The sequence below is a fragment of the Cyanistes caeruleus genome, chromosome 6, assembly GCF_971803275.1.
Source record: "Cyanistes caeruleus chromosome 6, bCyaCae1.hap1.1, whole genome shotgun sequence".
NCBI lineage: Eukaryota > Metazoa > Chordata > Aves > Passeriformes > Paridae > Cyanistes > Cyanistes caeruleus.
In genome coordinates, this window is record NC_141706.1 from 38,338,066 (window position 1) to 38,410,154 (window position 72,089).

Consider the following 72,089-nt stretch of genomic DNA (forward strand, 5'->3'; position numbering starts at 1 on the left):
AGGTAAAATTATAATAAAAGCCTGAGTTCTGCACTCATATATCCAGTATTTGATCAGTTGATTTTGGCAGCTTCTTAAAATTACTTGTGTTGAGAGACAGGTATACTCTGTAAAGTAAAATTGACCTCTGCCTGAGAAACTGTACATTATACAGAAAGTTTGCATAAACACAATAATGTAGGTTTGCTTACTAAAACCATAAACTGATGACAGATATTTTCATTGTGAGAATTTCTGTATATCAGAGTGTTGTGAAAAAACATAGTATCCTATGCTACTAATTCACTTTATTTACCTTTTTAAGTGAAGTCTCAGATGCACTTAGCAAAAGCAGCGTGTACCTGTCTGTCAGCAGAGCAGCCTTTAGTGTTTGTTCACCTCCTATTCTGCAGAACACATGCCTGGAGCAGCTGGCAGATGCATTCAGGGAAACAACTGGTCCCTGTCAACACCACCCAACCTTCTGAGGCCAAGCAGGCACTTAGAAAGTCACAAATAAAGACCAATGTTTTGTTTTGCCAATAGCCTGGTGTGTTTTCCCCTCCTCTTTTGTTCAGAATGTGCAACACCATCCAAGGGACCTGATTAGAACAAAGGAACAGAGATCACTGTAACAATTATGATAAAAATGAAAATGCATAATAAAAACCAAACCCCAAAATCAGGAAAATAATGCCAGGTGAAGATGAATACACATCCACTGGGAACAATTACATAGCAGATGCATCCAAAAATTCATTATCAACGTATAATTTGACATGTTCCTAGTAATGTTATTCATTGCATTTACAAATAATTCATCACAGGTGTTGTGAACTAAAATGGTGTACAAGATCCTTATGTTATTCACTAGGACAAGAGGAAATGTCCACTTTGTAATTGCACATTGCATTCAATTTTATTAAAAGCTTTTGTCTTTTGTTGTGTGAATTCTTCTGCCGTGGTGGATAAATCAGATATAGAGAAACTGTTTGCTTTCCAAAACATATTTATTCTCACCAAAAGAGTGGTAAATATTCTATTATTTCTCTTTTTTCTATTTTTCTCCTTTTTCTCAAAACCAAAGCACCTGATTTTGCGAGCTCTGTTTTATATTGTTAGTTTTTCAGCTACTTGTGGTATACTTCTAATGTTGCAGATCTTATTCCTTTGAGCTCCTTTTTAATAATCAAATCTTCTAGCAGAGGAAAGTCCTGTTTGTTCAAGTGTAGCCCTATTATTTTAAAAAGAAAGGTATATGCATGAATAATTGGAGCAGGGATTGATGCAGGATATTTTTCCGTTAACTTGACTCAAGGCAAAACTCTTATTTAAACTTTTTACTTATTGTTTTAGGATTAATTCTGCAATGAAGCTCTGCCTAATTTTAATTATGTTACTACAAAATCCAGTCATAAGTAAAAGTAAAAGGCAGCATTTCATTCCAGGTCAAATTCCATAAATAATGGCAAAACAAATACACCTGCAATTGTCTTTTAGTCTGAAATTCATGAAAATGGTTCACTGCCTTTATTACAAAGCTTTATTGCAATAGTATAACAATAATTGATTAACACTTGATACTAGAAAGTGACCCAGCAGCACTGTGGTTTTAATCCTAGTATGCAGTGTCAAATAGAACCTTCATGCACATATAAATAGATAAACACACTTTTGAAAAAGTAATTAATTAATGATTAGCCCCAGCCTGGGCAATATATGATGTGTTCTGATCATATTGTTCTGTCAGGAATTTCAGCTCACTGATGTAAATGCAGCTGAAGGTTTTTTAAGGTAATTTTTGAGCTAGCGACCGGTTGCTTCATATTTAGTCCTTCATTATGATTTCTCCTTTCTGTTGGACCACTACACCAGATGCAGGGTTTTGCTGTACAGTGATGCAAAATGATTTTACAGTTTGGCATCTGACCTGCTCACAGCTCACCTGGCTCCAGCATGACACACACAACATATGCCACTCAGGCAGCTGAAGATGACAACTCTTATTTAGCATGGCGGTTTCCAGTTGATAAAAACTATAGGCCAAAGAGAGACACTATGAAACCAGACAAGACAAATTCACTGGATGGAAGACTCCAATGAAGAAACCATTCAAACAAATTAGCAAAGGAATTGAGTTCTAGTCTCCCCACTGCCAGGTGAGTGTTGTAATCACACAGCTAAAGAGCGACATTCAGTTTCTGTGTGACGAGTACTGCATGAAAAGGGGAGAAGACTCAGCTGGACTGAAATCCTCACCTCATATCAGAATATATAAGGTTTGAGGTATAAAGCACCTGTTGAAGTGATGGGGCACTGAAAACTTGCCACCCCTGGACGATTGCTCAAACTACCTAACTTGGTAGAATTGAAATGTTGCCATTGACATTTCTTCAGAGGGGCACATTTTGATTATGGGGGATGATTTCCCTTTACCTCCCACACATATTCTTTCAAAGAAGAGGATTAAAAACCTACTCTGAGTTACACCTTTCTTCAATGGAAAAAATATATACTTCCCTGTAAGGCATATTGATAGAAAAAGGGCAAATATTCAGACAAATTATGCAGTGATGAGGGGCATGAAGAAGCCCAAGTGTCTTCTTCAGGTTTAGACTCTGCTAATTAGTAGCTGCACATTGTTGTTGTATCATGGCGTTAGATTCTTCAGGTAAGGACTTGAAAAAAAAGATGAAAGAACAGCTGACATTTGAAAATGGTCATCAGAATTTCTCCTCTGTTCCCTGGAGCTGCTGCTCACCAGTTTACATTCCTCAAAGAAATCACATTTATCTGCTGAAATTATTAACCCTTCCTCCTGTCATGATTATTCAGGATAAGACACCACCTCCTTGCGACAGTGCCACCAATTTTCTACAGCCGAGGGCAGCAGGCAGTGATTTGAAATCAGCAGTGTTGCCTTTTCAGTAATCTGATGATTCTTATTGATCATGAGGATTTTGAGAGAAGCTTTAAATTTTTTCTACCTTCTTACGGTAGAGAGTGGTACTACTATATGATCCTTGTTTTTTTCAAAGCGTGAATACTTATTATTTCCAAAAATCTCTTCTTACTTTTTAAAAAAAGAAGCATCAGGCAGTGGGATTTATATATAATTTATACATATTGCTGCATTGAATGCTCCAAGTAGAAATAAAATAATATTTTGAAAGGAGATTCAGTGATTAAACAAAAAAACTTTTAGATAATTCAGTGCAATAAAGTAGGGAAATGAAAATTTGGTCATGAAAGCTCTGACAGGTTTCCCTCTTCTGTAGGATATTATTTTAACATAGCAAGCTAATCTCCTGCAACCAGACTCTGCAAGTTGCCTGTATTTTTACCTGCTGAGGTAAGCTAGGATCCAGAAACATACTGCAGGACAGTCTGACTGAGAACAAAGATCCAGTTTTAAGATATTAGATCATAAAGGTCTGTGTAAGTCACCAAGGACATTTAGGTACGTGTCGCTTCCTACTGAAACCTGTCATGACACAGAGCGCCTTATCTCTTGAAGAAACTGTGCAATACCATCCCATCATATTTATTTACAGGGGGCAAAAATAACAGCTTATGCTAGAATACAATGTAAGATCATTACAGACTAATTTAAGGAAGGAAAAATAGGAAAATGGAAGTGTAAAAGCTGGAGAGCACAGGACAGAGAAGTAAAAAAGTGCAAGGTGGACCAGATTTCTCTTTGTGAACTTGCCTTCATAGTCTCTGCATTACTTGCCTGTTTCTTCTTTTTATGAGTGCAATGAATTTTTTTTTATATGAAGATTAGCAGAGAGGCCATGCACCAAATTTTCACAATAGCAATGGTTTTTGATATTGACTATTTACCATCTAATATTGGTAAATTACATTTTTTGTCACAAATGTTTTGGTCTATGAAATATATGACAATGTTTTAATGTGGACAGTCTGTGAAAGGTGACTGGAATTTGTTGTGATTTGCTTGTGAATACCTGAAAATATGGATATTTACACAATAACTTCTTAATTCTGTTTGTTGTGCTCTGTCATAATTTAACTCACCAACTTATGCTCGTTCTGTATACTTGTCTGGAAGCAGGAAGAAAACACTCATTAAAATTCTCATCTTGCTTCAGGTATTTTTCTTTGGTATATTTCAAAAAATAAATTAATGAAGTGGTGGGAGAAATGGGGAATAAACTAATATTACAGTTTCATTATAGGCATTGCAATTATTACAAAACTCTTTTTTCTTCTAACTCATCATGTATAACAAAGCTATCATTACATTTGCATGTTTTATAGTGTATCTACTTGAGAACAATATGTCAGTAAGCATCAGTTTCTAAGTGACTAGAGTTAAAATCATCCTCAATAAATCTTCCTTTGAATCTTTTAACAACAGTGTTAATGTTACATAAAGTGTCACCTATTTTCCTTATTAAAAACTAATCAACTCACAGTTTAAGATTTGGTGAACTTGCACTGCCACTTGGAATAAATAAATAAGTACAACTGAAGGACAGTGCCATTTATGCTTGCATTTCTCTAAATAATGTAAATAAAGAAGATGGTAAAACTAAAATATTTTTTTATAGAAATGGCTGAAGTGTATGAAGACAATTCATTTGTTTTATTTTTTTAACATTCTTGCATGGAAAAGAGTTAATTTTTCAGGTATGAAAGAATTTACAATAAAAAGAGAATTAAGGAAATTAAACAAAATTAAGGGACTTCCTATTTACACACCCTCTTCCTGCTCTCATTTGCCTGAATTATATCTGACTTCAATCCCACATAAACATCCTGTCAGCACTTCCTCCGCAGGTAGAGTGACCTCCTCCTGGATGTGAAGAATGACGTCACCTACGTGTTCTTTACCATTTTGTCTCAGTCATTTCAATTTCACAATTGCAGACAGCAACATAATCTGTCAGTTCTTATGCCAGGAGACTTCTTTTTTTTTTGTCTTTGTATAATAGTACAAAACTTGTCTGTAAACTCTGTGATGTTTATAAGCACTTCCTCAAATTTATTCTCTATGATTTTTGAAAACCTTTGATTTAAATCTGCCAAGACAGGGTAGAATAATCACCCCTGGCAATCATTTTTGGATTACAATGCAGCAAGAATTTTTGGTGGTTTGGATGTCTACAGCAAAACAAATACAGTGTGTTCATAAATAGAAAATAAGTCAAAACTCTATTTTATGCTTCATGATAACAAATAACCATCGATATACTGGAATCTACTTCTACTAGGTTCATTTTAGCAGAGCTGTTTTAGGTGGATATCACACAACACTGCTAATAGGTCTCTTCTGGTGAGCTTCCTGTAGTTTTGCCAGAGGAGTTCTCCTAATTCAGTTTTACATTGTTTCTCCTGAGATAGGTGATTTGAATAAATAAGCCTCTTGGGACTGGTAGTCCCAACTCACCCACAACTGGCCGCTGTGGTCACTGGAATATTTAGTGGCAGTTCAACACAACATGGCCTAAGAAATTCTCTCTGGAGGAGAAGGCATGTCTGGGTGTTCTGAACTTCTTTTTCAAAAGTAGAGAATTTATTGTCATTATAAAACAGACAAAGACTGTCTAAGACAATGAATATATATGAATGCTAAGAATCTGACCAAGATCTGTAATTATGAAAAGCCCTTCTTTTCTTTCCTTTCATCCCTTTCTCCGTTCTCCAGCTGAACTGTTTCAAAAATATAAGTACAAATAATTTTCTATACGAACAGAAGAGCTCAGGCTTCTGAACTCTGACTAAATTTTTAGTCTTTAGTCCCACCTTTATCCATGTGGTGTCATGTCTGGTGCATGTATTCATTTGTACCTTCACGCACCTTTTTCTTCTGTCGGCAAACTTTTTACAATCTAGTATTCCACAGTCTTCAACAAGCTGACAGATAACAGGTAACAGCAGTCTGCCTTGTTTTGTCCAGTGTTGTCTTATAGAAATATACTTAATGTAAAGGTCTTGAGCTAAGAAATCCATAGAGGAATGAGTTTGACTTAGTATGAAAGGTAAAGGTGATAGGGAGCATCTGTAATGGAAAGGAGACAGCATAGAGTGGTGGCTATTAAGGTTAGCTGCAAGGAGAACTGTCATGCAAGGTCTAGCAGAGAACCAGATTGTGGGGGTGACATATCCCAAAGGGATTAAAGCAAATGAAATCCTAAATACCACGTCTTTATCTCAAATAAGATTTAATTTTGAAAGATGATGGTGATGTCTTCTAAATTAACTCATTTTTTGCAGTATAAGTTTATAGTAAGGAATTACTCCAAACAGCATATGGCATTCTGTTACACGAAAAATGCTGTAACCACATAACTGGATGGATTTTACCTTTATCATATATGGAGAATACTGGTCTTGAAATGGTACATAGAAATGGTATATTTGCAGAGTTTGTTCAAAAGATATTGCAAAAAATGTTGTGAAATAAAGTATACAATGCCTCCTTTTTATTTTCTCTTTTTTTCCACCCTTAACATGTTTAAGCAAGAAAGCACAATTTTCATGTCAATAAAAGGGCAAGACATTGTCCCCAGCTAGGATATAACTAGCTCTATAGTCATTAATCTCTCTTTGAAATATTCATAATGTCTATTATCTGGAGAATTATCTAGGACATCAGAAAATTTCTTCTTGAGTTCAGTAAAATTTACAATAAAAGCTGTAGGAATTTATGCATATGCTCAAACCTAACACATCTCTATATGCTGAAAAATTAAAGAATTAGAGTGGTCTTGGGAAGCAGAATGTGATCTACTAGTTTATTTAGAGAACTTTACATCTGCTATACATGTTTTCAGTGGTGCTGAGAGCACCTAGCAGTGGGAGCTAATTTAGCTCTTCCTAAATGCCATTTCTTGCTGTGGCCATACTCTCACTGAAGAGCAGCTCTTGAGTCACCTGTGACCTGACAAAATGGTACTGAAGAAATATGTACATCGCAGACCAGTTCAATACAGAAGTCTCAGGGTGCAGGAAGTTCAGTCACATATTCAATTTGATAAGTATAGCAGCTATATTTTTACTTTTCACAACTATTTTTACAAAATACTCTGTTTCTTGGAATGTTTAAGGGTGAGTGAACACCTGTGTTTGCCATACTTAATGTTTCGAATCCTTCTCCTCCTCCATGCAGACAAGAAAAAAAAATACCATGCTATTCAAGTAACCAGTAAGATCAAGTGAATAAAGATAGGCAGAAATAATCAAAACTATAGTTTTGCTATGTAATTCATGACAAACCGCAAGACTTAAATTGTTTGCATAAAGAAGAGAAATAACTTGGAAAGAAAATCACTTTCAAAACACAAAATCCCTATTTATATAAAATCTGTGAACTGAAAGTATGCTAAATTTATTAAAAAAACAGCTGCTGCAAGTAGTTTACATAGCTGAAGTAGTTCTGATAACCAAGCTCCAATAACAATGCAAACAACTTCCAGTATCTATAGTTTTAACAGTATTCAGAGATCATGTATATTCTCCCTGTTGATATTTGTCTAGTGAAAAAGAAGAGATATTCCTAAAATACACATAAAACTAGAATGAAATCATTTGTAAGCAAAGCAGCTCGAAACCCAGAAAATAGTATCTCAATCTTCCTGTGTTCTTTTGAATTCACTGCACCATAGCATGAGTAATTTTGAAACTGCAACATTCCATTTATTGTACAATTATGTTCTATTATTTTCCTGTTGCCACAAAGCTTCCATGAAAACACTCTCCATATATGCCTAAGCAGTTTACCTTGTATGAGTATTTGCATTAAATAAATGAAAATTCACCTCTTTCTGAAGATATCATGCCGAGACGCAAAAGTATTCCCTGCTATTAGGAATAAGCTTGTACAGATCTAAAAATTGTAAATGAATTTGTAGATGCTTGGTTCCATTTAAGTGAAATAGACTGAGCATAGGTCTTTATGAAAATGTGTTTACTTAACCAGAAAACACAAATATTTTTATTAAATAGGCTTATTTCTTGTGGATGTAAGATCTTAAAGAGCTATACTTAAAAGCAGTATTCCAATGACAGTCTCTAGTCCCTTTCTCTGACAATGCTTTAGGGTGCAGGACACGCTTCAGAAGTCCAGTGGAAGGTTTAGATAAATGCAAGGTATAGCATCTAGTAAAGAGATTTATCCATTTATTTCCCCAATACTGAAATACCTAAATAATTAATTTACTTATAATGGGGATCTCACAGTTTCCATTGTAATTATGTCTACTATTGCAAATCTAAAAAGTCAAGCTGACTGTTTATTACTTCTATTAAATGCAAAGTACATACTTTTGACCCTTATTTTTATTTAAAATTGCTTTACTTTTCTGAATGGTTAATGAAGAAAAAACAAAAGAAAACAAAACAAAATGACCAGCGGTGTGTGTGTGTATGTGTAATACTCAAAGTCTAAGGTTTTGCAAAAGGAATTAAACACCAATAGGGAAAAAAAATCACATGAAGAGAAATGAAGCTTCAGAACAAATGTATTTCTGTGATACTGTCTGTAATTCATACTAGATAATCATGAACCCAGCAGCTAATGACCTCTATCTACTCTGATACATTAAGTCCAACCAAAGATAATGGTGTCCTGCGTAAATTAACAAACCCAGTGGTAAACTTGCTTCTAGTTCAGCGGGAGACAGTGTGCAAATTAGCATTGGTTCTTAATAAGATCAGTGTCCTGCAATCTACAGTTCTGTAGTGTTCATAATGCTGTTTCTTTTCAGGTGAAAATTTTTTCTCTAGAGGACACTTGCACACAATACATTTTTCTGACAGAGAATCATCCTCACCCTAATCAGTTCCCTCCTTGAAAACTTTCCTTATTTCTTGTACTTTCATGCTGTGAGTGCTGCTGTGAGTTGTTGAGAATGATTATTCATTTGTAAGCTTCCTTAATAGCATTTCCTTTAGATGTTGAGGTACCCAACAGAGCAAACCAGGATTTGATTTTATAATTATAACAATTCAGGAAAAGTAATGGTCACTCTATTGGCAATCTTTTTCTAATTTGTTCATCATAGTTTATTATCATTGAAAATTTCAAATAAACTACTATCTGTTACAGAATTCAGAGGAAAACTATTATCAAGGACCTTATTCTGGGAAATAGAGTGCATATTGCCCCTGTATGCTCGGAGTCAAACTCTATCCATCCTGTTCTGAAATCAGATTGCACAACAGCTGCCCTGAGGTGTCCTCCACCATCTGAGAGCCAGTTCCTATACCCAGCTCTCCACACCATAGAGCATAGCATGCACAAAGCTGCACTCAGGAGAAATTTGGCACTTGCTACTAAACAATATATTGGATGTTTGGCAATGTCATCCCCGTGCCTTAAAACAATTTGTTGATGTTTCCCTTTCTTGACTATAAAATCACAACTGTTTGCTTGAAAGCAAGATTTTTTTAAATACCTCTTTACATGTTCTTTTTCAGATTTTTTTTTAAAAATACTTTCTAAAACTGGTAAATTGTATTATAGAGAGAACGTTTGGGTTACTATTGACTGGCTGATTGGATCATGTGTTTCTATCCCTTGTTAAAAAAGATCATTCATGGGCAATCTTTACACTATCCAGCAAACTCTATAGAAGATCAGACCACATGTGCCAAATAAAAAAAAGGTGTCCAACAGTGAATACTTTTCCAATTAACAAAATTTTTACAATATTAAATGAGGTCTAATGAAGGCATTTCAGATATAAATTATGTGCTGAAAAATGACAATGTTCCCTAATTTATGGCAGTATTGTGAGGCATGATTATGGAGCTGGGGGCAGGGGGATGTTCTGGTGCATACCTGATAGAGAGACGAGGCTGTAGTATATTCTTCTAATGGGAGTTTTGTAAGAAAAAGTTTAATACACAGCTCTTGTCTGAACAAACCTCTCACTGTAAAATGTTTACCTTTAATGACATGTACTATTATTTCATGATTATTTTAAAATACACTTAAAGACTTTTACATGTTAACCAGCTACTAAGAATGCCTTAATAGACAACTAATTTTTGTTAGAGGTGTCTCGACAATTTGAATTTTATATGCATGCATTATGTTTTCTTAAAATGGGGAAATTATGCATCTGAAGGAATCTGTCTAGAATAATGGGGTTCTATAGAGGTTACTTTAATCACGTTCACCAGCAGTTATAGCTGTTTTACATCTTATTTGCAACAAAAGGGAACTCTAATTATCTTCCAAAAGAGCATAAAATGGTGTGCTTTGCTGCTGATGTAATGTTGATTCGTGAATGCTGCTGATCGGAACTGACAACAAAATACATGTCACACTTTTAAGAAATCAGTGGTGGTGACAGGATAACCCTCTTTTGTGACCTGGGGACCAGGAGATGAGGTATATATTTGCTTGCTAAGTAGAAACAATTTACAGATTTTCACTTTGAAATAAAAATCAAAATGCTGTTATAGATGGGTTATCGATGATTTTTAACTCTGCACCAGTTCTGTTATGGCTTCGAAGCTACCTTCTGTAAAACAGACCTAGTGCTTGCAAATCCTAATAAAATAGAAAGGGTTTTGCATATTAGTCTCATTTTTTATAAATTACTGATTCTTTATTTTGGATTCCTATATACTGACAGGAATATGAGTCCTTACAATATATATAATAGGTATATATTTGCTGTACATGTCGTAAGGGACAGTAAAGAATTTTGGTATCTTTGCAGCATGGTTTCAAATGCTTGCAATTCAAGCTCACACATAACTGCAAATCAGAAATAGGCAGCCCAAAAAACCCTGAAAAACTCACTAAATATGATTCAACTGTATATCAATACCCATGCCACCCATGCATAGGGAACAGTTCACTTATATTCCATTTCACTATGGAGTTAATCCACGGAGATCTAAATACTTTAGGCATAACTGATATTTGCTATGTGGCACCATTTAAGAGTCACAGTGGAAAGTTAATACTTTACATCCCGTACCTGAATGTTCTGCATTTCACCTAGATACTGAGATACCTGCCCAGTATGAAAGTTTAATTCACAGCCTTGTTTATTTAAACTAAGGACGATAATTAAAATGCTAATATAGGCTGCGTTCAGCCTTCTTTTGTAACTGCTAATTTTCATCAGCATTGCTGGGGTTAAACACTTTAGTAGGTCTAACTCCAACTGTATAAATTCAAAATAGTCTGTATTTATTGCTCTGTACCTCTTCTATGGTACTTACTGAGTAATAAATGTTTGTAGAATATTTCTTTTTCTAAATTTGGCAGCTTTGCACACCAGTATTATCTGTATGTGTGACTCTGTGTTAGTATGTAGTAAATCATTTGTGCATGGTTAAATAAAGCTAAAGGTTTTCCTCAAAGGAAAAAAAAACAAAACAAACTTGGTCCACTTTAATCTACCCACACAGTCTATGGTTTAGAGATGATTAAAGTCGAAAATTAATTTTATCAGAAGTCTTTCTGATAGTAGCCTTTCCTTCTGCTCACTTTCTCTATCTCTTTGTGGAAATCATCTACTCATGTAAATAATGCCAAATCAGCGATATGAGTACCATTTTTTCCAGTGTTTTCATTTATAGGTGTTGTCCAGCAATTTATTTTATACCCATTTTATATCAGTATTGTGCAAATAACAGATTTGATCCAAAAGCTCTTACAACCAGCTTCAGCAAGTAAATTATTATAGAGCAGAAATGGGCGTATGATTGACTAAATACTAGTTTTCAGAGAAGAGGAATGATCCCAAAAGCTTTTCTGTCTGGGTAGGTTCCTAGAGAATTTAAGTAACATTTTCATTAGATGTGATCTGTTCATTCTGATGCCTTTTCTTTGCATCTGAGCAATACTCTTGCAAAGAGTCTTTAAATAGACAAGAATGGTTCTCTCCTGCCAAATACCTGGGGAATGTCCTTTGAATTTTATGATCTACTTTTTTTCTGCTGGGTACCAATGCTTCGTTGCAATTACTAGTACATTAGTCATCATTACACATGTGGAAAGAAAATACAGCTTTAAGAATTACTGAATGGTACCTTTCTGTTTAAAAAGCAAAAAGTCAGATGCAAAAAAATCAAGTACAAAAAATTCATAGTTGGTTAGTTTTCCTTCATTTCTGTGAAAAATTTTCCTTTGCTTTCATCACTGCTAGTTAGAAGCTCTGCAAATATGGGACATAAGCAGTTATTTTTGAATACTTAAAAAGATACAAAAAAATCTTTGTTTGTCTTATGTGTATACCACAAATCCACATCTGTATTTTTCATCTCCACTTTTCCACTAGAAATAAAAAACACATTTGACCTACAGATGAGACTAAGTAGGATGTTTCCAGTTCTATTACCATTTGAAGGTAAGAACACCTTCTTCATCAATATTCTAAATTAAATTTTGTACTTCTTTAATTTGAATTAAAGGCTGTGTACTGCTTTAGTTTGCTGCATAAGCAACAAAAAAATTGCTTGTCTCTAACCAAAAAAGGGGCTTGAGCTGTGGATAGTTTCAGGTGTTGGCTTCTTTTAGTACCATTTTACTCATGATCTAAATAGCACATCTAGATGGGTGGGAGCATCTGGTCAGCCTTGTCTTGCCATTTCTCTGAGGCTCCTTCCTCTTACCACACTCCTCAAAAGGCTCTTTTATAGTCCTGAAGTGAGAGTTCCTGGGCTGCTAATGGCCCACCCAATGCCATTTTTGAGTCAGAGAATTTTTTATATTGAAAACAATAAATATACTGAAATGTAAATATATATTAAAAAACAGTGAGTTTTTTTGTATTTTTCTCAGAAATAAAGATTTGCACTTCTGAAAACTCTGTGGCTTCCTCTAATTCTTAATATTCCCCCTCAGAAAACAGGAAAATGATCCTTTGACATTGTTATACTCTATTTCAAATAATAAAAATAACAGTATTTGGTATTTTGACTTATGTTTCCTTTTCCAAATTCCCTTTGTCTGGGTTGAAGCCTTGTAAGTGAGAAACATGGAAAATCAGCAATGTGATTTTAAGCATTTGGTGCTTCACAGATACATAGAATTGTCTGATGAGCTCCTCAGCAAATAATTTCCTGTTATCAGCTTCCTCAGTGTGCACAAGCATGGTCTCCTCTATCAGGCTGGCTCCACTTGAACCCCCACATGCCCAGCAGTGAGACAGACAGACCCCCAGTTTGCAACTCAAGCTCTGCCCTCACATTTATCTCAATTTTTCTCTCAGTCTCTTCTTTCCAATCTCCTGTAAAATCTTACCAGCACACCAGCCCTAGTTTTCTCTTTCTAGGCTCCTTTTCCCCCCTTTTTTTGCTGCTGAAGGATCCTTTTTTAATTTATTTTTCAGCAAGAAGACATAGCAAGAAGCAAATTCCCTGTCCTTCCTCATGTGGAAGGCGGTGAATGAAGTGGACAGTAGTTCTCCATCAGAGGAGAACTGAGAGGAGAAGAGAGAGCCCTGCACAGAAGGCAGCAACTGGCTCTTTCCCCAGGGAGGGAGTGTGCTCGGGAGCCAGGTAATAGGAGTGGTTTTCCTTGTGACAGAGCCAAAATTTTCCGGAGGCCTGGAGGTTCCCATGTCATCTTGCAGTCTCTGCCAGAAGCCCATTACTCCTCCCTAATTCATGGGAGCTGGCATTATTACTACACGTTAGTCATTAGCGTTGCCACAACTGTGGGTGGGAGCTCCAGGCAGACGCGTTGCTCTCCAGGCCGGTGCTCACAAGCTGGCCCTTTCTGAAAGAAGTATTATTCTTAAATGTCAACCATCTATTAAGTAATGACTCAATTGACTAATGAATCAAAGCTCAAGGCTTTGAGTGAGACACTCATCTGTCTAATAAACATGGAGTTAGATTGTACTGGATCTCTGGTTTTAACAACCAAACACCCTTTAAGCTCAGCTGCTCTGTTCCACTATCTCGTATCTGAAAATTGTATCTAGATATGCTTAAACCCAGACCCTCCACAGGTTGCAGGGCCAAGTGTGAGAAGCAGCAACAAAGCCAAACTTCAGGTGTCAAGAGAGCTCTTGGCACCTGAAGAGTAACACAAAGGAAAAGAATACTGTTCATTGACAACTTGTTTCTTTTCCTACTACTTAAAAATCCAGGCCCAAAATATATGACTATAGAGCCTGATCAAAGCCCGTTAATTTCCATAGTATTCTTGGCATTGACTTTGATAGGCTGTGAATCGAGCCCATCCCCAAGTAGAACATATGGGTCTCTTGCACAGCTTATTTCTATTCATACTTCACATTTTTTTTTATTTATTTCATACATTATTCACAGTTTGTGATGGCAGAAAGACAGTTTATATCAGTGACACAAAGAAGACAAAGAAAGAAATACAGCATATGTGTTGTCATTATTATGAAAACTAAGGCATATTGGGCACAATGCATTTCATTTTCATTATATTACAGGGTTCTAATAAGCATCATTGATAGTGAAGTCACTTGTCCTTAGCACAAGTAAAGAAGAAAGAAATGAAAACTTTTCAGGTTGTTTTTGAAAATCTTGTATACTGTCTAGGCATTTTAGGCACAAATTTAATTTCACTTCAACATCACAAGTTCCTTTGATGACAAAGTCACGTATCTTTAGTCCCACACACAAAAGTAAATAAGACATTTAGATAGTTTTCTTTTACTTTGAAGGCAGTTTTAGATTTGAAAATCTGAGTGCCTATGTCAGACATATTGAATTTTCTGGTTCAGTCCAGCTCTGGGCTTAGTTAGAGGAATTATCTAATACCTGATTAAACACAACTGTGTCTGCCTGAAGGTCTACAGAAATACATGAAATCTTTAAGTAAATACAGATTAACATGGAAAGGCAGGATGAACTGTCTCTCATGACCAGGACCCTGGCCCCTGCCCTATGCAATGTGTGCACTTATAACCAAGCTCACATATTCATGAATCTAAGTTATATCTCGGGGTCTCAGAAGACTGGGGGAATGTTGAGCTTTCACCCTAATTTTATATATTTTATTTTTATCTGAATTTTAATTTCATTTAATGCAATTTTTTACCTAATATCCATCTTTTTTTTTTTTTTTTTTTACCCAAAGCTTCCAAATATTCCTTTCACACACTGCCTACACTTCCTTTCCACTTAGATCTGCTTTTTTGTGCAGATTAAAAATTAATGTCTGGTTGCCAGGAGGAGAGAGTGATTATGAAATCCACTGTAGAAATATTTTAAACAAATAAATAAAAACAGCTGGGAAAAGTCAACAAGATCTCCAAGTCAATAGTATAATGTCTCTTGAAAATATGGACAGAATGTTTTCCCATTGAGATGTGGCAATGGTATTGCTAACAGCATGCAGCAGCTAGGAAAGAGAACACCAAATGGCAATAGCCTTTTGTGGTGATTTTTCTTTTGGAAGGAAGAAAATGAATGAGAATGATTTTTCTTGTGAGTCAGTGATGAATATTTTCCACGTATGCCACTGCTAAGTTTCCTGTAGGTCATAGCAGATACAAGTGGGAGGATAGGAGAGTTGACTGAGAGAAGATCACAGAACTAAAAAATGCGTCCCAAATGTTGTTTCATAATTTTAGTGAACAAAGAGGATTCTATTTAAAACTATTTATTTTAAAACATGCTTTCTCAGATTTTTCACTCTGAACTGAAATTCACTCTCCACAAGAGGTCATATATATATACTTTATTTTGCAGAAAATTTTCATTCATCAGCTCTGTCCCCAAGTTCTAATAATCCACACGTGTGTGCTCTTCAATAGATTTTGAAAAATACTCTTTATGAAAAGGAGACAAAGTGCTCCTATGAACATAGTTTCCATGGAGTAACTCATGGGGAGGTATATGCTACTTCCCTAATCACTTAAGCATTTTGTATTTTTGTCCAGTGTTTATATCATGGATGTGCTATTTAGTGGTTAAAGTGTTTCATCTAGGTCATCACATAACAGTTTAAGTCAGGAAACTCTCAAACCTGAGAAATGTTTTTCAAGATTTTTTTGCTTTCTTTTCTCTAGGACTAGGGCTAATTTTAGTTTTATGCCTTAAAAAAGGTCTCCTGGCCTCTTGGGATAGCCAACCTTTTCTTCTAAGAGGTGCTCTGGTAGCCACTTTTCCAGAGCTCAAGTACTGTGCACCACCAAACAGTTTATACTCACTTTATTTCTCAACAGCTGGACACAGCCTTGAAGAAGACAACATGGGTGGATAAGGGTCTTCCTGAAGGACACATGGTGGTGGAAACATCTTGTAACATTGTGAGACATCAGTTTGCTCCTGCACCTTAAGCTGGTGATGAGCTTATTCAAGGAATTCTCCCTTGCCTGGGTCTCCTGCCTTCTCTTCCTTCTGTGTCACTGTCTCCTCTTGTCTGGGCACACAGGAGTTTGCATGTGAGTGGGCTATTTGAAAGGGAAGGGTGGTAGGCACAGACTGTTGCATGAAGCATGTGATCTTCCCATCTCTCCTATCTGCCCTCCAAAATCTTCCTGACTTTTCAAGACCTATTATCTATTCTCTTCTCACTGCAATTTTCCCCAAAACACCTCTGCTGATTCTTGGTCCTTGCCCCTAAATACCTAGGAGTGTGTCTCTTTTGGTACAGCAATTCTTAATTTTCTGCTTCCAAAGATGAGAATGATGCAGACTATTTTATCCTCATCCTCAGAAAAAAACAAATTTCCACTATCTGTTCTGCTGAGGAAGCATGAGACTGCAAAAATTATGAAAAGGGTGAAGTTTTCAAAGTTCTTCTGAAAGAGAAAAAAATATAAGCAAAGAATGTGAGAATGAGATGAAGTGCAATGGCCAGTGGAATATGGGAAAATGTCACAAGTTTCTAGAGTCAATGTCTTTCCAGTTGTGACCCAAAAATCTATCTAGTATTTTGACACTCTTACAATATGAAGCATTGTGTGAACAGACATTAATGAATGTGGAATGTTTCCAATAAACCTGGAAAGAAATTTCAATATACCTAAAGTGGGGAGCAATTATTGAGACTCTGCCTCGTTTTCAAATAAGAAAAGTGCAACTTTTTTTCATGTTTGTGTTCTTAAAAAGAACAGCCAGCCTATGCTCTATGCTTTTTCAACTATATTTCAAATATGAATTTTTATTAATGTCACTGTGATTACTTGCTTTCCTGACTCCTTGTAAGGAATAAGATTTGTTTAATCTCCTTTCTCTCCAAGTCTGCTTGTCATCCTGAGTTCCAACTTTAAAAAAAAAATCATCTTAATCTGGCTAGTTGTCTCATAGTATTTGGCTTCTTCTATATTAGGGTGGGTTTTGTGTCTTTAATAAAAGGAGGATATTTTAAGAGTAACTCAGTGCTGACTACCAATATGAAAAAAAACTTTTAATATTGCTGACTTAAGGACTATTATTACAGATAAAATGCATTTTGATCTACTCAGCAATGTGAAAATATTATATTTGCAGAACAGAAATATTTAACTCAACCAAAACCAGCAAAGCAAAGAAAATTCAAGAATTCAGACCTGGGAACAAACCATTAAAGAACAGATCTTCAAAGTATATGTCTCATAGTCTGAAACTAATATCTGAGCAAAAATCTTTCATATTGGAAATCTGTACAGGTACATGTGAAAATAATTCTTTGTTCAACAGCTTCCTCTAGCTAATAGCATAAAGGAAGTATTAAATACTGTTGCTTCTAGAAGTGGATTCTGATTTTTATTTTCTTTTAATGACAGGGCCCATGACTGAGACTCCTAAAATTTATAATTTGGGTTTACATGTTAAAACAGGGAAAGGAATGAGCTCTGCAATTTTAATAGCAACCTCAAAAACATAAAAAAGAATTTTTCAAAACTGTACATTATTAGGAGACTGAAGGAAAACATTAATTTAAAAGCCATATAATGAAGTGGCTGAATTTATCAAACAAGACAAAGACTTACATTTTAAAGTAATACCTCTTTAAGACAGTGCCTGTGTGCCTCAGTCATAAACTGGGGCACTGGTATTAACATGAACACTAAGCAAACATACAAGATTTTGATATGCCAAGACAAGACAATTGTTCCAGCAAGAGGGGTTTTCTTTGTTACCACCATCTTCTAAGCGTACAGGCAGACACAGGTTTGCAAAAAGAAGGGTAATAATGCATTATCTCAAAGAGTACGGCCTGAAAATGTAAACTTTTTTGGTCAGGCAAGTCTTTCTTCAGGTCATGTGCTTCAAACTAACATAGATATTTCATGATTATGTCAAAGCCAGTTTTGCAAATATTTAGAATCAAAGTAAATGAGGTCAGAATTTTGTGGAAAAGACCAGTCAATTATCCTATAATTAAAGCCTGCATAATAATGCATTACACCATGGAATATAATTCACATTCAGTGTGCAGCTGTACAACTGGTATTTCCTAACACCAGAATAATAGGCTGCAATCTCAGTAATTGTGGCACTGACTTGAAAATCTTGAAGATACAGGAGATGTAAAAGACATTCTCCCCAGAAATTGAGGGTTTGTTTTTTCTTTGATAAGCACAATGACATTATGTCTCTCCTCCTCATTCAAAACTCTGGTGAGCAAGTCAATTTTGTGCCTTGCATTGTTAAAATTTTGTAATACTTTTGCAAGACTGACATACGTGGCTAAGACTAATAAAACCACACCTTTTAAACACATACACTTCTTGTTTCTCCTGGCCTGCAACTGCTTACCTTATTGCATCTACTGTCATTCTGCCCTCAGGAGGAAATATGTTCACACTCTGCATTAAATACCTTTATAGAGCAGAAATGCACATGCCTGTAAAAGAAGAGTAAACTGGCCCTCTCTGAGCTAGAGGATCAGATTGTGAATGATTGATTTCTTAATCAAAACCAAGTATTTACATGCCTACAGCTGTATCTTGCATAGAGGTGAGACTTCCTGGTTCATTTGCTGCATCTCTTGGCATCAGTAAGATACTGACATAGATGGCAGTCTTATTCATGCTTAAATCTATTTATTTGATGAAAGCAGAAGTTGCTACTTAAACTCACCCGTAAAAGCTTCAGAAATTATTATTAAGAAGGAAATTACTTCAAATATTGGGCAAGAAATCAGGTGATTTACATATGTACATACGTCCATGTATTTTTAGAAAAGCCTCAACAAGAGTAAAATGTCAGAACACAGTTTTAACCAGACCCTGCAACATAGATAGCAAAGTGAAAAAATTCAGGTGTGTCCCAAAAGACACACTGGCTGCTTAGTGAAATATCCACATTAGCAGAAAAGTCAAGTATTCTGGGTGCTTCTTGTAATTTCAGTGACGTTTTCTCTAGATTTTCTCCACTGAAAAATGCATTGTTAAATAATTTAAGATTATCATATGATCCATAAATAGAGGTAATGACCTTTAATCCACTTTGTAAGCTGTACATAAGAGGCACATACTAACTTCAGTTTCTCGGTATATCCTAGCTTTGCCAGCTAGGAGGTGAATAAATCAATTATTGTTCATGACTCTGATTTTATGGGTTGACTCAGTGGGTCTGAGTCAATCAAACTCAGATTTTTATCCAAAGGAATAATTGACTGTTTATGCCATTAGACATGAGTTTCTGCTTCATTAATTGTTAGCTAGCCACTATGTCCAAAAATGGTGACAGAAGAATATTATGTGTACATATCTTCATGCAACTTGCACCAGAGCTGGAGTATTATCATTAAAATAACTCTTGTTGTCAGTCATTAGGGCTTTTTTCCAAGTTCTGTTCATGCTTATATACTCATCATGCCTCTTCTTGTTTTCGTAACTCAGTGATGCACAGTGAGTTCTAGATACCATTTGCTTGTTCAAGGCCTGGATTGTTGGCTCCTTCCCTCACAGTGCTCTGAGCAAAATCAACATTTTTCTCATTCTTTCTACTCCTTTGCTTTTCAGGGGCAGAGCTACCACTGAAGATGATTTGCAGTTTTTTGATAGATCAACACAGCCCTGCGACAAAAAGCTGTCTTGCATGAATTTTAAGCATACAGCTTGAGGAGAGCAACACTTCTCTGTGTGTGTAAAGTCTGTAGGTAATCATCTGCACTGCCTTAGAAACTGAGAAGTGTTTTGCACTGCAGGAACAAGGTCATACATTTGCTAAATTTGTTGTTTTGAGCAAAAGCAGAATGTGCGCATTTCTAATTCTAACAGAGGTGTATAAATAAAGAACTATGTGTAGCCTCATTTAAATCTTCTGTCATTTTAAGACAAAATTTTAACAGAAAAAAACTGGATGTGTAACTTTTCTCTAACATCATAAATAGAATGTTCATTTGAACTGTACTGCTTATCATTCCCCTAAACATATTGGGGCTTTTTAGTGCAGATTTTCTTAGGTTGTGTGGAAACAACAAGCAAACATAATGGAAAACAAGAATGAGACCTGGGATTCTTTCCCTTCTTGTAGCAACTCTACTATGTTATTGGCAGCAATGACACTGTAAACTCCATTGGGTACTATTAAAATATCTTCAGGAAATCATTAGTTATGACATTCCATTTCTATTCTATTTATTCTTTATTACTGGTTCTTGTAAATGTGATTTCACACAACTTTTTAAAGGGACATAAAATCCTTGCATAGCTTTGCCTTTAAGTAGCTCTGAAGGTTTGCTAACCTTTATGCCCTTAGCCTCAAGTAATTCAGTTTCTGGGCAAGGGCCTGTTCACCTCTCTGTGCCAAAAAAATGAGTTCATAAATTCATGAGCAGCCTATTTACCAAACTAACCATAACAGCTTTCAACTTGAATCAATAAGAGACATGATTTACCACATGATTTTGAGACACCCCAAAAGGCAAATCTAGATAGTTATCCAACTACTGTCCCATGTTTTCTAGAAATCTGAGAAATCACAGAAGGATAATTTGAATTTGGTGAGACCTCTGGAGGTCATCTTGTCCAACCCCTTCTTGTTCCAGTATGGTCACCTAGAACAGGTCTCCCAAGACTGTGTCCAGATGTCTTTTGACCGTTTCCAAGCCCCATATTCAAGAGACTACACAACCCACTGTCTGTGAGAGTGCTCAGTCGCACTTAAAGAAAAAATTTTTTATCTCTAAGAAAAATAGTACTGATGAAGTGGCAGTGATGAGGAGAAGCAGAAGCTAGGAGTGATAACTCTTATTTTCCCTGTGCGTGCTTTGCGATTTCCACAGTCAGACACTACTGACTTTTGTTTCCATGTTTATGTCAGTAGGTATGTGTCAAGTCCTAGAACAATACGAAAATCAATAAAAATTAATAATGGAATAACAGAAAACCCGTTGCCTGAGTCACTTGATGAATGACTCAATGATAACACATGCATGAATACTCTTTGTTCCTGTGTTAATTGTGAGGCAACTTCATTGCCAGACCTTAGCCAAAGTAACTCTACTGCTGCTTCCTAATATGAGGGGATTTATCCCAGGCAGGACAAGGGGATTTATCCCAGGCAGAGGACAAAAAAGATAATAGTAGCAATACTTGAAGACACCATCCTCAAAATATTTGACCTCCAGGGTACTTCATCTAAAGTGTAAAAACAAACCTGATGGGGAATAAGGCTGGTTGTAGCTATAATAATAGTGAGTAATAGTAATAATAAGTAAGGCCAGTTATGGTTGTCAGAGAAGTTTCCAGTGTTTTCTTTGTCAAGGCAGAATTTTTTTATTTCCACTCTCAGAAAACATTTCCTATGTTTATCTAACACATCACATCCATCACACACATATTGTCATTCCCACAGAAACCCTCAGTTTGGCTTTCCAATGTAGCTAGAGGAAAAGTAAACAAGCAAACACATTCCTTTCTCCTAGCTGTGTCTGCAGTGGCAGTGGCCAATAATTTTGTGCGTGAAGTTTTGTCTTGTTTTCCAATTTGAGCCAACAATTACTACTGATCATACCAAAAAAGGACAGCAGACTAAACTGTATTTTACCTTTGTCCTTTTGTGGTCTACAGTGATTGACAGCTAAATTTGGGTTTGCCATAAGTGAAAAGAGCAAACTCTTGGCAAGTGTCCTGAGATGACTCCACCATCTCCACTGCTTCATAAATTTATCAGTTTACTTTCAGGGTTTTTTGGTGGAGCTTCAGTGAAGATCAACAGCAGAATGCACGTGTCAGCTTTTTCAGGTGTGGAGTTGTCCTCTCATAGTAAGTAGCTTTCAAGTTTATTACATTTGGGGTAATAATATCATTACTATGGTAATGACATAATATGTGCCACTTTTGGGAATGAGAAATTACACATAATTTCTATTTGCTTCAGTCTTGTTTCTATAGCAACAAGACTAGTAATTCTCATTAATGACTAGGTTGTTAGCATTGTTATTTTTGGTAATTCCAGGTTATTAATGTCCTTAGTTTTTCTGCATCTTATTGATGACTAAATGTGAGTGGCTGTTAAATGAAAAAAAATAGGTCCAGTTGACTAAAAACTATCTTTCACAGAAATCAAAGACAGTTTTTGAATCAAGCTTTAAAATTAGCGCAGAATTAATTTGAGAGAATAGAAGTAATAAATCATTTAGACTAGAGGCAAAATTCAAACTGGCTGGTAAACACAAGTATTAACACAAACCACACAACTGTGATGAAAGTGCTGACATTATCATTTAACATTTCAGTTTGCCAAGTTCATCTTTCCACTAGAAAAGACATTTCTCCCCTAGAGTAATATTGCTATAAGAGCAGCCAGGCAGTTTCAGACACAATGGTTGTCATGAGCTCATTTAGCACTGGGATTCAAGGTTAAAGGTTGTGCCTAAATGCCACAAGGTCATTATTATAGCTAGATATTCTGTTACATTTCATTCTCCTTAAGGGCAAACTGCATGCTAAATGCCTATGTGCTAAAGAATTACAAATAGAGTCTTCTAATTATAGAAGATATCAAGATTACACTTACATTCTTTCTCTTCTAAAAAGTTGTATAGATGCCATGAAATAATTCCCCCAAAATTTAATCCACCTTAATAGAACTATAGAGTAAGCTTGGCTTCTTCTCCCTGTAAATGCTTATGCATGTCCATACTTTTACCTTCTGACTGCTCATTTGAGGAGTCACATGTTGGTGCCTGCAGGACCGGGTGTAGTTTACCCTGCTTGTTTTAATTCACTTAAGAAGGCCTTAAAAACAGAATTCTTTGAAAACACTTTGATAGTAAAGTTTATAATTTCTTTTATGATGTGCTTTTAAAGTATACAGCAACATTTTGCAATCACTTAGTAAACATTAATAAAGCATTTATAACCTCTTTAAGTTTAGAATGGTGCCATTGCCTTCTGAGCCAATATTAACGTGTAGAAGTTAGTGATGGACTTCTGCAGTTGGTGATTAATTTATTATGGTTTTTGGATTTAAAATACGTTGCAGCAGGACTTTGGGAGAAAAACAGAAGGCTTGAGAGAAAATGGAGGAACAAGTAAAATGATCTTATTACTCCAAATCATAAGGTCCATACCTTGACCAGATCTGTGACCAAGATACACAGAATGTTAGACTTTATTTTGTTTCTGGGTGGGTAGGAATTGATTACTTCTCCTGCAATCAGACAGGCAAAGATGACTGTGGGCCATGAATTTTCTTTCGAGGTGTGTAGTACATCCCACTTCTGCTCATACTCTTCAGTAGCACAGCTGCAACTTATACTTTTGTGCAAACTTTTGATAAAATCTGCCAGTTCTGACACATATATTTACATACACAAAGGAAAAAAAAAATCTTCTCTCAGTGAAGAAATCCACTCAATTTTTTCTCTGCATTTCTAATCAATTCAGAGCCAGTTTTTACTGCAGGCTACTGGACTGAATTTATGGAGCTGCAAAGGATAATTTATTTCAATTAATCATTTCCTATACTAAATATTATTCATGTTAAACATATTTTCTTCTTGCATAAAAATATATGGTTTAATATTTAAAATTATTATTTAAAATAGTGCTTTAAACTCATGAGAATGGATTCTTAGGTCTTCTGTCCTTCTTTTGGGCAATGGGGACAAAGTAGTCAACTCACCCTACTAGTCAACTCACCCTAGAAAGATGAATAGTTGGAGACAGGAGATTTTGACAGAATGCACAATGCTGGTTGCCAACTGACACTGTGGGTCAACAGCCATTTAGCATAAATTAAAGCAGTGCGTAGGCTGCTGCAGTCTATGCCAAGACCAATGAATAACTCTTGCTTGGATGAGGATGCCTGGCTCATTCACAGCTCTTTTCAACCTCCTGTGCTTATGGCTTCCTATCACATCTAAGATTGTAGTAAGTGTTCAGGTTCTTTACCGTAAAAAGATGATGGGCTTCAAGGAATCATTTAAGAGATGGATCTGTGACAATGAAATTTACTCAATCACCATCATTTGCTTGATCAGCCATAATTTTTTACATACAAAAATAGTGAAAAAAGGCCAATAAACCCCCCCACTTTTGTGCAGAGATATCTAATATTTTAGCAGAAACTTCCTGCAGATATGTTTTTGCCTATAAAGCATATGATATTTCAAATCACAAACTTGGCAAATTTCAAGCACCTGACACTGAGAAACCTAATGGGAATATTCAACACTAGCAGCTTCTCTTCAATGTAGCCTAAGAAATGAACATTAGTGGTGTTCAGACATTTTCTGACAAGATGGATTCTAATCAGCTTTTGTTAGAACTGAGGTTTTGGTAGGAGTCTTTGTAGAAGGATGAAAATTGTGATCAAAACTAGAGGTAGAATCACATCTTGAGAAAGGCCATTGATAACAGGGAATTATAGGTATTACAAGGAACATTCCCCCTGTTTATTTGCACCTCCAAATGCCCTGTACTTTGATATTTTCAGAAGACAGAAAACTTAGGAGAGAGAGGTAGCTCAAAGTGACTTTTTGATTTTCTTAATGTGTTGTGTTGACCCTGGCTGGATGCCAAACACGCACCAAAGCTTCTCTATCACTCCTCTCCACAACTGGACAGGGGAGAGAAAATATAACAAAAGATTCATAAGTCAAGATAAAGGCTGGAAGAGATCACTCAACAATTAACATCATATGCAAAACAGATTCAGACTGGGCAAGTTAGTTCAGTTCCTGATAATCAAAATCAGACCCTGAACATGAGAAATAAAACAAATCTTAAAAGCACCTTCCCCCTACCCCTCTCTCCTTCCCAGCTCTACCTCCTCCCCAGCAATGCAGGGAGAGAGGGAATGGAGGTTATGGTCTGTTCATATCCCATGGTTTCTGCCACTGCCCAAGGAGAGGAGTCCCTCCCCTGCTCCACTGTGGGGTTCCTCCCAGAGTAGAAAGTTCTCCATGAACTTCTCCAGCATTGCTCCCACAAGAAACAGTTCTTCACAAATTGCTTCAATGCGGATCATTTCTCCACTGGGCACAGCCCTTCAGGCACAGCCTGCTCCAGCCTGGGTCCCTCACACGGTCACAAGTCCCACCAGGGAACCTGCTCCAGTGTGGACCCCTCTCTCCACAGGTCCCTGCCGGGAACCTGCTCCAGCACTGCAGCCTCCTCTCAGGCATCCCCCTGCTCCAACGTGGGGCTCCTCCAGGGGCTGCAGGTGGATCTGGCACGCTCACAAGAAGAGTTCCCATAGCACACAATCCACTTGACTGCCTGTACCCTCAGCTGTACCCTCTCTGCAGTTCAGCTGATTGCTCCAGCCTTAAAACATTTCATGGTGATGCATGAATAGACATTCTTGTTTCTGTCCTGACAGATTTTGAAATTCAGCCCCTTCTGATGGGAACAATATAAGCAACAGACTGTGCTATTCTGTGCCAAAGCTGATTAATCTTAAGCTAGTAGTTCCTCTGCAGGGGAAGACCCTCTTCCTCTAAAAGTAATAGTTTGTCCAAAGATTGAGCCATTTCAGAAATTCTTGAAAGACTTTATTTAATTTAAAAAATTATTTTTCCCACCATCTTTAGCTCTGCTATTTTTAAAATCTTATTTCCATGAGAATATAAAATTGAAAAGCTTCTGAATTCATAAGAGCAATTCAAATATTCAATAGAACAAATATATTTTATTTTTATTTTCTTTCTACAGGCTTTCCTTTTAATTATTCCACTATTATTTCCACTATTATATGTAGTGGAAATACCTCAAAATCTTTGGTAATTGCCCTAACAGCAAAACCAATATGCAAAAATTATATTATTCTAATAAATAATGTATACCATGTACAATTTTCTGGAGATTTCAGTAATGTCCTCTTTTTTTGAGCTTTCAATTAATTTTCCAGTTTAAAATAAAAGGTGACAAACTTTACTGTCAAAATATTTTCCATGGTAATCTGTTCCCCCTTACTTTACCAAACACTGTTTTAACACTTTAACCATCTTTCCAGATTCCCTTCAGATATCTTAGTATTTTAAATATATCCATATATATATATATATATATATATATATATTTTCATTGGCAATTCAGCTAACAGGAATAGACACATGCTACACAAGTTACATTTTGCCCATCCAATTTTTTACCATGGGCTTTCTGTTTAAATGATTTAAGAAACAGCATTTCAGCTTTACAGTGTCTTTAAGCTAACTTTAACCTCTTTGATACTGATTTTAAAACACACTTAATTTTGATTCTAGTCTATTATGCTTGGTTAAATATTGTAGTGAAGACACCCAGGTACATCTTAAGAGTATATGTCAATATTGTTAGTTTGGTTGCTACACCTGATTTCAATGTACCCATGTGTGTGAAGATATATTTAAGACCTTTTTTTGGTTGTTGTTAAAAATGGTGCTAGTGGGGGAGGTATGATGTTCCTTCAAGATGAACACAGCATTTTCTAATTTTTGGCACTCAACATTCATCTCCTAGTATTATGTCTCTTGTCAAGCCCTGAGATCTTCCACAGCCCAAACTGACATTTTATGTTAAGCATTGACAAAACTTGGTTTTCCAAGTGCTCTTAGAATGAATGATCTAGCACCATTCATGTAGTAACACCAGATATCTTGAAATATCCTACCCACACAGGTTTATCAAAATGTAGCAGAGACTGGAAATCTTTCGTGGAACGTATTTTTTTCTTAATGGACTCTCACTAAATTTTCAGATTAGTTTTTAAAGTTTCTGCTGATATTAGTCACATAAAGTGGTAGCACTATTATTGCTAAGAAGTGATGCCATCTTTTTTTCCTCAGTGAAGTAGTTTTTAGATTTCCATTTCTATAAGAAACAAAATGCTTAACATAAGCATTAATGGTTTCGCGTGTTGTCACATTATATTAGGTACTGACATTGCATCCTAATGATCTCCTACCTGTCCTTGTCTGTATTTTTTTAAATGTTATTCAATATTGCACCTGATATGCTTAGCATCTGTCTTTCATACTGCACTGTGAAGTCCTGCCCATGTCTCAGGATAGAAAGAGAAATAGAGAATGAATTTTAAAAATCTATTTCTGAATTTATGATTTTGATATTATGTCATATTATGATATGCTATGATATGATTATGTGGTTTTGTCAGTAAATAGTTCTAAGTATATTTCACCTTGTTTTTTAATCATGGTTGCTCTTTTTAAGTGTTTTAATATGCACAATGTGAATGTGCAGAAATAGTAGACTACACAGAATGAGGCAAGGTACGCTTTTAATCACATTTATTTTTTTCTAGTAGGTGATCAATATTATAGTTGCTTCAAAGGAGAAAATTTAGTTTAAATATCAAAAAAACCCTATGCAATTTCACAGTAAAAGCTCTTCTCAAGAAATGCAGGCTATCACATTAGTTTTTGCAGGAAGTGACCTCAAGTAGCTGAACATTGAATACTTTGGGCTTTTTTTATAACAGTTTCTTCAAAAAATATAAATCTCAAATTAAGGATGTCTCAAATATTTTATTTAATTTCCATGACTAATGTGATTTGTCCTTCACCGCCCAATGGTCTTTGTTACTAAACAGCTGATTTGGTTCATTTATTCTGAAATATCAATTCTGTTCAGTAAATAGATTCTGTTTGTGCATTATTTTTAAATTTTTTTTTTTTTTGTCTACAGATCATCTTTTAAAATTACAGAATGGTAGAGAATTATGGCTGGAAGGGACTTGAAGTTATCTAGTTCACCCACTGTCTAAAACAAGATCAAATATACCTGTATTATTCCTGACATCTGTTTGTTGAATCCATTCTTAAAAACTATCAAAAATAGATATTCATGAAACCTTCTCAGGCACTCCTTTTCCAGACCTTCATTATCCCAACTATTAGAAGGTTTCCCCACAGCCTATTCTGAATATTTTTTAATTAATTTAATCCCCTTAGTTATCATTTCTACAAAGGATATTGTGAACATATGCTTTTTCTTCTCCTGCACCAACCTTCTAGGTGCATGTAGCTGTTTTCCTTCCTGTGTGATGAAAGCCCTTTTGTTCACCCATGGTCATGTTCCCATGACTTACCTGTGTTACTGCTTTTGTTCTCTAGATGTTTCCCAGCAGAGAAGATGTCATTTTAGCATCCTGGGGCCATAGTAACATGCATTTTTTAAACAGGCAAAGAACTCTTATCTGTTTGCCTTAAATGTAGGTGAACTCCTGGAAGAGAGACTGACAAAGTAAAAGAAAAGTCAAAAATGTGGAGATCTAAGGTGGTACTCTGAGATCTCAGCTATGCCATTTAGGACTGGGACTCTGGAAGTGGAGCTGGCATGTCCAGCTCCCTGTAGCTAAATCAATTCACTTGCCACTAGCCTGTGCCACCGTGCAGTGCACTAGGTTGAACAAGTGACCGTAGCACCAGTGTGGTGATGCTGACTTTGTGCTGCCCTGCACAGGCAGAAGGTTTCTTCCAGCTCTATTCCTCATCTAGTGATCTCCTGTGTAGCCTGTACCAGCTGTGTGTCCTCGGGTTTGGTTCCTGAAGAGTACAGTTCCAAGGGTATGAGCCTCTTCAGAAGTTAGTTTTCCCAAATTATGCAAAGAAGTGGACATGGGGCTGTTTGCATGGAAAGTACCAGCGTAATGTGCAGTTTTCAACCTGCTCAGGTGGAAATGCAGAGGTAGTGCTATTTGCCACTTGGTCAAACAGCTATAAAAAATTCCAGATTTTAATATTGAGTGAGTTAAAAATTTATATTTAGCCTTACAAATAGAAGGCATACTGAGAAAAGTCCTGACCCTACTGATGTCCACAGCAAATTTAAGGTACCAGAGTTGCACATGTTTTGTTAGACATTAGGCACTTGAGATGTGCTTGTGTCTACCAACATTAGAACATAAAGCTGATTTCATATTCAGGACTGAATGGATAGCTAATATATACCTTTCACACAGAGAATTCAGTGAATATCTGACTGCATGAGTTAAGTCATTTTTTCAGAGGACTCTGTCTGTGCTCGTAAGTGCATCTATTTATCACATTTTCTTACCATCAATTTCTTACTAGTGGAACATGCCCTGTTCTTAAGTTGCATTACTGTCATTTATCTCTCCTTGGTCCCTCCTCTAAATTCTTGCAGAGTTGAGAGGACAATCAGTGTGTGCTGTTTGCATAACAGAAGCCGAGGCGTTCATTGTGGTGCGCTCTGCATGTTGGGCTTTTTTGGTTACTCAATGTGATAATACACAGTAGAGTGTGTTAAGGAGCCAATTCTTATACAAGACAACCTGTCATACAGAGTGTCCATCTTCTACAACTAATCAATTGTTTAGGTTTTTTCCTAATGCTTTGGTTTTTTGCCCACAGGTGATCTTGTGCAACTAGCAATGGGACCACATTGCATGATAGGAAAACATTATTAATATCTCAGGGACAGACTTCATTACACATCACCATGACTCTTAGAACAAATTATGCATATTTTATGTAGTCCAGGTTACCATGGTAAATATTTTTTTCTTTAACAGAGAATAAAATGAAATAGAGAAACAAATACATGCAAAATTTGTTTTTAAGGAAAGCAACACTACATTAAGCAACATTATTTTAACCTATGAGTGTGGTTGTCTTTTTTTGTAAATAAACCCAAATATTTCATTACATTAAACAAAAACAAAAAAAAGTGAACTTGTAAATTCCTCAAATGCAATACAGTTGAAGTGGCCAAAAGACAGCTGCACAGTAAAAACATATAATATATTGTACAAGTACTAGCTTGGTTCAGCTAACACAGAGGCCAAGGCTTCAGTGCTCACTCTTGAAAATCACAGTTGTCTGGTTCCATACTATGGAACCATGAGGTTCCATACATTCCATATTCACAGTTGCCACTTTTAAAACTGACATTTGCAGTCAGGCTAGAAACTCAATTTAAGATCTGAATGTCCTCCTTTTAAATCCTTGCAGACATATTGTTACTGGCAAGAATTAATCTCTAAATCAGCCTCTGCCTCTCTATGCCATCTGAAGGCGGTGCAACAAACTTAACACAAATACAATCTTAGTGAGATCTGGATATTAATCTCACAGTTCAGCATGAGCAAATTACAGCTCCAGTAAAAAAAAAATCTGAAAGCAACACTAAAACTTTTCTTTAAAAATATGTTGCACTACTTGAGCATACTCTGACAGGGAATTGTTTCTCAACCCAAATTTGAAAACATTGACTGGTATACTGGAGGTGGAATCTAATTTCTCTTCCTCTTCTGTGCACAATAAAAAAAAATATATATACCTACCTCATTTGTCTCTGTTGAAGCAAAGAACTTAGCTACAATGCAAGGAGAAACCATTCCATGTATTATGGAATACAAATTCCTCAGAATTTCACTAAAAACAATGGCTTTGGAGACATTACCTGGGTAGAGGGTAGCCTGCAATCCAAATGCTCTAATTACTGCACAAATTTCTGACAACACAATCTCTCTTTAACAGGAGAGTAACAGGGGGCAACTTCCAAGTAAAAGTATGTTTTCAGGCCATTGCATCTAGATGTTTCAGGAACTAGCACTGGCTGCCAAAGATTTGGCACGAGTATTAGCTGGTGATATCAGTTTCTGGTACAGACAATATAGACAATATGCTTCGGGGATGGCATCAATCGCTTTCACTTTGGTAAAGCCTCACTTGCTTTTGTGTCAGGACTAAAATCTATTTGCTGGCTTTGAGCAAAATGCAGAAGGAAGGTTCCAGCTGTAGTTTCCTACAGTCCATCACTCAAAAATCCCCAGGAATTTTTCATGTTTATTGCATTGCATGAGAATCTAATGTATGTACTTTAATTATGAACCATGTTAAGGCTTCTTGCATAATTTCATATGACAAATAATATTTTTATCTTGTTAAATGTTGTGGAGAGCTGTTTGGTACTGCTGGCAGAAACCATTCTTCACCCATGAACACAATTGCACTTCAGCAGTGGATCTCTCTTTACCTACAGTTTGCAAAAAGAGTGCATAATTTTGTGTTTGTGGCCTCTTGCTTGGAAAATGTAAATTCATTATCCTTACCATTCAAGCCTATGTTAATGAGGTGCTAATGTCTCTATTTGGTAAGACTGTTCCAAAGAGTGCATTTTCATGTATTTGATAGAAACAAGAGAAATCCATTGCTGTATGTATTATTACATTGCATGATCTAAATATCTTCTTTATTTTATCATTCCCAAACAAGACATTTCTGTGCTTAACTGGTTTATATTAAGTGCATTCTCTGAGTTTAAAAAAGGGAAGGGTTATCAGCCTATCCAGAGAATATCATGAATTGTTGCAGTCTCCTAAGTCTTTCACAGTAAACTTAAAGTCTAAACAATAAAAACAGATAAATAGAGGAAATGTCAAACTGAATTCTGGGTAATGATCAGATCAGCATGCTTTTATACAATTTCCATCACTTTGAATTTTAAATCACCTTTTAAAGGGCACTAAAGCATTCTTGCAAATTAGTCTGCACTCCAATTAATGCACCCAACATGACAATAAGACCAGTTTCAGCTTGGCTAAGCAGACCAGTCAACCAGTAGGATGTGACTTGAGGACTTGGAGAGCTTGTGCCTCCACCTTTTTTTCCTCTCTCTTCACAGCAGCTTAGGTCCAATTAGGCCAGTTAATCTGCCTAAAACCATTGGAAAGGAAGGATTTCTCTAATAAAGATGAAGCATAGTCTGAGAGGACATACAAATTAAGTCTACTCTTTTCAAAAGACAGAAAATTCCAAGATTTCCCTTAGCCGTATGTCTTAAAGAAGTATTTCTTTTGGTCAAGACCAAGTGATTTTTCTCCATGTGGATTTTGACTTCAAGAGATCTTTCTGTGATATTTGTTAACATGTAAAGAATTTCTCTTTTGTCTATTTATTTTTCATACTGTTCTCATTTTTGACATACATTAGATTTTATAAGACTAGACTTCAAGTGGTAGTGATGAGAAATGCCAGGTCACATTACAAAAAAATGTTCATAAATATAAATGACTTTGTGTTTTTCAGTCAAGAAGGAAATGATACTTGCATGATTATATAGGTATTTGGGTAGCCTAATCTGAGATTTTGAAAAGGAAAATTGGAGGGGGCTGAAAAACAATTTATAAATACATGCTTATATACAAAACACATTTTAAAAATGAAACAAAATTATTGCAAAATAGAATGCATTTTACATAGTATTTAGGTCACTCCTTTAAAAAATTAGAAAAAAAAAAAGTAAAATTTCTCTGTCCTGTTTATTGTTAGCACTGGAGCATGGGAACTCCATTGTATACTCACAGCACATTTTGAAATTTATCATTTCTTTTGCCTTTCACTTATACAACTTAATTTTCCAACTGTAAAATTCTAAGATGGATTTCAACAAAATTAGAGAGAAACATCCAGTCAGATGCACAATAATTACATATTGCACAATAATAACATGTTGCTTTTGGAATTACTTCCATTTGTCCTCAGAAACCTCATGCTACCCTTGACTGCAGCAACTGCTTTTTTATGTATTGGAGTAGGATTTGGGACAGCAGGGAGAAGTATTAGTGCCTCTAGTTCAACAACAGCATGTAATGTATTAGTGGCACTTTGAACTGCTCAGGTACAAAAAAGAATATAGAAAAGGCATGCATTTTTTTTTTTAATTAAGATGGTGATACAAAAGTGTAATGATACTGAGAGTGCTTTATTGTAATCTACAGAAGTGCTCCCATTTACCTTGGTAACAAAATGTTAAGGTGCTTTGTCACAAATTTTTTTTTGTTGAGAAATTTGTAATCACTTTCCCTTGAATACTTTGCTCTGACATGAATTTTGTTGGGGAACTTGCAAAATATTCTTTTTCAGCATCAGTGCTTTAAGGAAAACATTTTGTTCAGAACAAAACCGATGATTTCCCAATGTCTCTTTTGACCAACACAAAAGCCACTAATGCAGTGAGGTTTAGTAAGGGGCTGTTTATTTAGTCACCATCTGTATCGTGTATATTTTGTTGATATTCCATCCCACCTCCTTGTTCTGATGGCAAGAGGAAGTTGTGAGCATATCAGCATGCTCACAAACGAACTGGCTGGCTGGGCAGTGTGGTCAGCCTCTGACCACCACAGTTATCCTGATCCATACTCCTCAGAGCCGCCTTGAGAGGCCAGTTTCTCTGGCTGAAGCTGGTTTTATATTCATTCAGCTGTGCCAATCCAGATTGTTCTTTCGTTTGGATCTAAGCTTTATCTAAATATTTTAACTGAAAGGAGAAATCAATGGCATTGGAAAGCTATTTTTAAACAACCAGGCTGTACTTCAACAACTTCCTTCTTTCCTTTGTGATAGGCCCAGTACAGCAGATAAGAGGCTAGTATATAATCCTGATGTTTTATAACTGCAGAGCTTAGATTCTAAAAAGAATACCAAGATAGCCCAGCCCCTATAAAATTCCAAATACTTTCATATACCAAAGACATTGGTTTTTAAGACCTGGGATTCCCCATCCTAATGTGCCAGCTAAGCAAGTTCTGCATCTTGATTCATGGATTCAGTTGAGTGTGCTCCCACTTTTTTTCATTCCACTTTTCTTTCACACCTTATTCAACTAAAAGCTTTGTTTGAAATAATGGCTGAGCAGCCACAAAGACGCATGAAGGTTGTAGATGAGGGAACACTGAGAAAGGACTTAGATTTAGAAAGCAAATTTTAGCTGTACTGGTTGAAACAGAGGAGTGAGAAAATATACTGGGAAAAAGAAAAAAAAAAAAAAAGATATCATATCAGAGCTACCAAAAGCATAAATAAAATAAAAAGGAAGTATTGATTGTGACCAATCAGTAGCTTTAATTTGATTTTGCCATTTCCTTTAAATGAGATTTTAATAAATGTCATTTATCTAGGATTTCAAATATATTTCAATTTCATGCACCTGTTGCAATGTGCAGAAGAGAAAGAACTAGCATTTTCCATGAGAGGAGAAAGGATGATAAGTATGGGCAAGAGAGTGATAACACCAAATGAAATCTCAAGTCAACCAAATATATTTCCATGCCTGTTAAAAATTCAGTAGTCTTTTATGCTTTGCAGAAAGTATTTCTAGATTTTTAGTAATAATCAATAGGTTTTAAATCCCTAGACCCAAAATGTTTTTTCAACTCTTTATTTCCTTCTTCCTCAAGCTATTTTATAGGATCCCATGTGAAATGTCATGCTACACAGTAGGAGAGAAATATTACAAAATCAGTCTAAGGGCTAATCTCCAAATTATCCAAATTATTATTATTGTTTGTTTTGCATTCTTTATTAACCAAACTTCATATTTTGGGTATTATTTAAATAAGTAAAAAAAAAAAAAAACATAAAAAGGTGCTACAGCCAGCACTACACTCCTCTCTGATCTTTAATTTCTTATTCAGAGTCAGAGATATAAAAGTATTAAGTAAATCCATGCATTTGTCCATCAAAACCAGTAAGGAAATAATTAAAATAAGCAAAGGCCAAGCTGCCAAAACACTTCAAGAATGACTGGGGAATCAGATATGCATATGAAGTTCTGGAATCTGAGCAAAGCACCTACTGCACAATACGTGACGGTGCAACAGAAAATTTGCTTTAAAAATGAATGGAAGGACATGAAAGAAACACTTAGCAACTGCCACACATACACCTAATTACAAACAGAAACTACTGCATGAAATGCAATTAAACTTTCTGATAGATCAAAGCATTCTTCTGCAATAAAAAGGAAATATTCTACTGTACATTTAAATAGCATAACTGAATTCTACTAGGGAATAGCATGAATTCTAAAAGACAAAATTGAAATAATACAAGAGGTGTTATAAGATTTGCTTTGTGCTTCAAATACTGTAAGAATGGTACACAAATACAATTTTCCAGTTCAACTAATAAAAAAAAAATTAACTGTATGGCAAAAAATTTTGTAATTCTCCTCTAAAACTTCCGTTAATAATTGATATCTGTACTTTGCATATGTGATCACTAATTTCTGTGTACATTTACAACTAAAACCACTGGCATCATATACCAGTTCCCATTCAGGAAGAAGCTGCTGTTTTCCTGAACACTCCTGATGGGAGGAGTTCCTTTTGGGGAGCTTTGGGGTCTGGACACAAGTCCCTGAATTGGGAGATGGCTTCTTGCAGTTCAAGCTGAGCTACTGGTTTGCTAAGCACCACAGACAAATTATCTGCTCTATCTGTTTTCAGTTGGTCATGACAGACCACTGGGAAAAGCAAGAAAAAAGCCAGATCAGAGCTCCAGTTAAAAATCAAAGGTAATGCTTTAGCAGAGTTGCTGAATATATCCTTATTATTTTATCTAGAAGCAAATAATTCAATTACAGAGTACTTTCTTCTAAAACAGCTAGTGGATTTTGATAAAATGGAATTTGACACAGAAATGCATGAAGTACAGGTATGTTGGATACAAAGAAGGTAGGATGACACAAGTTATTTGATTACAGAAGTCCTCTAAGCATTTATTGTACTGAATAAAACTGATAGGAAAAAAAAGTGCTAACTCACTTTAATCTGAAAAAAACCACATCAGAAAGACTGTATTACAGCTTAAGGAAAGGTGTAAAAGAATGAGCTCTTCTAAAATCAAAGTTTCTAGAAGCAAGAGACTGATAACATAATACCCATTTGAGGTGGAGGAGAAGGTTGATATGTTTGCATGTGAATAGAAAAGGTTTTTGCTGTTCTTTCCCTATCATATGTATATTTGTCAAGTTACATGCTTTTATAGATTTATAAAGTGAAAAAATTCTGTATAACTCATCACAAGAGGATTAGTAATGTTTGAGAAAAAAAAATCCTACTCTAAGAAGTGTTTTTCATTTTCAACTCCAACACAATTTCAGGTAGCCACACGTACTGAAACACTATTTTGGTTACAGAATTAGGAAATTAGAGGAAGTGCTATATCAAAACGGACTAAGGTAAAATAATAAATAATTTTGGTTTAAAGGGAAAAATACTTTGCAAGTAATTATTCTCAGCTTGTAAATGGTGTCTCTATAACCAACCAAGCATATAACAAGAAGATGAAGACGAGGCTTATTTTCACTTCATTTCACTTCTTTGTAATTGACAAGCTCTCACTGAGTGTCAACTTTAAAAGATGACAAATCCTAAATCTTATAGGACTCAATTCAATAGTTCACCTCTCTAAACTGTTTGCAAATTAATCTACATTTTCAAATGAATCAGGCATGAAATATAAGGTGACATCTATATTACAAAAATATTAATTTCCTTGTCTTTTTTCAGCATCCAAAGTAACTTTAAAGTATTCTGTTTGCTAATAAAATGCATAGGAATATACAAATGCACAGTGTTCCCTATTTCACAACTTTACCATTCTGTTTTCCTGCTCTATTCCAGTATGCATTAGTTTCCTTATTCAAAAATATACCTATTTTATATTGTATATAGTGTGATAATTATACTTCAACTACTTCAAATGGCATAAACTAAAACACATGAAAGACGTTATGATGAAAAGATTAAAATAACTGAAAAATGAGAAATTAATAAATTTGGGACTATGTTTTCCTGTTGTCCCAAAATGTTAGCCTGTTTACCACTATGACACTTCCCTTATTCAAATTTGGTAATTAATCTGCTCTTAACAGTGGAATTCTCAGAAATTAAAGCACCTTCTATTTTTCAGTTGTGTTCTGTTTTCTTTTTCTGACACATTTGGCCACTGAAGCCATCATCACAGTCCAACCTTCTCAACTAACAGAAGGCTACAAAAGCAGATTTCTTGCTGAATTTAGACTTTTTTAATTCTGCTCAAGGGAATTGAAGGAAATAGGATTTTTCAGTCAAGATGGAGAGCAGTTGCAGAGCCGCTTAGAACTAGAAGTTGCACAAATTATCTATCTCAGTAAGTAGATGAAAATTTAGCTCAGCCCTTTCTTGGAGAGTTGATATACCATCATACTTCATGCTGCTTGTACATTCTTGATCTACTGCATTTCTCTGAAACAGGAACTGTACCTGTTGTACCCATCCTTCAGTTACAAAGGATTTTCCTGTCTCTTGCCTAAGGACCAGTTTCCCTGTCTCTGATTACTACATTAAATTATTACAGATCACCATTTTGAGCTAATGTAAATGTAATTTTGAATGTAAAATCAATACAAATAATGAATTAATTTAAAGAATATGATGCAAAACCCTTTAGTTTTGTTTTTAAAATTTAAAACAGGACATGAAACAAATTTGTCAAAGATTTTTCTCTTTCAAAAAGCCTAGCAAAAAAATCTTCCGAAATAACTGATAAGTTATAACTGATAAGATTTAAGTCTTCACATTAGATATTTTTTTTTGTTTTGCCCATGGCTATTCCACACCAGTAATCTATGCTTCCTCTGTTCACAATGGGATATTTCTGTCTTTGCCTGTTATTTTGCATTAATTATCTAAAAACTAAAAGACATATTGTAACTCCACACAGAATTCTGGGATCTAAGAACATATGGTTGAATGGAAAGTTCTTATATATTGTTTGATTATTACTTCATTTTTTCCATACAGTTATCCACTCAAACAGCAAATTTTCTCTTAAAAATAGGCTCACTAACTTTTTGCACCTGAGACCATATCTATTATAGTTGTTAATTTTATTCATTAAATACTCTATTTCCTTCTCTTAGCGAACGGAAAGTGATGAAAGGCAAATACTACCATGCAAAACAGAATGTGAACATATCTAGAGAAATGATTTACAGAAAGCTGAAGTCAAGGATCCTTTAAACTTCTATTTCTATTCTACATTAAAAAGAAGGTATCAAGCACAGGGCTACTTTCTATATAGGAATAAACCCTCAATTTTGGCCTTTTCAACACAGGGCTCTGAGGAGTCTTGTTGCCAGCAGATACCCAGCATATACTGAAAATCATTGCTTCAGCAACCACTTCCTGTCTACAACAAAGTTAAGGTCAGATATGGACAGATATAGAGGGATATATCAGGTGGTTTTACTCCTGTCTTCTACAGTGATCTTTCACAGGCTAATCTTCAAGGCATTTTCTCTTTCAGAAATAAATTAACAAGTCTGTTCTTTCCCTCTCCCACCGCTCCTCTTTTTCTGCCTCCCTCCTTCACAAACTTTCTAATTAATCCATCCTCTTTTTTATTGTGAAAAATCCCTATCAAATTCATTTATATCCATCACTTTTTTACATCTTCTCTTATGTTTTGCTGTGGTATGTCACCAGTACTGAGTCATAAGAGATTTTAGAGACATTCTATCAGTCACTTTATCATCAGATTCTTACTAACCCTGTATCTGCTCTTCAGTGTGCCTGTATCAAAAGCCATCTTGATGTCCAAGCAGATTATGTTTGTTGCTTCACCCCTGTCAGCTCTCATTGTCACCTCCTCAAACAAGTTAATAGCATTTGACAAGCATGGCTTCCCCTTTATAAATGTCCTGGTTGTCTTTGACCAGTCTGCACCTGTCCAAGTGTTCTCCTATTTTGTCCCTAATCAATGACCCTAGAATTTCTCCCAGTTCCCTTTAATGTTTGTACACTGAAATGTTCATTTCACTCACTCCAGCTTGAGAATGTTGCTCTGAAAAATTGGGAATTGCAAGTAGCTTTGAGTACAGCATTTCTAATGTGTATATGTATTTATTATAATGTGCATATACATAGAAATTTATACCAATCACTGCCATAGCATTCCACAATATAAAAAAAAAATCTTATTTCAAGTGAAAAAGAGAAATATTATCTATCATCTTTCCAGAGAAGGAAGAGAGCACCTCTGTGAAGGAGACAGTGAAACAAACCTTTTATGCCCAAATCACTGAACTTTCCTGTCACTGTAAATCCTTGTTTTTTGGATGGATGCCAAAAGCACAACTTTGAAGATGCTCTCTAATTTCTGATGAAATAGGTAGTGGATAACTTTTAGTAAGAAAATAAGCTATATCTTTTTCAAAATGCAACTACTCTAAAATATTTTTTAATAATGCTGAATTGAATGATGTTTATTAATTTCTCAGGATTTGGTAGGTCTTGCAGGAATGCATCTTATTGTATATTTACAAGGCTCAAATTCCCCATCTTTCCTCAGGGCTATCTCATTAGCAGTGTATGAAATTAAGTTTTTAGGTAAAACAATGCCCTTAATAGTAAGTATCTGAACTTCAATGCATGGATGGAGCATAAACCATAGTAATAAAATTCTGTAAGTCTAAATTTCAGTATTAGCAGTGCCAATGTAATTCCTATAGTGTTAAAACTCATAAGACAAAAAAACTGGTAAAGATTAAAATATTCATCTTATTTCACTAATAAGAAGCAGTCACTGTCCCCTTTTCCAGTTGCACTGCGTTTCTAGTTACAGAAGTAAACTTCTGGCAAAATGACATCTGAACGGTATATGTGCTAATTTTAAATGATCAAATAACTCCTTCATTGTTACTCCTTTTAATCTCAGCCAAAAGTTCTTGCCACTCACTCTGGAAGAAATAAATTAGAGATGAACTCAAATATTTCTTTGAAGCAGTGTACAGAGAAAACAAAAAGGTATATTTCTGCTCCATGTCTCTTCAGGCGGCACCAAGTCTTAAAATATTTCTCCCTACTATGACATACCCTAAATAACAGGTGACCTCCATTAACTTTTTTTTATGTCCCTTTAGCCTCACTTTTCCCAAGATCCATGTCTTCCTCTCCATGATCCAGGAAGATCTCAAGATGCTATTTTTTATATTATTTTATATTTGGCCCCAGGGGATTTTTGCCTAGTATTGTTTAAATGGACAGCAGCTCTTGATATGGGACAACCCTGGAACACTGGCAGAGAGCAACTGCACTCACTTGAGATAGCTTCCTAGGAAAAGCTAACTTGCACCCTCTTTTCTAAAGAGCACCAGTCCACCTTCTAATCTTGCAGAGAGGCTTTTAAGTAAATTTTTGGACCTATGGGACTGGCTTAACAATATGCTATCCTGAAATAACACTGTGAATTTTATTTAGTAAGACCTACTACCACCTATTTAGGTTATTGTAGAACTCTGTAGAAGGATGTGAATAACCTCCCAAAGGCTTTGTTGGACCCCATCTGTGATTAGGTAAGTAACTTAATCATAAATGTAATAACTCATTTTCCCTTCATGTTCAGCAGTAGGCAGAGTTTGGTATATTGTGAAGAAAAAGGATGCTTAGTCCTCTATGTCATTTTGATTGCCTTCTGTTTCTACCAAAGAATTTTTTCCTAACAAGTAAAAAACTTCAGTCACATTTGAAGTACTCAAAATTAGCTGTTGTGGAAGGAACAGGAACATTTTCATGGTGAGGCAAAAGTCTCAGGTCTTCAAGAAACAGCTTGAGCATTAAAAATTGCCTACACAGGTTTTGGCCATAAGATGCAGGTTTTCTTGAAGTAGAAGCTCCTCCTAAACCAGTTCCTTATAGATTTTCTGCTGTGAACACCAGTCCAGACAACTCCATTGTCAAATTCTCTTGAAGGTTAAGAATAACTCGAAGCTATGAATATCACATAACAAGTGCTTTTTGTTAGAAAAGACATTTTGGCAGTCTATCATTCCTCAACTGAGAAAGAATATATTTTTTTTTTCTTTATGATATGAGCCTTTATTTACATAAATTAATAATCAGCCCAAATAATCAGATGAACTTCCTCTAAGATACAGCAAAAATAGAGTAAGATAGTAACCAGAAAATTGTAAGAGGTCATCTGTAGTACACTATGCATAAAGTGTACCAAGGAAAGTTTATATCCATAGGATAGGATCATACTTGGATAGACTCCTTCTTGTTCAGTCTTTCATTCTTACACTTGAATGGATTCAAGGATGGGGCATCCACAGCTTCCCTGGGCAAGCTGGTCCAAGTTTCACCACCCTCAGAGTGAAGAATTTCTTCCTAATATCTAATCTAATTCTGATCTCTTTCAGTTTAAAGCCATTCCTGCTTGTCCTACCACTACACACCCCTGTCAAAAGTCCCTCTCCAGGTCCTTTGTAGGCCCCCTGTAACTAATGGAAAGCTGCTGTTAGGGCATCCCCAAAGTCTTCTCCAGCCTGAGGAACCCCAGCTATCTCAGCCAAGCATTTTCAAATGTTCAAAAACTCCATAAGATCTAATTAACCTTTCTTCAGGAATGCTAAAGTGATTATGTTTTATAATTTTGGCAATACACAGCAAAATACATAGTGACAGAGACATAATAGGATACAATGTTTTAAACTATTCAGAGGTTTTCAAAAACAAAGTCAGATGAGTAAGAAATTAGTTATAAGGTACTAAAAATCACATTTTCAAAGGAACCTGTTCAATCTTACATTCTGTTATATTTCTTTCCATAAAGTGTAGTCTTCATTTCTGATTTGAGACTGCAGAAATTATGCATAGCATTTTTACTTCAATGAACATTTTTGTGCTTCCTCCATTTTTTGACCAATTGCTCTTCCCTTGGTAGTTTTACTATTCCAGCAACAATTCCTTTTCCAGAATAATCAGTAGAGCACTAAAGCAAAGTAGTAGCTTTAGTCTCAATTTCCTTGACAGTTCTCTGCCTTTCCTTTTAACTCCTGAATATGTTAAACCACATCAGTAAACATTAAAAAATAAATACTGAATTTTTAAGTTATGTTTCTTATGTAGAGAAGAAGTCTGTTTAGAGATACATTTTGCCTCCTTTTTGGGTGATATGGAAATCTAATAGCTCATTTTTGCTGTTAAAGATTATGAAATAACTTTCAATGAAAGAACAGTGTTGCTCTAAATTTTTAAGTGCTTGTTCAAAAGAGTGAAAGAATTAGACCTGCTCAAGGAAATAACTACACAAATCATTTAGCACTGATGAAACAACAGCAAATGTTTAATCCTGTGTCATCTGTAAAGTATTTTTTTGAATTTTTCCAGTAAATATTTAACTGAATTAGTCAAGTAAAAATAAATCTAACACACTACCTCCTAGTGTCAATTAGAAGCAGTTTGCAAAACTATTTTCTCTTTGAAGATTAGATTGACTACATATACCAGTGCTGAAGTAACCCACATGTTGTCAAAGACCCAGTCACAGTCATCTAAAGAACTTTGAAAAATGTTAATGGGCTCTAACTGTTGGCAAAAATCTTCATTGTTTGTAAGTCAATAAAGTAGTGAATTCCCCATCCCTGGAAAATTTCAAGGTCAGGGTGGGTGGGGCCTTGAGCAAGATGGTCTAGTGGGTGCCATCTCTGCCTATGATGGGACATTTAAAACTAAATGACCTTAGAGGTCCCATCCAACCCAAACCTTTTTATGATTCTCTGAAAATTAGGGGGAAAAAAAGAAAAGAAAATATTATTAAGACTAAATGATACAAAATTTTATGTGATCCTGAAAGCTTTCCAGGAACAATGTAAAATTCATAACTCTGTGAGTTCAAGGCCTACTGCAAAGTAGGATGTGTTAATGAAACTCACTGGCCTTTACAAACATTACAGCACAATTACTCAAAGCCCAATTACACACGAAAAACTTATCACAATTACAGCAGAGTAAAAACAAAGGAAGGAATGGATATTTCCTAATAGCTTAAATTAGATGGTTTGAATTTGGGATTTTAAATTTAGGTCCTTCATGTGCAAATTAAAATGTATGTAACACATAACACGAAAAGATGAGCCATTCTAACTCTTTCCAGCTATTTCATCATCAAATGTAGACTATACACCAATGTTCACCAAGGAAAAGAAAAGCATTTTCAAGATACGTCTGTCCAGCAACTCAAAACACAATACTAATATTCATGGTAACATGTAAACCACCTAGAACTAATTTTTTTTCTTAGCAGAAAAATACTTTCAGGAACATGGTGTGACTCTTGGGGATGGTTCTCTGCAGGACCAGAAGTTGGACACAATGATCCTTTTGGACCCCTTTCAACTCACAATATTCTGTGATTATGTGATTTTTTGATTATGTGATTCTATGAAGACTGGTAAAAATTTATCATTTGTATTGTAAATATTTTTTTTTCTCTTTATAGGAATTAATAGGCATATAATGTACATGATACAGTAGGTCAGTAAATTCTGAAACATACTGTATCCAGGGCTTTCCTACTCTATAAACTCGGGTTGTAAGAAGAGCTTACAGATATTGTGCAAAGCTGGGCTTTGTGAGCAGTCTAAACTGCTTTTCACAGCTTCAATCTAAACACTCCTGAATTCTGAGCAAATTTGGTGAATTTTATGTTTGACTTTTACATGGAGGGTAGTAAAGGCTGGGGTGAGATTTAAGGGTATACAGCCCTATTGCTTCAGCATAGATAATTAGACTTTTTTCCTAATGTTTGTTTGCACTTCACAAGCAGGTGTTATTTAAAATTATAGAAGACAATCAAAACAGCTTTACTAGATGAGTAACATTATGACAGTTTCTGGGAGAGTCAATTTTTACCAGGTTTTTACAAAAACTGATTTAAAACATGGGCTTTTCTTCCTGCTGTTCCTGTAGGTGATTTCTGCAGAACATCTACTGATTTTCTTTCAAAATGTTATTGAACCACCAGGGTTATTTGTTATGTTTTCATTTACTATGGTGTCATTTTATTTCAGCATTGTCATGTGAATAATAGGCAATCAGGGCTGAAACTTTTCAAAATTGCAGCCCTCTAGATGTTACAATTAAATCAATTACAAACCCAGAATAAACAGTTTTAATCACATCAAGCATTTCTGCTATATTATACTACTCAATTCTGTTATGATGGAAATCTAAAGCCCATAGAATACTTCAAGAAAAAATACTACCATTTGTACAAAACTCCCGCTTAGCCTGATTAATAAACTGAAGTTCAGAAAATGATGTGCGTGAAAACAGCTGCTCTTGCCAATAATGACATTTTATTTTCAATTTTAGAACTAACACTGTGTCAATCTAAACAATACTTAAGTACATTATGCAAGTATAACAACAGTGACATGACATAAAACAAAATGTACCACATCCAGGAAGAATCAAAAGTAAACAGTGCTGAGAGGAAGGCAATTGTAGCTGTGGAGCAGCTGGTGATGAACCATTAGGAAGAGGAATGTGAGGAATTGCAGAAGAGCCCTGCCTGAATCTGCCATGCAGATGCCCTGAAAGGTATAGCAGAAATTGTGTATAATCCAGTGACATGGCTTTACAGTAGCAGTATTTTATACAGGGGCAGGCCTAACCAGCAGAACAGCTTTGCTAATAAAAGGTAAATTTGACAAAATCCCATTCATTGTATATAATGTGATATTCTCACGGCCTTGCTATATCCATATAGGTAAACATGCATAGGTATCACTGAATTACACTGGTTACTTTCAAAAACATAGCTCCAGAAATACATATTTAAGATTACATGCTTTTTCTCCCCCTCCTCTAATCTGTGATCTGTAATAGTAACACCAATGACAGGCACTTACACTAAGCAGCAGTGAAATTGTCAAAATAATTCCTTCTTTTATTTAAGGATCATGGTGAACACTGAGATTTCCAGTTTGGGAAATATTCCAAAACATATTGGCAAACTGAAACTCTTCATGTATTTATATAATGGAAGTTGTCCTTCTTTTTTCACTCCTTATAAATGTGCATGTGTGAGCAGAATTCAGAGAAACTGAACAGGATTCTTTCTTGTATCCATTGAGCCCAAAAGCTACTGAGATTCAAAAGACACTTGGTAACTTAGAGACAAAGAGAATTTCATGTCACCAGGATGTCTGTAACAGGTGAATTTAGCTGTGTACTTGTCAAAATTAAGAAGAATCCAGGTAGCAGGGTTGTCCACCCACAAATATGCAGATCAGTGATCACAGAGTAGAAGCTCTAGGAAGCTGCAGTTAACTGTTACACATCAAATTGATCTGTTCAGACTCTGCTAATGCAAAGCAGAAGGCTTTGAGGGTGCACAAACTGTCCGGTTGGAAAAGAGCACCACTCTCATTTTACCCTCTGATTGACTTTGCTATGAGTAAGTATACTTCCAGTTTAGATAAACTGAGTACTATGAACAAATGCATAACATTATCATGCTTTCCTTCATGTCTTCAGACATTGAAAAGACAGGGATATCCTAGAACACTTTCAGTTTACAAGCTGAAAAACTTTCAATTTGTATAATAGTGCTTATGTTTTCTAGATTAATTATAATAATATTAACAATTATATACCTAAGTGCAAAACAAGGAAAAGAAAAATTATCCCGAACCTTCATAAACTGGACTGATGTCTTTACCAGGAAACTATGTGAGCAGATGCTAATGCATTTTAGCAAAAGAAGTGCAGCCCATTATTACAGCATCAAGGCAAGAATACTAAAATTGACATAGCACTTGATCCCTTCACTGGGACCAAATCTACTTCTCTAGATCTAATTCTTTCACCCATGTTCCTGACCATCTTCTCCTTCGTATATGTCATGGGATGTATCAAAAATATATTCCCTCATTTTATTTCCACAGGTGTGAAAATTGTAAGGCTGTCCCAGTCAATGCCTCCTTCAGAGTGACTAGCAGTGTCTATATATAAAATCCTGTGGCTGGCATTTATTTCTTGCCAACTTCAGCCAGTAACCCTACTGATGGATATCTACAGTTCAGGCTTCAGTACAAGCACTTGATGAGAAATGTCACCATCTTTTTGGATGGACTTCTTGTGAATCAATATTTTAAAGTACAAAATATTTCAAGTTTGAGATTAAATAAATTATTTGTTTATTTCTAAGAAAAGGATGTGAATGGATTAAGGAACGTATGCTTTCACAAACTGGTGTTTATGAGTATCATTCACCTTTTGTAAATGGTCATAATTTTCTTTATGTTGTGTTTCAGACTTTTATTTTCGTACTTTTGCATGGGTTTCTGACTTATATCTGGGCAAAGATTATTTCTTACTGTATTTTTTAGGCTTTTTATTGGGTGATATCTTTTTATCCTAATGTGTTGGGTTTGTATGGCCAGGTTTTGGTAGAAGAGGAGGTTACAGGAATGGCTTCTATGAGAAGCTCCTTAAAGCTTCCCCATCTCCAGCAGAGGTAATCCCAGGTGGCTTCAAGATAGACCTGCTGCTGGCCAAGGCTGGGCCAATTAGAAATGGTGGCAATGCCTCAGTGACCACATATTTAAGAAGAAGCAAGAAAAAGTTATTGTGCAGATGTCATTGTGTCCAGAGAAGATCGGGGTGGGGATATGGGAGAGGAACAACTCTGCAGACACCAAGGTCAGCACAGAAGGTGCTCTGGGCATTGCAGTGAGATTCCCCTGCAGCCCCTGGCGCAGCCCATGGTGAGGCAGCTGTGCCCCTGCAGCCCGTGGAGATCCATGGGGATGCAGAGATCCACCTGCAGCCCAGGGAGGACACCTGGGCCGGGGCAGATGGATGCCTGAGAGGAGGCTGTGACCCTGTGGGAAACCTGTGCTGGAACAGGCTCCCTGCAGGGTCCTGCAAACCTGTGGAGAGAGGAGCCCACACTGGAGACACAGGCTGCATCCCATGGAAGAGTGGCACATTGCAGCAGTTTGTGGAGAACTGTGGGATGGACTCATGTTGGAGAAGTTCATGGAGGACTGTCTCCCGTGGGAAGGACCCCACACTGAAGCAGGGAAAGGACTCCTCTCCTTGAGCAGTGGTGGAAACAACAGGTGATGACCTAATTGCAATTCACTTCCCAGTCTCCCTGTGACACTGGCAGAGGAGGTAAAGCTGGGAAGGAGAAAAGGTTGGGGGGGAAGGTGTTTTTAAGGTTTATTTTTACTTCTCATTGTCCTGCTCTATGTTAGTAATAAATTCAATTAGTATCTCTGAAATTCAAGTCTGTTTTGCCCATGATGGTAACCCATGAGTGGTCTCTCAGTCCTTTTCTCAACCCATGAACCCTTTTATATATTTCCTCTCCCCTGTCCAGTTGTGGAGGGAAATGATAGAGTGGCTTTGGTGGGTGGGTGCCTGGCATCCCGCCAGGGTCAACCCACTACACTTATGTACTCTTCTAAATTCTAGGAGTTATCCCTGTAAAACTTTCTGGCATTTTTTTCTTTACTGTAATTTCCAGAAAGATACAAAATATGATTCTGCAGTATCTGAGGCTTAGGTTGTTTTACACCTTAGGATGAAAAATAAACCAAATATCTCTTTAATTATTTCACTGATTTTTTTAAATAATTTCATTCCATGAAATTACATGAAATAATTTCAACCCAAACAGATTACTGCAGGTAATTGTGTCATATCTTAGATGGTCTTTCATATACCACATTGACAAGTAAAAGTACCAGAATAATATAGAGGAGAATGTAGAGTATAAAAGTGTAGATATGAATTACAGACACTACTCCGTAGTCTAAGGGAAAGCAACTGCACTGTAACTCTTACACCTCAGAGACATACTCAGCTCATACTTCCTTAATAAGAAAGAGGGCTGGGATTGAAATATTACTGTGTAGTTTCCAGAATAAATGGATAAACTGATACTACTCTATGTAAAATGTATTTAAACTTGCCAATTATATTGCTCTCTGAAAAAAACTCTCTTCCAAGGGAAAAATGAAAATTCCAGCACTGTCATTTAAGCATTGCCTTTGGCCCAAACATTTATTCAATTTAACAATGCCCTGCAGCTTAATGTGCTTGTTCTTGCCAGAATGCCACTCTTCCCAATGAAAGATACTTTTTAAAACTCTTTTGGCTACCCTAATCCCTATTCTCTGATTTTCCCTATTAAAGGCAAAAATGTAAGAACTGTGCCCATGATCTTAGAAGTTCTTGGGAGTTTGCAGACAATTAAATGTGTTGGGTTCCTTTTTCTTCATTTTCTGTACTCATCATTCGCCAACAGCCACTACAATAAAATAAAATGTAAAAAAAAAAAGAATTATACAATAACTGTCTCAGTGACACTCTTGCAACTGATGTTAAAATTTCCAGTAACCTATACAGGTATTTTGAAAGACAAAAAGTCAACTTTGTCATTTACAGATCTACATTATCTGGAAAAAATTATATCTTTAAAAGCATTTCTACTTATAGCAGCAAGACTGTAATGAAACACAACTGCCAAATAACTACTAGGTTTTGAACAGAAAAAAAAGGCTTATATGGTAGTGTTAAAGTAAAAATATTCCTAAACTGAATATTCCCCTTAGACAGTGTAAATCTTGTATATAATCCAATGGGAGTGGGACATGTATATGAGAGCAAAGAATTTACCCCCTGTGCTTGTATAATAGAAAATTAAGATGGTTAAAAATGGCACCCAAAAGATGAATGAATTTCCAAGGAAATAAATTAGGTTTGAAATTACTATTGGAACATATGCATTATACAAAAGATCATGAAATCCATTTCATCTGACATATTGTACAATGAGCTACAAGAACATTTGCAACTGATAGGAGCATGTAAGATCTCATGTATTATTCCTACAATAAAGATTACACCATAGAAGCCAGATATTACACTTCCTATTGTGATCTACCAACCTGAAGGTCATGATCCAGGGATATGACTTGAGCACCCTGGTCAAGATGTTGAGTTATACTGTGCACCACAGGAATTAAGAGCCTGTTTCATATCCTATGCACGTTTACTTACCTGCAGCAACTTTGTCATACAAAGTATAATGATGAGAAGGAATTAGAACACACATTTGGAACAGCTGAGGGAGAAAAATATATCGTATAAGGCAGAAGTCATCTTCCACAGGAATTTTACAACTGCAGGGATAAAATAGCCCAGATTTAAATGACTGTATGTTTTCTTAAAGATCCCAAAGGAAAGCAACATATGGATGCTCTATGTTTAACATAATGAAAAACAAATGCTCAAACCCCACAAAATTCCATTTAAAAAAATCTGAAAACTGCACTCAGAATCAAATGCAATATGTCCAAGAAAATACAGACCTGTCATGAGCATGGTCTTCTATCCAGAATTATTAAATCTACAAGATGAAAGCAACCTTTAAAAATGTTTTTAATGTGCAAGAAAAGAAATCATAAATACATTTTCCACATTTTTTTCAGAAAGCATGTGCTTGAAAAGAATAGTTTTCAGTCAGATGGAGAAAATGCAGAGGAAAACAAAAGGAGGATTGTATGGGATATAACCTTACAATGTCTGCAATCTCTTTGTTCAATACACATTATTAGTTTGAATACAGGACAGAGTGACATATGCCCTGTTTGTTTCTCTTCAGTTGCAGTCCATGTGACATCAGAAATGCTTATGACATTAGAAATACTTTCTTCCAACATGGTGAAATCTGGGGGTATGATTTTTGAATACAGCTGAGTGGACACAATGCCCAAAAGCCTGAGCAGTGCACAGTTCTTGGCAGTGACCCTGCAGCCATCCCAGCAGAGCAGCCTTGGCACTTCCCTTTAGCACATGAGAACAGCTACTGCTTTTTCCAGCCAGGAATTTAAAAAAAAATATCCAATGTACCATGCATTTGCTGAGCCCTTAGGAGTAAGCATTTCTATTAAGCTTACTGTAAAATAACTAAAAACAGCAAAGTTAGGAAAGTGTTTGAAAACATATACCCACCACCTCAGAAAAACTTCAATGTTTAAATCCATTTCTATTAATATATATATACATTCAGTGGGATTTATACATATATTTAAAGTTGAATATGAAATAAGTACAAAAAGTACAAAAGGTAAACATGAAATACAAGAAAAGCATAGAAGTACTTTGTAAAACTTATACTGCCACTTTGGGATCCAGCCTTGTGAAGGGCTTTTCTGTAGCTTAAAGCAGACCTGACTGCAGCCATTCTAGGAGTAGTGATGTACACTTTTCTGAGAAAAGGTGTCTATAGTACAGTTGAGGATTTGTACTTCTGAGCTGCCTTAAGGGTCAGATTCTGCATCAGAAATGCTATCAATCCTTTACAAAGCTGCAAAACTACTGACACGTGTCTAAATTTCTTCATGTTCAAATACTCAGTTACTCCAGTGGAGCAGAGGATGCATTAAAAACGTCTCTGCAGCCTCCTCTGTGCCAGGCACATGCAGTTGGAAAAATCTCATTTTCTCACTACTGAATGTCTTCGTAGGGTAAGGATAGGTAGGCTGGTTAGAAAACCTTCACAGTCCTGCAGTATTAACATATTGCTCTGTTAAAATCACAAGAGGCATGAATGTCAAACTCCCATGTTACACATTTAAAGTCTCCATTACAAGATGGACTAGCATATACTTTTTGATGTTATTTATATTTGTTCCAGTCTGCTCTGCCCTTACCTTGAGTAATATGAGCAGTTTTGGGTACCACAAGGCAAAAAAGTTGTTTAAATTATTAAAGAGCATCCAAAGGAAGGCTCTGGAGGGAAAGTCCTGTGAGGAGCAGCTGAGGTCCCTTGGTCTGTTCAGCCTGGAGGAGACTGAGGTGAGACCTCACTGCAGTTCCAGCTCCCTGTGAGAGGAAGAGGAGGGGCAGGCACTGATGTCTGCTCTGGGATGACAGGGACAGGACCCAAGGGAATGGCCTGAAGTTGTGTTAGGGCAGGTTTAGGTTGGATATTAGGGAAAGGTTCTTCACCCAGAGGGTGTTTGGGCACTGAACAGGCTCCCCAGGGCAGGGGTCACAGCACCAGCCTGACAGAGCTCAAGAAGAGTTTGGAAAGTGCTCTCAGGTGCAAGGAGTTGTACTGGGTGGCTTTAGGAGTCCCCTCCAACTCAGCATATTCCACGGCTGTATAGATCTATTATTTATGTTATTATTTCTACAGAATTCATTACTGAACAGTCACCAGCTGGCAAAGTCTCTCAGATAACACCAGCTCCATTCAGATCTCAGTAAGGGAGCTGGAGGTAAAATGCTGCATATCAACAGTGCCAATGCTGGTTTACTCAACCACTCTTACATAATAAATCTTACATCAGTAACATGCACAGTTTATGGCAAACAAATGAGGGATTTCACATGCTGCTCAGATTTGTGTTTACACCAAGAAAGAACGCGGCCCATAAATAAGACTGTTTGGAAAACATTTACTGCTGTCATACTGATAATGCATTTTAAATCCTGGGGTTATCAAAAAACTGGATTTTTTTTCTCCATATTGTTTGACAGCTGAAATTAAACAAATTCTATTGAAGTACAAAGCTAATAGAAGGTTTACTATGTGTGTCATTAGCACCATCCATATAAGGAAACAGAAAATATGAGGTGTGGATTTTTAAAATATGATAAAATGAGAGCACCATTAGATGCATAGGAAGGTGTGACTTCAGGCCAGGCATTTACTTATTAGAATCAAAGTGACTCTATCTTACATTTGTAAATAATCTCTGCTATGTGATTCAAGTTGACATCTTTCAAATTATTTTCTCATGCCAAAAATACATATTGCATTTGAAATATGTTTTAATTGTTCAACCATCTTAATAAGATATATTACATAAAATTATTACCTTACCATACACTGCCAAATTTCTTTATGTTCAGGAATAGTGAACCATAAATTATTGACTTAATTTATAAGCTGCATATTTTTTCATTTTTGCTTTAACATTCTATTATCAATATAGATTATCTATTATCAATATGGATAATCTCAGAGTTAATACGCTAGATTGTTTAAAATCTTGTATCAGAGCTCAGGATCAACACAAACATTCCACAGTATTTTATTTTTCTTTCATTTTCGAGGAAAAAACCTGAAATTGAGTTAAATCAAAACATTCTAGCTGTGTCTGCCTGAAAAATGATAGAAAGCATAAATTCCACAATTTCTGCATAAAGTTTGGATGACTATGTTTCGAAAAATTAACACAATCTTTAAAGATTTTTTTTATTTATTAAGACAATGAGTTGAACATACTGTAATTTTAACCAGAAATCAGAAACTTAGAAAGTGATGAAAGGTTTTGGTTTGTTCCATTAGATAATGCAGCCCACTTTTAACATTGTCAGTTTTGAAAGTACTTTTGGAGTGCTTGCTTTGATAGATAGATAGTGCTAACTTCAAATTTATGTTTAAATGTGGCAAACTGTTCAGAGTTTTTATGTTAGCAAAGTTAGGGACAAAATCATGAACATATATACAAATTTAAAGTAAATGAAACAATGCATTTTTTAAAGATTCAAGTATAAAGGACAGCTTAGGTCATGAAGAAATTTAGCCCCCATTTTGTGATGGCCATTTTCAGTAGTCCCCAATAGGTGTATTTTTTTTTGTGCTTCAATATATGCCTTCCTCTGATACATTTAACTGTTCCCCTGAGCTTCTTGTCAGTTTATATCATTTTATCTTAGGTTGACTTTTTTTCTTGTGTTTCGCCCATGATTATATTCCATTTGTTAGTTTTTGTTAGAGAGCTGCCAGGCCAGAAATACTTCTCATCTACATAAAGGGAATTTTTAAATGCTTATTTCTTATGGTTAAACTCCCTAGCATCTCCAGCTTTTCTTTCTGTGTTTCTGAGAAGCAAATGCTCAAGGCAGAATATGTCTGCTGCATGTGCTGATGCAATCTTTATGAAAGAGGTGCAAATATTTTATAGCTAACTATTGTGACAGATGTGTAACACATCACATGTTTTTCTCCAGCCCATTTTCAAATGCACTTGCTTCAATGGCCTTGAATTTGAACATTAAATGGTTAAAAATGGTTAAAATTTGCTTTCAGGTTTGGTTTTTTCCTTAAAGCATTACAACTCCCAGTTGTTAGTGGATTAACAAACACCAAACCTGAATACTTGTAATATAGGTACGAGCTACATACATACTTTAAAAGAAGAAATCTTTTCTAAAGTTGGGTTTTCCACGTGGGGAAAGAAAAAAACTTCCCTCACAAAAAATATAGATTCTCCAAAATTCTTCAGCCTTCTTCAAAGGCTTACAAAAGGAGGAAACTTTTAGCAAAGTAAAACTATCTGGAAGCTTCAGGAGAGCTGAATTATGTGATTGGCACCCTGCATTCTGTTACTTTTATGTTTATGTACACTTCTATGCCTGCAGCACATAAATACTATTTGTTAAACTTCTGTTGTTATGGCAAGTGGAAATCACTGCAAAAACATATAAGCATGACAGGCAGTTTCTCAGTAAAAGTAGCCACCCATAACTTTCAAAGCAGTTCTTTAGAAAGTGGTCTACATTTCTACTGATCAGTCATACTTTTCGATGACATCCCACCTCATTGAAGGACGTTCCTCTAAAGTAAATTATACCAAATGCAAACTTCTGATGATATGATTGATAAGGTCAGATATCTTGCACAGAAAAAACAAATAAAATGGTTGTGTTCTTTTCACTTTTAATCACGGAAAAATACTACTAATATTTTTTTGCCTAGAAAAATATAAAATAAATGTAGAACTAAACACTTATAAAATGGAAATAAATTCTTTACAAAAATACCATAAAAAAAGAAAGCTCCAACTCATATCAAAGCATTTCTAATACTGTTTGCAAATAAGCACTTGCAGCTAGGAATAGATGCATAGTGGCAAACCACAAGTCCGTCTATCTAGTGAGTATCCTGCCTCTGACACTGGTTTAAAAGAGATGTCAAAGAAATAGCATGAGGAAATTCACAGGAAACAAGCACATTCCCCTAGAAAACTGTCTGGTCTATCAACTGTTCCTGTCTCAAAGACCTTTAAAGCCAGCCTTACATGCTCAGTTTTGTCCTGACCCCTGATGAAGCCCTAGCATCCTCCCAGTCCGCTGCTATGGAGCAGAGCTGCAATGCCCTTGGGGCAATGCTGTCCCTGTGCTTCTCCTGAGCATGGCACCTGCTAGATTCCCTTGGCTCCCCTGTGGCTCCTACTAGGAGTGACACAGCCTAGTCACTCCCATTCTTCCCTTCCTGCTTTATCTCCTGCTTTATATCTTCCCATGTTGCATTATATCATACTTTTGTTCAGTCTATAACACACTTATATTTGTCTGCAGATCTTCTTTCTTCCAACTTGAAGAGTCCCAGTCTACAAAGATGTTCTGCATTGGGAAGCTGTTCCACACTGTTGGTCATTTTTCCAAATCTCCCTTTACTCCTTTTCAGTTGTGCTTTATACACTGCTATGAGGGGAAAGGGATGACAGCTACTTGAATGATACAGATGGAAAAATGATTTGTTATGCATTTTCTTCCTAATAATTCCTAATACTGAGTTTGACTCCTGAGCACAGAGATTATTGCAACCATTGGCTTATAACTATTTAACCTTGAGATCTTGCTTTTGAGTGGCAATGGTCAGACTGGGACAATCAGTCCTATTTGTGAAATTCGGATAGTTTTTTCCCCAGGACATCATTTTACATTTACTAATGCTGGATTTCATTTGCCATTTTATTACCCAGTCACTCAGTCTTAGGAATTTCTTCACAGCTCTTTAGATAGAACTAATATTAACTACTAATAGCTGAGTATCATCAGGAAAATTGCCACCATAGCTTTCATCCACATTCCCAAACTATACTGAGTAGAACAGGTTTCAGAACCCAGTTGAACTCCAGCTGAACTTCCCGTTTAATTTTTTATCTTTTTGTTATAGGTTTGTTATAGGGAAAAAAAAAAAATCTGTTTAGATTTATATAGTTTTACTTTCCATAACCAATTAAATCCTCAACAGTTTATGTATTCAAATGCCAGTGGTTTTCTTCCTCAAAAATCTCTGGAGCCCATTTATGGTTAGTTCAATGATTTCAGGTGTATCACTCCCAGTTATTCTCCTGTTACTCACATTGCTTTTAGATACTTTACATGGAATTAATACAATTTTCTTAAAGAGATGGAAGTAAAGATACAGCACTGTTAATACAAGTACATGTATATTAAAAGGGGACTTTCTCCTGACCCCATGAGACAGCCAACAGACCTGTTCTAAGACTTTTATTGCTGATAAAACTTTTGTGTCTAAGCTTAAACAGGTGAGTAGTTGTTGGGAGTACTACTCAAGTGAAGAGTTTCCCAAATGCCATAGGTTATTTTTTAGTGTTATAAACATACTGTGTAAATTCAGCATACAGTCCCCCTGTGCATTTACAGCAGCTTGAATGGGAGGTTTGTGGTCCTTACAGAGCAGCCACAGCAGACTCCCAAAAGAGAGAGAGCTGCCTGCTGGCTGCGCTGTGGGACCCTGTGTTGGAGTAATATTTCCCTTTAAACCTCCTATGAAGGGAAAACAAATTACCAAATAAGGCCAGTCAGGGATTTTTATTTTTTTTTTTAATTTCTTTAATTATATTTTCTTTAATGATACTTTAGCAGGTATTAGAAGTGTCACAAGTTTTTGCCAAATGTCATCTCTATGTTCTCTTTGTCTTTCTTCTCTAACAGAGTGCATACAATAGCACACATGTAACTCCCAGATAGGGAGAGAATACTAGCACAATGTATAAAAAATAGCATAAACATAATACAAACAAACATGTATGACAAGACTTCTAATTTCTAGACCAAAATAACAAAAATATGAATAAGCGATGCTGATATGTTGGGTTTTCAGTAAAATTCTTGAAGATCCTAAAAAAATTAAGAGGAAATAAAACAATTTCTTATGGAGAAACTAGATATGGGTAAAGAAAAAGTTTAATTACATCTAATCATATTTGCAGTGATTCATGATGGCTATTTACATCAAATGATTTTTTAAATATTAAGTACTAAGTCCATTTAAATGTAATAACTTGTATGGCAAATTTTCATTTTTATTTCAGAGCCCTGCTATTTTAAAATTTGTCATTAGAGCTAATAAGAAATTATATTGAAACTACTCCGTACATTTAAATGAAGCATAAATCAATTATTGAAGCAAGGAATTTTTTCATCATTGTAATGATTATTGGAATAAATTTAATCTTGAGATGTTTCATAATGAAATCTGTAAAAAAATTACATGGACTTAATTTTTACTATGTGCTATTTAAAAAATGTTTCTCAGTAGTGAAACCTTTAAAGGAATACACGAAATCCACAGAGTATTCTATGCAGTGAAATGTAAAACCTAAGCTAATTTGCTCTAACATGCTGGAATTCTGTACCTGATTTTTTGTCAGACAACAGTATTGATTAATTATTTTACTTATTTATTCTGCAGTCTTCAGAAAGAACAGCAGAGAACTAAGGTGATTATAATCACGTTTCTAATATAAACAGATAAAAGTGCATGAAGCTTGGAAAATTTTTAAGAGTGGAACATTTGCACTTATCTGCATCTCATTTAGAAGAAAATGAGAATAGCTGTAATGTGACACAACAATATCTGACCAGTGTATTGCTGTGAGAAGGGCAGCACAGCGGATGCAAACGAGGCACCCAGTGACAATTGCATTATTCCCAGCTCTGTGTAACCAGGCAGGCAAAGCTGTTTGGTCAGAAGGTGGAATGGCTGTACTTTGACAAACTATGAGGACAGGACAGTCACTGACAGAGAAACCTCTCCAGCTGTACTGAGAAGGTTATTATGGCATCATCCCTCCCCTCTCCTCTGCTAGAGATGCTGCCCTCATTTGCCTGTCATCAAAATGTCTCTGCACCTTGTTCCCCCTAGGCACAAAGTGCTCCTCCCAATGGGTCTGCCATCCACTAACTTCCTGCTTATCTTATCTCTCCTAAGGCACATTCCTTTGCAGGTGTCTCTAAAACCTAAAGGGATTGGTTCAGAGGGGGATGGGGGTAGCTGGCAGGTACTTTGCCCATTTCTGATAGGGATGCATACTTAATTAAGGACCAGGCTGTGTGATCCCAAGCAATTTAGATTTTTGCTCTCCCTGAAACCATCCAGTTGTGCTGTGCCAATTTGCATTGCACCTGTTCCTTGCTCAAAGTCTGTGGCCTTTTTTCCAAAACCTGGTATAGAATTTTAATTTTTTCTCCTATGAACTTTCAAACTGAGTGTCATAGGCATTAAAAATAGTGGTGGGGGAGAATAATACACAACTTGCACAACTTGCCCCTATAGTAGCAATACAATTCCAGAACCTACTTCTATCCTACAATGCCCTTTCTACCACAAAGACATCCTTTGAAGGGATGGATCCAACTTCTATGGGTTAACAGCACCATGAACAATTAGCATCCATATGTTATTCATAGGATGATATGCATCATATCAACTTTAATATCAGATGGTTTTTTCCTTTTTATTTTTCTTCTGAAGAGAACACCATTTGTTACTGTACCCTTAACGAGACTGTCAACTTCTTTCAGCTGGGTTGTTTTTCGTGCTTTCTATTGATTGAATAAAATATTTGGGTATGGATATAACCGTGTATCCTCATCAGAACACTGAAACATATATATATGTTTGAGATGATGCATATTAAATTAATTATAAATGCTAAAACACAGTCATTTATCTTCTATAAATAGAGTTCTGTAAAGCAATATTTTTAACATTGTTGAGTTATTTATTTTTTGATAAATTCATAATTCTTCACTGTATTATCAACATGTTTCATAAACATATACAACTACAGTAGAAAGAAACAAAGTGGAAATGAGTATTCATAGTCACATTAGATCTACTGTTCACACAAGTTCCCAAAAGGAGAATAAAGCAATAAGGAATTAATTAAATTATTTCTGTCAGATACAAATATAACATGGACATTAGACACCTGGAGTCATATCCTCTGATCTTGGCATAGGAAAAACTTGTCGGTTTAGCAGGAATGCTTTGCTCGGAGAGAATTTAAAAGAATTAGTTCTAGGTTATAACAATGCTAAAAACATAAAACAAAACTTCCCTCAGCTTCTGTGGAACAAGAATTTACCCACTACCATCTCATGCTTCTTGTATTCTTCTATTGCATACATGAAAACTGTTTGCAATTTTAGAGCTTTAATCTTGTTTCCTTAAGAAAAAAATGTGATCCTATCATCCTCTGTATCAATGCCTGTTTCTCTTAACCATGTATGACTTTTAACTTAGTTTGACCAAATTTTAACCAAAGTTGACAGATGTTGTGTAAATACTTCTTCAGGTAAAGTGCCTTGCCTGAGGGAAACAATATACTTGCTCATGACAGATGTAGGAAACAGAGGATGAAGCCATTGCAAACCAGCTTCATTATTATTCTGCCTTCAGAATTGCATCTTTTTTTGAAAGGTGCAGGTTTATTAGACTGGGCAGTGCTAGGGAATCATTAGGACATGATTTCTAAGTTGGACTGTAATAATTTGATCTATGATGAAAGAAATCCTTGTATTTTACATTCGATTTCACTCAGTTGGAACAAAATGTAAAAAGACTGTGTACCTAGATGACCTGCCCCTTCTTTTTACAGAAATGTATTCTGATTCCCAAGATAATTTGAAACAAAAAGGTGTACTTATGGATGATCTGCCCCATGTCTTTATTCACTGTGTAAAAAAAAATTAGCTCCTTTCAGTTTACTCAGTCCACTCCCTGCTATCACTGGATAGCTTCAGACAGCATCATCACAAGTACCATGTGTTATATCCTTTTGAATCCTTTTGAGTCATGGTGTCCCCATTTTCCCTGTTTCTAGTAATATTAGATACCCCTGCTTTAATATTACTAACACTATGTTGAAGGAAATAAAAGGCTAAGTATGTATAACCCTTTTAAGCAGTCCTTTGTGTACCATTAAAATAAAGCATGACTTTTAATGGCTCTGCAAGAGTCAGGGCACTGAATCCCAAGTATCTTCTATCTTTGCTTTTTTAATTCTTGTTTAAAGACAGAATGCTTTTTTTTCCTCCCCCATTGGGAAAACATCTTCTAGAAGACAAGAGAAAGAACCTGGAGGATAATGTTGCCAACAGCATGTCAGGGATGATTACTGCAAATGAAAAGCAAACCTCCTGTTTTGACATTGGGCAGCCAGTAGAGGAGAGGTGGAAGAAGATACAAAAAAATTGCTTAGATGTATAACTCAGATCAAAACTATATAATTGTTAACCAAATAGTGTCTTCTCACAAAGCATGCTCATAACCAAAAAAAAAAAATCTGCTTTTGACTAGATCTTGTCCAGTGTAAAAGCAAGTGGTATGTCAATATGACAAATTAAGAGATGGCTACAAGTGGCTAAATCAAAAATGCCTGTGGTGCATATAAGATACCGAATCAAAAGAGATGATCCTGAATCACTGTCACTTCCCAAGAATTTATTTACAGACAAGATTTAAAATTAACAGAATTCACATTAATGAAAAGTCATAATTTACAGGATAAGCCTTGAAAGACATCCTTAACCCAAAAGGGCAAGAAATGGGGAAGATGGTAATTCCTCTATTAAAGTATTAAAAGCCAAAAGTGCAATGAAAATAAAAATTAAAATATTTTTACTCTACATCAATTTACCACAACTGTGAGTTCCTCACTCCAATTTCCCATGCAGTCAGCATGAAATTTCCTCCAAAATATTAAGGAGAGTCTCTTCACAGTAATACTTCACTACATAACAATGATTTTATCTTTTCTTTTACAACTGCTTTTTTCTGACATTCAGCTAACAAATTATAAACCCAATCTTAATCACTGTGTTACAGGAGCTGGGATTAATTAGTCAATCCACTAACAAGTGGACAGATGTGATTCAAAAAGGTTACATCCAGTATTTTTATAACTGTTCCCTAACTTCTGCTACATTTACATTATAATTAACTGCATGGCTAGACTGCCCAATCAAGTTCTAATTGATCCTAATTTAGTTAGATAAAGATAGATAAATTAAAATACCTTAACATGAGCTGTTTACATCTTATTCATGTATACTGGAGCTCCTATTTTCATATCTCTACTACTCTGATAGTAGCAGAGGTCAACCCTAACTCCAGCTGCTTCCACTGGGATGCTCTGTTAGGTTGTCATGAGCAACTCAGGTTGCTTAAGAAGTGAGCAGGAAGAGAATTCTTCATGTACCAGGACTTAATTAAGTTCAGGGTACTTAATTAAATGTTCCCTACTCATGCCCCAATGGTCACCTAATCTATATGCTTCAGATAAGGTTCAAGCAGAATTTTCCTAAATTGTTTACAAATAATTTGCAAAATCGTTGCCACTTGGTTTTACAGCCTTTCTACTTCCTACACTGCAAAACATATATTTAATACCTGTCTCTATCACCTATAAAGAGGAAACATTTCTGTGTTACTTTTCAGAAAGTAAAATAATTAATGTGGCTATCTTTTCTGTGAAATGTATGTAAATGTAAGAATTCATAGTAAAAAGAAAAATAAAGGCTGATGTAAAATTTGTGGATGATAAGTGGTGAAAAAAAATGTGGAAAATCTAATCAGATTTGCTGCCCTTACTCAGTGCAGTAAAGAGGAACTTTGCCTCTGAGGAAGACAAACTTCCAAACCGGACATCTGCATTACTGTGTCATTTAACCAGTTTATAAAGTTATGTGAAACCAACTAGCTCATTACTGCAAGTTGCAAAACACTTAATTTATTCATACAAAATTGAGTGTTCTATTTTACAATGCGTTAATCCAGAGGGATCAGAAAATTATTCTAATAGTGAAACATTTAAGTATTAAGTACTGTATATTTTATTGATTTACATGACAGGTGAAAATATATCTCAGTTATAAGGCTGTCAGAATAAAAGAACCTCCCACAGTTTCTACCTAATATACATTTGGGTGTGAAAAAGTTGGTATTCATGCAAAGAACAGTTTAACCTCTGAATATTACAATATTACATGTTGACCCACTTTTTTTTCTTTTCCCCTTGAGGAGCAGCTAGAACTAAGACATTTAAGGTTTTCTGCTCTCAGAGAAAATTGCTAGTTTTTTCCATGAAAGGTGGTTCTGAATCCCTTCCAGCCTCAACCACTCTGTACTCCTATGAAAGCTTCCTCACATTTAGATCTAAAATATCAACACAAAGCACCTGACCCTAATGATTTCATTTCCTTCATTAGCGAGATGCACGTAATTATGATGCAATGCATTTGTGGTAATATAACTACCCTTTGTTTCTGGGGTCAGGGGAACACTGCTTTCATAGCCTTTGCACAAAGACAAAATAAGTGAGTCAAAGATCTGATGTTACATCAATTGTGTGCATAAGTTTGCACTGGTTGTGAAGGAGCATTCATTTAAGTGTGATATCTTACTAAGATGTTACAGTGCTTTCCCAGGTATTCAGCATGTTTTCTGAAATATATACTGTAAAATGTTTTCTAAAATATGTAATGTAAAATGTTTCCTATGTTGTTGATCTATCTCCAACAAGGACTAAGTGTTCAAAGTCTTTAAAGCTTCCTCTTACAAGAACTGTATCCTGCTTCCCCCAGCCCTGGCATGGGCACTGTCAGTTCTCTCAGACACCACAAGGCAATGAGAGCAGTGGCCTTTTGGTGGAAGAAACTAATCTGAAATACACAGACCATGCACGATTCAAGTTGGTTTGTGAATAATTATAAATCAGAAACAAAATCAATTCCATTGGTGAACAACCCAGACACTGGGAAAACAAACAATCAAAGACTGAAATTCATCAGCTCAAGGTTTTTTTTCACATAAGCAGTTCACCCAGCTCTATTAAAGCTGCTGGAGAAATCTCATAGAAGAAACCCATTAAGCACTTCAAGTGTGTTATTTTCGCTCTGGGCTCAGAGAGTCTTTTTCTGTGTCATTGCACTGGTCCCACTCAGATGAAACAAGCAAATATAGAAATATTGGCAGCTTTCATACTTGCTTTTTGTCCCAAGCCCAGCGGGTGAACAGCACTGAATTTACTTGTTTGTAAGCTTTTCTAAATGAGCCTAAAGGGTCTTGCTCATGAAGGTTGAAATATCTGGCAAATAGTAACAGTTCTAGATTGTAGCTTATAATTAGAATTGCTTGAGCCAGTTCAAAAACAGTGAATCAAGCCAGAGCTTAGCCCATTGAAAAATCTCTCCATTTCAAATAATGCTCCTTTAGGTAATGAAAGATTTAACATTTAAAAGTTCAAATGCAGCAAAATATTATTAGGTAGTATTTTCTTTTCAAATTGTGAGTTCTGGTCTCCACATATTAATTCCCGTTCATTTTGTGTCATCTGTGAAAGAAACAACTTTCCTGGGGAAGCAAGCTGCAAATTACTACATTTTACAGACTTCAGCATTGTGTCACGGAGGAGAATCTGGTTGGACAGAATAGAAAAAGGATAAATGCAAAAAGTGGAGTAACATAATGAAGATGAATTCAGTGAGTTTGAATCAGAGAGGGAGCACAATATTCAGAGTTAATAAACAAAACAAAACAAAACAACCCCAAACACCTAAAGCAAAACAAAAGGAAAAAAACCTCAGATTTGGAAACACTAATCAAACTGAGGGACAGGAACAAAAATTATGGATGGTCTGCTGAGATTTGAGAATGCAAGCAGGAATTTAGGGGGAAAAACCCACTGAAAAGATATTTTGTTTTCTCTTGAAAAACTGTTTCTGATTGTGGAGCTCTAAGAAGCAAAATTTCCATAGAAAGGTAAGGCTTATAATCTTCTCTCACATGGTCATCCTGCTTCAGTTTAGTCCCACTAAATTTAATGCTAAAATGTTTTAACTAATACATTTTGGCTATAAAAATGCTTTCCTTATGTTTTCTGTTTCCACCAAGAGGAAAAAGAATAAGCACATATATTACTTTAAGCCCTAGGTATTTCACTAACACAGATGATGGCTCTGGGTTTAAAAAGATTTTTTTTTTATCCAAACACAGCCAAAGAGAGATATTGTACAACTTGGATGTAACTGTATGCAAATGCCTTAGGAGGATCAGACAATAAGCAGAAGAATGAAACAAATTGACACAGACAAAAGACCTCCCTAGATTTGAGTAATTTCTTGGATTTCGCTCATTTCTCAACTTTTATAAGATTTATTGTAATGTACTCCTTCCAGCTGAGTTGGAAACACCATTTTTTCTACCATTTGCTCTATCTGCCTTTTGGCATGATCTAGGAAGTATAAATAAATGAAAATGGATAGATAACAAAGTAAATAGAATGAAAATACCATTTCAGGTTCCAAAAGAATTATCACTCCCAGTAACTTTTTGTTTTACTGAAACATCTTCATTTATTGCCATGAAATTTGAGTCTGGATTCTAAAATAAATGAATGTACAATGTTTCATTTGATGCAGACTGCTTAATCACATTATCAAGGTCGATAATGAAAAACCTCAATGTGTGTTAGTTCCCCATTTAACTTTTTGCTACATAGTCTTCATAAAAAATGTCTATGCTAATCCAAACTTCTTTCACATTTCCTTTGGAAATTGTGAAAGAGAAAAAGATATATTCCCATTAATATTTTTGAAATCTTCTGATAAAGTAATTGTAATACTTTTCATACTTTATATAGTTTGCTAATAGATGCAGTCAACTCATGAATATATACAGTGATAAATAAGAATAGTACGTAATCCATGGTGTTCACTATCTATAAATCATGAGGGAAAAAATGTTTCAAGAAGCAACACTGTCACTGCTAGCCATGGGGTTCATGGTATTTAGAGTTAAATTAATTTATGTCAGCTATCTGAAACTCACAGAACACACATAGTCTTTAGAAGCACTTGTTTACAACTCACTCTGTATATATTCTAATGCTTCACTATAAGATGATTTGTGAATTCACCAAACTTCAGGCTCTGCTAGGCTTATTTCCTGAGCAATTCTTGCAATCACCTCTAGCTTTCTCTGAGAAGTCAGAGGAGACTCTTGGAGGACTGTATCCACTTTGGTGGCATGCCCATAGTTTTATTTACAGCAATAGTCACTAGCAAGCTGCAATGCATGCACTTAGGGGATTGGATAGCATCATGTACTTGTAATGCAGAGGGAAAATGTGTGTGTGGGGGGAATATATTTTCTCTTCTCAGCAACAGATACAGTGGTGGTAACAATAAAAGTTGAAACCAGTTGGCAGTTCAGTGGCTCAGCAAACTGGAACACTGATCTCATTTTCTGCAAATCATTTTCCCCACATGCCTAATGGTTTGATAGTCACTCATTTTTAAAAAAATTACCTAGCCATGAAAAAACCTGAATCCCTTTCTTATAGTGAATAAACTCTAAGGAAATAGGGTTTAAGAATTTTACATATCTTCTGAAAACATTTCCAATCCCCATGAATCAAGAAAAGGTTTATTGTGAAAACTGTCTGTATAAGATGCAGTACTTAAAATGGTTGCCTTGGTAAGAATGTAGAAAGACCAAGTCATAAGCATTAACTGAAAAGCTGGACAACTTTTTATTCATCAAAGGTGATAACACCCTTGCCCAAGAAATAACACTGCTGCTACCAGCAATGGAGATAGTAGTCATGGTGGGCGGGACAGTGAAGAGAAATCTCATGTCACTTCTGGTGAAGTACCTCTCTTTTTAGGCTAGCAATTTTCTGGACAGTTTCTACTCTTTGATAAAGAATAAATAAAACAACTCCTTCCCTCAGACTGAAATCTCCTATCTCTGCAATATTGTCTTCTCTGACCTATTCTCAGTTGCTTAGAGAAGACTATTCAGTTCCTCCTCCTGAATGGAGACTTGCACTTCTTGTTAGCTGTATAATATATGAGATCTCTAAATTTTATTTGTCTGCAAATTCATGCACATCTTTCTGCTATTCCAGATGATATTCAAGCACAGCAAGACTTTCATTGAGTTGAAACCTTTTATTTCAGTTCAGCTATAAAATGAACTTTTAACCCATTGAGAAGTTTTCTTATGTTCTGTTGGAAAATATCTACCCAATAAAATGTCTGAATAGCAACAATTTGTGTGTCCCATCCAAAGAAGTCCAGCAGTGAATATAGTTAGAATGGAATTAATAAATACAATCAAATTTTGGCAGTTGTCCAAGCTCAGCATATTATACTTGCTACTGTTTATGGCATGCACAAGGCAATGTTGGATATAAAATTTGGTATTTATAAAATAGAACTGGAAACCTCTTGCTGTTATATATCTCCCGTAATACATTAGGTAACACGATATTTTAAAACCTCTAAATGAATTCTTTACAAGACTGCTTTGGTTTTTGATAATGTATAATAGTAAAAGTAATAGTAATACTTACCCTACCTTGTAAGGATCTCAAAGGGCATTTCAAAAGAAAATAAGAACCATTATCTCCACATTAGATAGAGAAAGTGGGGTAGGAACAGGGTGTATTAATACTCCATGGCAATAAATAAGCTGGTATGAGCATAATCTGGGCCTCCTAAAATTTATGCTCATCTTCTTCTTGCTGAGTAACATTGCCTCCATAATTTCTTCTAAGCAATCCATGTCTTTCAGTACATTATTTGTCAGTATGAGTTTTTGCAAAACTGTTTGCTCACTCTCCAGTCACTATTTGCATCCTTTGTCCTGATCTCCATGTAAGCCCTTCAGCCGTAGCTGCCTCATCCAACCTATCATATTCACAAGCCACTGAAAATTGCATCAGAGGAGCATGGAGCCGTAAAAGACATCATACTATGTATCTGCTATTAGCATGAAATTGTGAAACTTTTCACAGGAAACAAAAGCTCTTGATGACTCCTACAGTTAGTATTTTCTCATTGGCAGCATTGAATGAGAAGGGTATCTGAGGTGGCACAAAGCATAGAGGGAAAATTTATACAGGAGCAGCGCAGAGGCTCTCGTAACACAATCACGGTGATTAGCTCAGTTAAGACCTGAATTATGCAGACAAATGCTTTGTTAGCACCTCTGTAGAACAACAAAGAATTACAATTTTACCTGAAAGAAATTTTCACCCTCTTTAGGAGTTTCAGTGTACCTTTTCTGGAAAGCTGAGGTAAATAGTAGTGTACCTGTCATTTTACTACGTGATAACTAACAGATAAACATCACAACTTGTGGTTAAAATTCCATCAAGAAATAATATTCACATATTGTTTTCATAAATTGTTGTTCCTCTATAGTAACAGCAAATGTTTCTGCACAAATAAAGAGTTTTAATATCATGTGGAATATTGGTTCCTATTGGCATCTTATTATCTTCTCAATCAGATTCATGGACAGAGAAATTACTAGAACTGCCATTTTGAATAATAAAAAAGTCAAAGGGGTTTTTAAAGTTGGAGACATTGAAAGATGTGTTTGTTTGATTATTTTTTTCTTAATAGATGAGCAGTTTTTTGAAAACTGATTACAACTGGAACTGGAACATGTCAGATTTTGAAATTCAAATACCATTTTGCACAATTTTAAAAGGAAATTTCAAATTCAAATGGCTTAATCAGTGAATATATCACCTTGTAAGTCTAAGAGAACTAGCAGCAGAACTTGTCTATCAGCCATCTTGACAATATAAGTGACAGCTAAAAAAAATTAGCAGTTTGGGTAATTTTATAATTAATCTAATGGACTTTCTCTCTCTCAAATATAGGTCATTGCAGCCATCAAGTAACCATAGCATCGTGCAAATTATTTCATGGTCTCATATGCAATAAACCCCTTCTCACAGTTTTCAAATGAAGAGCCTGGGGAGCAAGATGAATATTCGAAGAATGTATCACTGTTTCCTTGTCCTGCTCTTGCACTCTTTACTACACATCTACTCTTGGCCATGGTTTCACTTGGAAATAAGGGTGGACAGCCTTAGTATGATGTGGCACTGCTGTTCTTATTAGAGAACATTATAACAGAGACAGCAAATTGTTAAGCAGTATCAGTACTGGTCTCTCTGTTGATGATACCATGAACTGAACAAGAACTGAGCTGCTAAAAGTTTGTTCTCTACACGTGTCCTGAAACATGCTGGGAGGAGAGGTAACTAACATATCCTCTACCACTATAAACACTTTTCTTGTCCTGCGAAAAAAGCAAGCTTTCATACTGTCATTTTGCAAGAGCATCAAATACATGCACTTTCACACTGAAGAGAGGAATTTCAGCCCAAGTACTTGGAATAAGTTATTTTGTGAGATTGTTTTTGCATACACATACAGTAACTATGGCTTTGTAATACTACAAACAACTGGTATAACATAAAATAATAAACATTCTCAAAACAGAGGCATCAACCTACTTTCAAACAAACCCCACATAAAAATGACATCAAGATAGGCTGAGAATACACCTGAAAGTCAATAACATCATGCTGTGTTCTGCTATTAAAAATAAACTTTAAAAAAATTCAGATAAGGGTAGAACTCTCATCATTAGTCCTGCATCTGCAAATGCAAAAACAACTAGCCCAAACAGCTCAAATGCCCTCAGCTTTCACCCTCAGGTCTGAGAAAAGTTGGTTCCTACACAAGCAAGACCCAGGGTTGGAGCTACAAAGGTGTTTTGAGCTGGAGCACAGGTCCAGCAGTGATTCTGTGAGGAGCATATGCAGAATCCTCTGTCATTACTTCAGGAAATGACAAGGTTTTGGCATCATAATTTAACATTGCAGTGTGGTCTCAATCATTTTATATAACATTGTTTTACCATTGTCTTGACATAGTAAAGTGGTCTCCATAGACTTACATTGGCATAATTTTGCCATCGTCTTGACACTGTAATACAGTCTCTATAGACTTGAATTGAATTTTTGTCATTGCCTTGAAATTGTAATGTCCTCTTCCCAGGCTTGTCTTCATAAGCACATCCTCACCATTATGTCATCCTCATTCTGAAACCACTGGACACTTTTTCTATTAAACTTTGAAAAAGATACTACTTGAAAGCTGATCCTTGCATGTAATCAGTGACTATTTTAAAGCTCTTATCATTGTTTTACAGGATTTGAAAGAATTTGTAAAATCAGAAGGTGTTCCAAGAAAATCCAAACACTAGTGTGCTGAAAGTATATGCAAATGTACTTGGCATTTGTGCATTCAATTTCAATAGTGTCTGGCTTTTAAGAGCATCTTAGGTTAGGCCAGGTCATAATGGTTTTGATTCTGTATCCTCTACTCTGTAGGGCTGCTTAGAACCCTTGATAAAACACAGAATCTTTGTGGCTCAAGATCACTTAAATCCTCCGGTTTTTATGATGAGCAACCAAGAATTTTCTGTTGTATGTTGGATAGACCTGTTCAGGACAATTTCATTTTAGGGATTGCTACCACTGATACTTCTTCTTAATAGTAAAATATTGAACCAACATAGCCATTCAGCTTTACCTCCTCTAGCAAAAAGCACAAATTAAAGTGCTTTCCTTCCTTCATCAAAGTGACAGCAACATTCCTCATGTAAATACTATCTGAATTTTTCCTCATTTTAACAAATGCCATTTGAGTCTTTTTCTTACAGTGTCAAACATATGGTGAAATAATACTTTAAAGAAGAAACAGTGCTCAATGTTTGCAGAATACTTACAGGTAAGGGATGCTGAATACTGAACTAGGAAATTCTTTGCTTCTTCCACCAACATAAGGAATGTGGCTCTTTGGGACGGTGCTATGCAAGGTCAGGAACTGGACTCCATGGTCCTCGGGCATCCCTTCCCACTCAGCATATTCCATGACTCTGTGATTTCTAAAAGAAATTATTTCCTTTCTAAAGGGTGTTTTACTCACACTGCTAACAGAACATAAGGCAAACTCATTTATACTTTGGGCAGTCTAGAGAAATTAATTTGTAATCAGTCAACTAGCCTGATAGTCAACATACTGGTACTCCTTTTCCTCACTGTGCCCTGAAACAAGAAAATATTCTTAGAGAAAGGTAGGGAACTCTTCACTGAACTCCAGCTGAAAGAAACATCTTTAACATGACAAAGTACAACATTTTTAGGAACATTAAGCTCAGCACAATATTCATACAATCTTTTCCTTCGAAGGTGCAGGTGAAATGGCTTTTGCTTTACTAGTAACAAATTGCAGGTATAAAAGAAGAGTGAAGTTAATTTTAATGATGTATGAAATGATTAATGTCATCAGGAATAAAGAGACTTTGCCTGATGATTTGGAATGCAGAAATAATAGAGCAGAATACTGACATTCAGAAGTTGATGGTGTATCTTAATTAAAACTGAAAAGTAATAAGGTGACACTCTTGTGTTAGAGAGGGTTACTCAGACACCTAAACACAGGTGCTTATGGTCAGCCAGAAATGCTTGGGTGCTCTTCCTCTACCCACTCTGCACGCTCTGGAAGGGTACAGACTTCCTGCAGGTCTTATCTTCCATCTGTCAGCTCTTGCAGCAGACTTGCAATAACCCAAAGCACTTCAAGTGGCCCCAGATACCTGTGTTTCTGCATCTAAATCACATCCTGGAACCTAAATTAAATTTAGATTATTTGGGCTTTCACTGACTTGTGTCAGTGAAGTGAAAACAGCAGGAGTAATGTTAATGGGCTTTTGATAGCATGTAAATGCTGCTTGTGGCAAGCACAATTTATGCAATTTGCCTACTAAAGGTGGTGCAATATTTTTTTAACAGAACTTCAGAATAAATCTTAATAAAAGAAAATAGTTGAAAACGATAAAAAAAAATAAGAAGCAGTTGGGACAATTTTACTAATTTTCCTGTTCTTTTAAAAACCTCAATGATACAGCAATGATTTGACCTAAAACCTGCTCTTTCTCTCAGAACTTAACATTCACTTTCCTTTGTATCAAAATAGCATTTGTCATAATAAGATGCAAAGTAACTGAATGCTATGTAACACAACATGACACAATACAGTTAACAGAATACATTTAAAGAACAACACTCTTTTATTCTCAAATCAGATAGCCACCGTCATTTCAGAGAACAGGTATCTAATTATAAGTATGTGTGTGGACTCATGCAGAGCAGACAATGAGATGTCTTGGCTACTTGCAAACCAGCAGATACTGTGGTTCACTGAATTTCCAGATTATTTGAGGGCAGTTTGTCACATCTCTAGATATTTTTTTAATGAGTTCTTTTTGCATTTACCAAGCTCTGTGTTCATTGTTTTGTAAAATTCTATTTGTTCAATTCCCATCTAATACTGCTGAACTTTTCCAATCAAAATTAGCTAGTGTCTAAGTAAATACATACATACATACATATATATGTATGTATATATATATATATATATGCATACACACACAAAAAATTTAGCCTTGCAAAGATTTTCTACAGACAAATTAGACCAATAGCAGTAAATTTACGGTGTTGAATTGAAACATCATAACAAGAAAGATGACCGGAATTATCCACTTAGTTCAAGTAGTGGCAAAATAGGACACCAGAGAGAAATTTATGGTAGTTTCTACAATACCTATTATCCTATTTAGGCCCTGATCCTATAATTGGGTTTGCCCAAGTGGATCTGATTGCAGGACAAGAGCTATATATCGTATGCTTTTCAGGGTACAGGCAATTGGGATTTTTTTTTGCTGTTTGAGGGGGTTTTTAACATTATAGGTGAGGAAAGCACCTCTAGAGCAAAGCAGATGCTACTGCAACCAAAGATAAAATATTGAAATATGTCAATACAAAAATTTTCATCTTTCACTGTGTAATGAAGGTCTGTAGATATATTGTATCAGCACTGGCTATGAAAATAAGACATAGAAAGATAAAGAGTGTATCCAGAGAGTTTGGGACTTTATTTCAGCCCATGGTAGAAATAGAGAGGGATTCTTGCCTTAATAATAGCCACAGTTTAATTCTGATTTATCAAAGCATCTCTTGGAAATTTCAACATGGCCAGGCCAGAATCTCTGACTGTAAATAGTAATATTTAATATCTCACACTTCCCTAAGACTTTTCAACCAAGGATGTTAAACTGCTTTACAAATATTAATTAAGGCTTAATTAAGCAATTAATCAACTGTGGCATATTACTTTATAATTATGATTTATATTGCTCCCAGTGTGTGGTAGGCAATTTGTAGATATATGAATGAATCTTGTCCTGAAATGTAGAAATTTAGATAATGTGTTTTTTCCTTGTTAATCATGACCCACAGAATCAAATATTTCTCTCATCATCATCTTCAAGCTCTGTAGTGTGGCCATCACCAATTAAGAGCAAACATCTAGCTACCTCTGTGTTGGACAAGGTCCTACCTGTGATGATTTTTGTGGTGGGTTGCTTTCAGCCATCTTTACCTCTCTCCCAGTTTATATTTTGTACAGAGGTGTGAAGCTGGGAAGGGTCAGGGTGACTGTGGCTGTGCAATCCAGGCATTTTCAGCTTTTCTGTGATCTCGTTGTTCTGTGGTACCTTTGGGAAACACAATCTAGCTCTTGCTCTACACCATAGGCATATCTTAAAAACATCTGAAAAAGAGCAGTGGCTTAGCTGTGTTGCAATGTGGCTGGCCCTGCCCAATAAATATCTACCATTCAGAGGGGTAAACTCTCTGTCCCCGCAAGGGACCACCAACCTGATTCAACAGTGTTGTGGAAACTGCTGCATTCTTCCAAGGAATGCCTCGCAAGAAATGTATTTCCACAGATTCCCTCTTTTGTAGTCCCTGAAAACTACAACTGACCTCCTTTTTACCGTGAGTCTCTCAGAAAAGTTAGCAGAAAAACACTTCTCATATTCTATTGATTCTTTCTACAACTGATTCAATAATGCAAATAAAAACACACTCACATAAATAAATTGCCTTAAAGAAGGGGGATTAATTTTAGGCAATATTCACAACAAATAAATTAGTGACTTCTATTCACAGGGTGTACTTTTTGAAGTGACAGTATGGATTTTTTTTTTCCTTTAATCTACATAAGCACCAAGTTACTCCAAAGGGCTGCTCAGCATCCCAGAAACGCACAGTTCGCAGTGCACGTGTCCAGGGGTGCAACAACTGTGTGGGGTCAGAGCTGCACTGGTAACACCACAGCTGTCCTCCTGTGCAAGCCTGAAAAGTGCCTCCCATCACTGC